At 45.3% G+C, this 72,089-nt stretch overlaps 1 protein-coding gene and 1 non-coding gene across 2 annotated transcripts; one reads left to right on the top strand and one right to left on the bottom strand.

The window, feature by feature from the left end:
- Positions 1 to 19,026: 19,026 nt before the first annotated feature.
- Positions 19,027 to 54,175, bottom strand: POPDC1 (popeye domain cAMP effector 1). Its single transcript, XM_075553747.1, has 7 exons — positions 53,918 to 54,175; positions 50,188 to 50,312; positions 44,012 to 44,199; positions 41,714 to 41,822; positions 38,055 to 38,222; positions 36,849 to 36,975; positions 19,027 to 19,545 (listed from the first exon to the last, which is right to left on the bottom strand). Exons 1-7 carry the CDS (start codon positions 54,141 to 54,143, stop codon positions 19,424 to 19,426), a joined length of 1,065 nt encoding a protein of 354 aa, XP_075409862.1. The 5' UTR covers positions 54,144 to 54,175; the 3' UTR covers positions 19,027 to 19,423.
- On the top strand, positions 46,642 to 46,795 carry LOC142453992 (small nucleolar RNA SNORA62/SNORA6 family). The gene has a single exon (XR_012785533.1). It is a non-coding gene; the product is annotated as a small nucleolar RNA SNORA62/SNORA6 family (small nucleolar RNA).
- Positions 54,176 to 72,089: the final 17,914 nt, after the last annotated feature.

Raw genomic sequence — 72,089 nt, 5'->3', positions numbered from 1 at the left:
CTTGGAGTCATGCAGAATATGAGGGAAACAATACAGAAAAAGGATGAAATGATAGAGGAGATAAAGTCCATCACAAAAGGGAAATGCAAGAGCTTAGGGAGGAGATGACAAAAACCAGTAGCAGATTCATGGACCTTGAGAATCGACTGGAGGAAGCAGAGAACAGCATCAGTGACTTGGAGGACAGCCAAGCAGACTTTAACAAACGCGAACAAAAATCTAATAAGATCATCAGAGAAGCTGAAGAAAACTTAAGAGCTATGTCTGATGCTATGAATAGGAACAACATTAGAATTATTGGATTATCAGAGGAAGACACTACAAAGAAGTCATCTGCAACAATAGTGAGAGAATTCTTGGAGGAAAACTTCTGCAGCTTAATGAATGAAAACCAGGCAACCGTTCAGGAGGCTGACAGAACACCAGTGAGACTGAATCCCAAGAAGAAGTCACCAAGGCACACAATAGTTACACTAGTCAACTTTGAGGAAAAGGAGAACATCATGAGAGCAGCTAGGGAAAAACAAGCAATCACAGATAAAGGTTCCTAAATAATAATATGCTCAGACCTATCAGCAGAAGCTATGAAGAAGAGGAGAGAGTGGCGTAACACATTCAAGGAATTGAAGGAAAATAATGTAAACCCAAGAATACTCTACCCAGCCAAATTATCGATCAAGATACATGGAGAAGTAAGAGTCTTCCCAGACAAGGAAAAACTCAAAGAATACGTTAGAAGAATCCCAGCCCTACAAAATATCCTTGCTGACCCAGTATGGGCAGAAGAACAACACTCACCAAGCATAAATAGGAGACCGCCACATAGAACAACCTCACCCAGAGGGCAACAGAGAGAAAACAGACCCCAAGATAGAATTGGCTTAAGGGTGGAAAGAAGTCAAGAATGATACACACACATACACACACACAGCACACTAATAAGAAAGGAAAGTAGGAAAACACCCAACACAAAATATATAAGATGACATCACAGAGTCCTCAGATGGAGATAATAACCCTGAATATCAATGCCCTGAACTCAGGCATTAAAAGACTGAAGCTAGCAGAATGACTTAGAAAACACAACCCATCAATCTGCTGCCTAAAGGAGACAGATCTCAAGGCTACAGACAAAAAAAGGCTGAGAATCAAGGGCTGGAGAAAGGCATAACAAGCAAACAGCAATTCACAAAAAGCAGGGCTTGTAATCCTAATCTCAGGTAAAATTGACCTCAAAGTGCAAACCATAAAAAGAAATAAGGAGGGGCACTATATAATGCTCAAGGGAGCGGTAGACAAAGAACAACTAAGCATTGTAAACATATAGTACCCAAATGACAGACCCGCTGTATACATCAACCAAACACCCCAAAAGATGAAAAAAGAAATCACAGCCTCAACAATTATAGTGGGTGACTTCAATACACCACTCTCTGAGAAAGACAGATCACAGGGAAAGAAACTCAACAAGGAGACTAGAGATCTAAATACTACAATTAGACAATATGACCTGATAGATATTTACAGTTATTCAACCAAATTCAAAAAAATTCACATTATTTTCAAGCCCAGATGGCACATATTCAAAGATAGACCACATGCTGGGCATAAGGCGAATCTACATAAATTTAAGCACATTGATATCATACAGACCTCTCTCTGACCACTGTATCATACGGCTGGAAATCAACAAAAGTAAGATGAAGAAAACAAGAGCAAACAGTTGGAGAATGAATAACTCGCTATTGCAAAAGGAGTGTGTACTGGACCAGATCAGAGATGAAATTAGGAAATTTCTAGAAACCAACAAGAATGAGAACATGATGTACCAAAATTTATGGGACACAGCAATAGCAGTAATCAGAGGAAGTTTCATAGGAATACATGTACACCTGAAAAAGGAAGAGAGACTCATGACTGATATGCTGACACAAAATTTACAACAAGTAGAGCAGAGTCAGCAGGACAATTCCACTGATAGCAAAAGAAAAGAAATAATAAAAATCAGGACTGAGATTCAGGAGGGAACATAAGAAAACTGGAAAAAATTAATGCTGCTAAAAGTTGGTTCTTTGAAAGGATAAACAGAATTGACAGAGCGCTGGCAAACTTAACCAAAGAAAGGAAGGAACAAATTTCAATACCAAGAATGAGAGATGAAAGAGGGGACATTACAACAGACCCTAATGAAATCAAAGGGATGATTGCACAGTACTACAAAGGATTGTACTCCAATGATTCCAACAACTTTGAAGACATGGACAAATTCTTGGAAAAACAATCCCTCCCTAGACTATCCCCAAAGGATGTCAAGAATCTCAACAGACCCAAACAATAGAAGAAATAGACAAGGTTATCAAGGGATCACCAACAAAAAAATCCCCTGGACCAGATGGCTTCACAGGAGAATTCTACCAAGCATTTAGGGAAGAACTAACACCAATCCTACACAAACTCGTCCAGAACATAGAAAAAGACAGCAAAGTCCTGAATTCCTTCTATGAAGCTAGCATAACTCTGATACCAAACCTGGGCAAGAATCCCACAAGAATCAAGAACTACAGACCAATATCTCTAATGAACATCGATGCAAAAATCCTTAACAAAATACTAGCCAACAGAATACAAAAGTATATAAAGCAAATAATTCTCCGTGACCAAGTGGGATTCATACTAGGGATGTAGGGATGGTTCAACACATGAAAGACCATTAGTATTGTTCATCACATTAACATTGAAAAACTATAAGAAAACCACATGATAATATTGATAGAGCATTCTACAACATCCAACACCAATTCCTGTTTAAGACACATGAGAAGATAGGAATGGAAGGAAAATTCCTCAAGACAATACAAGCTATGTATAAAAGACCCACAGCCAATGTGGCAGTCAATGGAGAAAAGACTAACATAGTCCCACTGAAAAAGGGGGCCAGACAATGATGTCCCTTGTCCCCACTCCTACTTAATATCTTACTAGAGGTTTTGGCAAAATAGACATCAAAGGTATTCATCTGGTTATTTGCAGATGATATGATTTTATATATGGAAAACCCTAAAAGCTCCACACGGGGTGTACTAGAAGCAATAGAGGAGTTTGACAGAATAGCAGGATACAAGATCAACAAACAGAAGTCCAGTGGACTGCTATACACATTGGATAAGACTACAGAAGGGATAAAAAAGGTGGTATCCCTGACAATAGCCAAGCACCAATTAAAATATCTAGGGATATACCTGACGAAACGAACAAAAGATTTATGTGAGGAAAACTACAGAACACTATTATTAGAAAGCAATAGTGACCTCAACAAATGGAAGAACATCCCATCCTCATGGATTGGAAAAACTCTATAAAGTCAAGATGTCAGTTCTTCCAAAGGCACTATATAAGTTTAATGCAATCCTGATACAATTACCATCATCTTTCTTCAAAGAAATGGAAAAACTGATTACCAACTTCATATGGCAAGTGATGAAGCCCAGAATTAGCAGAGAACTCAAGAAAAGGACACCGTGGGAGGGCTTGCTTTACCTGACTTTGGCACATACTACGCAGCCACAGTTCTCAAACCTGCATGGTATTGGTACAATGACAGATACTCAGACCAATGGGAAAGAACTGAAAACCCAGAAATAAAATCACCAGCATACAGATGAAAAATATCCAATGGGATGCAGATGCCCTCTTTAACAAGCGGTGCTGGAAAAAAACGGATATCTACCTGCAGAAAAATGAAGCAAGATCCTTGTCTTACTCCATGCACATGAATAAACTCTAGGTGGATCACAGACCTTGAAGTTAAACCCCAAACTATTAGGGCCAGCAAAGAGGGAATTGGGGCCAACTTGAGAACTTTGTCATAGGGAATACATAGACTATCAGAAATAGAAAAGGACACAAACACAGAGGAGGCACAAATTGACAAATGGGATATAATGAAGATAAAACACCTGTGTTCATTGAAAGAATTCACCAAGAGAGTAATAAGAGAGTCCACAGACTGGGAAAACACCTTTAGCAATGACACATCAGACAAAGGCCTTATTTATTTATTTTTTTACAAAGGCCTTATTACTAAAATCTACAATACTCTGCTAGCTTCCAAAAAGAAAAAAACTAATTGCCTACTGAGGCGGTAAATATATTTATATATGAAAATGGGGAAATATATGTGCATATATTTATAGGTTTAGTGCATATATTTATAGGTTTAGTATTAAGGTAGCAGAAGGACATTGGGCTTCCACTCAAGTACTCCCTCAATGCAAGAATATTTTGTTATATTAAACTGGCATTCCATGATACTCACCTTCCCAACACAATTGCTGAAGACAAATAAGGTGCATAAGCAAATGTGAAGAAAGCTGATGGTGCCCAGCAATAAAAAGATGTAGCTTCTGGGATCTTAAAGGCTTGCAGGTAAAAAAAAGTGGCCATCTAGCTGAGAAGCAACAAAGCCCACATGGAAGAGGCACACCAGCCTGTGTGATCACGTGGTGTCGAAGAGATCAGGTATCAGGCATCATCAGAACAAAAAATCATATCTTTGTGAATGAGGGGGAGTGCAGAGTGCAGACCCAATCCCATCTGTAGGCAATTGGTCATCCCCTTATGGAAGGGTTGAAGGGAAGAGACGAGCCAGTCAGGATGCAGTGCAGTAACAATGAAACATACAACTTTCCTCTAGTTCCTAAATGCTCCCCCCCACCACCCACCCACTATCATGATCCCAATTCTACCTTAGAAATCTGGCTAGACCAGAAGATGTACATTGGTACAGATAGGAACAGGAACCACAGGTAATCTAGGACAGAGGATCCCTTCAGGCCAGTGGTGAGAGTGGTGATACCGGAAGGGTGGAGTGGAAAGGAGGAACCAATTACAAGGATATACATATAACCTCCTCCCTGGGGGATGGAGAACAAAAAAAGTGGGTGAAGGGAGATGTCATACAGGGCAAGATATGACAAAATAATAATTTATAAATTATCAAGGGTTCATGAGGGAAGGGGAGTGGGGTGGGAGGGGCAAAATGAGGAGCTGATGCCAGGGGCTTAGGTGGAGAGCAAATGTTTTGAGAATGATGAGGGCAATGAATGTACAAATGTGCTTTACACAACTGATGTATGTATGGATTGATAAGAGTTGTCTGAGTCCCTAATAAAATGATTTAAAAAACAGAAAAACTAATTTTAGAAATGTTTAAAATGTGAGCTATTTTCTGCTGGCCCATTTTCTTTGACGTCTGATCTACTCGACAGCAGCAGCTGCCCACCTGCTCTGTTGTTCTGCGGCTTGTAAAGCTCATGTGCTCCGGTTTGTCACAGTCCCTGCCGATCTTCAGGTGTGTGTGCACTTCGTAAACAGCGCGATCCATTCTGTTCTTTCGTCACAAAGAAAAAGCAAGGGGGCTGGATTCACTTCTAATTACCATAGAACAGGCAATGCTACAAAGTCAAAGTGTGAGAAAAGCGTTTGTAATTTAATAATCAGACCATATTTACAGTTGCCCCCAGTTCCACTAGGCAGTTTATTGGTGCCCACTCTTTCCACATCTTCCATTACAAGTGTGGCATGTCTCCCAGTGCTGGCACGTAAGGTACTTGAAGTTTCCTTTTTTTTCCCTTTAGATGGTCATGCTTCACTTTTTAAGTCTTTAGAGTTATTTCCACGTGGAGTTATCGCTACATTAAAAAATTCTGTGATTTCTTCATGACGTTAAATTAATTCTGCATAAACATTTTCATAGACTACTGCTGATACTGGTGTAGCTACTTTATGTGAGGTTTACTTTGGTCTCATATCTAAAGCAATCCATTTTAAAGTATAACAGAATTTAATTTTGATGGTAGCAAATTTTCTGCTGTAGAAAATCAGAACATTCTGGGAAGGGGCCGAAATGTCAGAAGCTGGTGCAGCACTCAGGAGGTGGACCCAATACTGGTGACCAAACCTCGGCCTCCTAAGCCACCGACACTGCACGGCATTTCCATAGGCAAGGTTCCCAGCCTAGGGCAGCCTAGAACATATTTCTGGGTGGCGACTCTGGCATATGAGCCGGTCCACCTTTCTCTCTTCCTCTAGAATCAGACCCAACCATCCTAGACAGCTATTTCTAAAATCTGCTGTCAGAAAATCAACATGTTCCTTCAGAATCTGATCGCAAGAGTCTAGCACAATCCCCAATCTCACCCCAAAGCAAAACGAGAGTCACAACAAATAAGCCACAGCAAGCTGTGCACCGGAATCAGATTATCTTTGAGAGCCCGCCGGCGAACGCAGTGCTGACAGCCTTCGGGGCTCCCTCTGCATGAGAAGCTGCTCTGCGTGGCACACCGACCCCCTACCTTCTCCTTTACTCTCCGCCTCGATGGTTATGCTTCGACTCATAGCAGTCCTAGGACAGCGCGAAACTGCCTGCCCTGATGAGTTGACCGGGCTGGGAAGCTTCACAGGCGCAGAAAGCCTCATCTTCCTCCCTAGGAGTGGGTTCGAACTGCTGACCTTGCCGTTAGCAGCCCGACTCTGTTCAGGTTTGTGTAAAAGATGACCGAAATCACATGACAACATTTAAATATTGGGTCCTGAGGTTGCCAATTTTGTAATGGGTCATTGGAAGTGCAAGCTTTCCCTCGGGCCCAAGAAAAGAAAGAGTCTGACTTTGAAGAACTCAGGGAAATAATTCTGTAATTAAAGAGGATGCATTTTTGGTAGCTGCCGGATACCACTAGAGGGCACTCCACACTGAAATAATTGTTTTTCACCAAACTATCTTCATAGCTCTTATTTGAATGTTGGAATATTCTACATGATTGACAAACTAACCTAGGACAAGTGCTGATGGGAAATGTGTAGTCACAAATGATGCCGTTGTGAAGCCTCTGTTCCAAGGAGCTCGTAAGCAGAAGATTCTTTGTCATTCAGTCCATTCTGACTCATCGTGACCCAATAGGACAAGGTAGAACTGCCCTGGTGGGCTTCCGAGACTAACTCTGTATGATAGGGAGTAGAGAGCCCTATTTTTCTCCCACCGAGCGGCTGGTGGCTCGACCTGCTGACCTAGCAGAAGCCCAATGAGCAATCACAGCCACAGAGGCTGTCGGCGTGGCTGTACCGTGCTGACAGGTCATCTGTCCAGCAAAAGTACTCCCGTGACTGTTTCCGGGTCTTTTTGTGACAAGAAACTTCAAAGCCCTCATCCGTATCGCATCAGATACTAGCAGTGCCTTACCACCAACCAGTTGCCATTGGCCCAGTTCCAGCTCATGGCGACCCCACGTGCACCTGAGGAGAACTGTGATTGATTCGATTGTCAAGGGCTGAGTTTTCAAAAGTGGAATGTTCCCAGATGGTTCTGGGCGGACTTGAACTGACAACTAATTTCACAAGCAGCCAAGTGTTTGAATTGTTTGCACCGCCCACATTACAGCACCGCTGTTGTTAGTTGCCACTGGGTGGAAGCCGACGCCTGAGGACCCCTGTGTGTGTGTAGAGCGGGCCGGGGTTTTCAAGGCTGGGATCTCCTGGGAACCGATCACCAGGCCTGTCTTTTTCAAGGGCCTCTAAGTGGGTTAGAATCGCCAACCTTTCAACTAGTCGTTGACGATTGAACCACCCGCCCCACCCGGGGACTCACTCCGTATTACACTCCTGCCCCATTAACCCCTCAGACATCTTTCAGTCAGTAAGAGACGGGGTTTCAACATGCTCTTGGTTGAGATGTTATTACTTAAAACGTACACAGTTGTTTCCATTTAGCTAGCATGTTTCCATTATCTCAGAGGGCACTAGATCTCAAAATGCTCGTGTGTTCTGAGTAATAGATTTCAATGTGGACGCCCAGAAGCAGATGCTATGCCGGTTTCAAAAGGATGTCCAGGTATAACTCCGTGCAGAGAGACTTCTTTAAGTGTCCATTGACCATAAAGATAACTTCCGTTTTTACAGGATGTGGTTTGAGTGTATGGTGCTTTGAAATGTCCTCACCAACCCTTCTAATCTAAGGTAGAAGAGGTCAGGTATGACTATTCCGGTATTGTAAGCGAATATACAATTTGGCGCAAAAGAATTAGGGGAACCGTTCAGGCCCTGGAACGGTTCCCTTCTCCCAGGCACCGGAGCTCCCTGACCCAGTGCCTGAGGTCGCTACCCGGAGCTGAAGAAAGAGAGGAAGCGGTTGAAAGGATCAAAACCAGGTTCACAGTGAGACTTTCTGCATTCGCTTTTGCGGGAACCTTTCCATCACTGTCTCCCATCTCCGCTGCTCACGCTTCACCCCACGCTGAAGCGCCTCCTGTTCTTTCGTGGTTTCTATAGCAAGTAGGAGGAGCCCTGAGTGTAGTGGTTATGCTTCGGGCTGCGATCTGCAAGGTCGGCAGTTCGAAACCGCCAAACCGCTCTGCGGGGGAAGACGGGGTTTCTAGTGGGGTAAATAGTCTCAGAAACTCAGAAGGAGGTCACTGTAAATGGGCACCAACCCCACGGCAGTGAATGCAGCAAGCAGGGAGGCCGCGGCAGCGTGCGCGCTCCCCAGAGTTGTTGAGACAATCTACAATTCCTGGGCCTTCCTCCAGACCCGAGCTTCTCAAAGCTTATCACCCACTCAAATCATCTGGGGAACTTTAAAAATCCTAATACGCGGCCTTCACTCAATTCCATCAGAATCTCTGGAATGATTTGCGTGTGCGAGCAGGGTTAAGCATAAGTTTTTCGGGTGAATGGAGCCAGGATCTGTGAGGGGGCGTCCCCAGACGTGAGGCTTTATAACAACTTTAAGAATTGCTGGCTGTTGTAGTTATATAATTGTCAATTTAAGGATTAAACATGTAGGGGTGGAGTCTAGCCTGTCAATCAGGTCATAGCCAATGAGGCGTCTGTGTGGGCATGGCCTTCCCCTAAGGATTCTGGGAATTCTGATATTTCCTCTTGGAGGTGGGAGAACAGACCTCTGCTCACACCCTGGGAGACATAGCAGTTAACAAGACACATGGACCCACCCCGATGCAGCCCCAGGTGCTAGAGAAGCCATGCAGAGACCCCTGCCAGTGCTGAGATATTTCCAATGCCACTGGATCCAAAGACTTTCTACCCACTGGCCTGTGATCTACATTCAGCATCATTGCATGTGTTTCGTGAGTCTGAAGAGGACTTTATAGATTGGTATCGGACATATGGGCTAATATTGAACTTATGGACTTGATCTGGACTGGACTGGGTTGTTTTCTTAATGTTCAATGGCTCTTGTTTATGAAGCTCTTTCTTATACACATATGAGTGTTTATGAATTTGTTTCTCTAGTCTACCCGGACTAACACACTGACCTAAAACCCAACTAGGAGTTACTTTTCATAGAATGTCGCTGGGTGACTGACCAGAACAAGAAGAGTTGGCTCCTCGCCCTAGCTTTGCCTCTGATCTGGGGCTCTGCTCACTTTCTCCTGCTTTCTTCAGGGGGGAGTCAGCCTAAGAGGGGCCTCTCAGAGGTAAGCCCATTCCTGGCAGCATCAGGAGCATCTGGGAGCCTGTCAGTTCTTAGGTCTAACCACAGACATCTCGAATGAAAACCCCCCAGGAGTGGGCTGGCAAATTTGGTATCAGACATCTCCAGGTGATTGTGATGTACACTCCTCAAGTTTGCAAAAACAATGGGCTTCCCTTCACCACTTTGGAGCACACAAGGAACCACAATGTAATTAGAACCCTATGTTCTCAACTGAACTGTTAGATTCATATCAGATTTCAGTTTTTTTAAAGGAAATACCTATACATAACAATACATGTATGGAAATACAACATATGTATTTCTCTATTGCATTCTAGAAATTCTCAAAAACCTACAGAAAGAATGGGCAATCAAATAGGGGTGGGGGTAGCCACAGGTTTACCCTCTAAGAGGATTTGCAAAATATAAAACAATGGAATAAGCAGATATGGTAGGCTCAGGGATGTGGGCTCCCTTGTCTTGACAAAAATCAATCTCTTGCATCTCAGCAAATCACTCTGTAAAGACTTGGGTTGACTAAACCCTATGAAACTGTGGATATTTGACCGAGTTGACCAAATGCATGCCCATCAAACTACTAAAAATCTTACAAAGACACAAGGTAGTGGCTCTCAAATATTTTGGTCTTAGGACCCTCTATGCATGCTTCAACATTATTAAGAGCCCAAAGAACTCTCATTGATATGCCTTATCAATATTTACTGTTAGAATTTAAAACTAGGATCTCATGTTAAATATCTCATGTAAAATAACAATAAAAACATGGCATGTTCAAATAAATGACTTTTTTATTGAAGGGTTATTATTTTTCCAAACTAAAAAATATTAACGAGTAAAAAGAGTGGCATTATTTTGTACTTTTGTCAATCTTTTACAAAGTCTGGTTCAATCAAAGACAGATGGATTCTCTAATTGGCTTCTGAAGTCAGTCTGTTGCAATATATTGTTTTGCTTGAAGCTGTGGAGAAAATCGGGCCTCATACAGGTACGTAATTGGAAAAGGGAGATCTGCCATGATACCTTTTAGAGATGCTGTAGACTGCATGGTATTACACCAAAACTCTCGAAGTGATGGTTTGTTAAAAGTGTGTTGCCATGTGGAATCTGAAGTCCTGCCAGCGGTCCTTTCTGTGCAGTATTCGGTTGGTCTGTGCACATTGAGTCCTGTTATAGAGGAGCTCACTGCCGCTTAGAGCCCACTCCAGGGCAATGTACCAGCCCTACCCCCGGAATGGATCTTGTATTCCTACCTGCTTTTGCCATATCGTGCATTAGTCCTTTAGAAACTACTGGCTCACTGGCTTATGAAGGTCTTCTGAAAGCTAACACATTTTGGGGAAAAAATCAGAGCATCACATTAACTAATTTTTAAAGAGAAAACCACTTATTTTGTTAGGAAAAAAATACTCTTTATGTATTGGGAGGCTGCCAAGCAAAACACATTTTTCAAAATTCTGCTTTTTGCACAAATGTTGCAATTTTATTATTGGCTACAAATATTGTCAGGTTTGTTCCCCCCATGAAATGACAAGCACACTTGAAAAGCTGTCTGCCAAACAGCAAAATCCTGAAACACCCGGATGAGTCTGTTCACATCATTCTTCCAACGTAGAAACTATGTTCTGCAAAAAATGCACTTAGTTGAGCTCAAATATCAAACAAGACAAAACCAACCAACCAAACACCCTCCACCAAAAAAACTCCCAACCAAACCAACCCAAAATGATAATTTCCCTGAGACAGTCATTCTACCCAGGTATACAGCAGAACTGTGTTTCTATTTCATCAAACAGAATCTTTACAAATTCAGCTGTAACGGAGGATGTACACTGGTACAGACAGGAACAGGAAACCCAGGGAATCTAGGACAGATGATCCCTTCAGGACCAGTGGTGAGAGTGGAGATACTGGGAGGGTGGAGGGAAGGTGGGGGACAAAGGGGAAACTGATTGTAAGGATCTACATATAACCTCCTTCTTGGGGAATGGACAGCAGAGAAGTGGGTGAAGGGAGACATCAGATGGTGTAAGACATGACAAAATAATAATAATTTATAAATTATCAAGGGTTCGTGGGGGAGAGGGAGCGGGGTGGAAGGGAAAAGGAGGAGCTCAAGGGCTCAAGCAGAAAGCAAATGCTTTGAGAATGATGATGGCAACAAAGGTACAAAAGTGCTGGACACAATGGATGGATGTATGGATTGGTATGAGTTGTATGGGTGCCCCCAAAATGATTTTAAAAAATGAACCAGAATCTTTAATAACTAATGAAGCACTTCATTTTAAAAATAAAAGACAACTATTAAAGGATCAAGATGTAATATTACAAACTATTTTAACTACTTCATCCAGAACATTCTCATGTAAAATATGTATTACAGGTGTGTATTACAGGTGTGTGGGGATGAAAAATCCAATAGCCGTTAGTCCGGTTTTGTTCAAAGAGCACTGGGGCACAGTCGTTCAGGGCTTACTTGCCAACTGCAGAGTTGGTGGTTCAGAGCCATTCAACAGCTTGACAGTAGGCCGCTCCGGTCATCTGTTCCCACAGGTTTCAGCCTAGAAAACTCCGGGGAATTTGCGTGCTCAGTTACGTGGAGTCACTAGACGTTGACACGGACCACACTTCACCACATCAGGAGCCCCACTGGCACTCAGGGCTAGAGGGTGGGCTGCTGACTGCCAGCTTGGCGTCCAGAGAAAGAGGAACCAGGAAAGTGTGTTCCCTGAAGATTTAGTCTCGGAAACCCTAGAAAAGGGGTGGAGTTGAGTTGCTGGCAGCGGGTTTTGTAGTCTTGTGGCTTCAGAAAAGCATTCCGTGTGTGTGGAAACTCTAGTGACTCAGAGTAGGGAAAAGAAGTTACCAAACCAGAAGCATATCCAACTAAATAAGTTAATGTGTTATTGGTGGCAGGTGCCTTTGCGTTGGTTGACCCATCGCGACCCAACGCACAACAGAACGAAACGCTGCCTCGTCCAGCACCGTCTTCACAGTGGTTCCCATGCTTGAGCGGCCATTGGGCCAGTCCATCTCCTCGAGGGCCTGCCCCTCTACCTTCCCAAGCATGATTCCTTTCTCCAGGGACTGCTCGCTCCTGCCGACATGGCCAAAGTCTATGAAGCAGTCTCCTGGCTGTACTGCTTCCAAGACAGATTTGTTTGTTCTTTTGGTAGCCTACGGTACTTTTCGATATTTTCCACCAGTACCATAATTAAACATACCGTTTCTCCTTTGGTCTTTATTCAACATCCAACTTTCACATGCATCTCAAGCGACTGAAAAATCCCATGGCTTGGGTCAGGCATGCCTTAGTCCTCAGAGTTACCGCCTTGCTGTTCCACACTTTAAGGAGGCTGTGTGCAGCAGATTGATGCACTGCGACACAGCATTTGCTCTCGACTGCTGCTGCTGTGACCACTTGGGGCCCAAGCAAGACAAAACCCTTGACCACGTCCACCCTTCCTCTAGCACGGTGTTGCCTATTGGTTCAGATGTGAGGATTTTAGTCTTTACACTGAGTTGTAATCCATACTCAAGGCTTCAATTTTTCTTCTTTTTAAAATCATTTTATTGGGGGCTCATACCGCTCTTATCACAAAATATACATCCATCCATTGCGTCAAGCACATTTGTATGTATGTTGCCATCATCATTTCCAAAACATTTTCTTTGTACTTGAGCACTTGGTATCAGCAAATTTTCCCTCTCCCTCATGGACCCTTGATAATTTACAAATTATTTTTTTCATGTATTACAATAACCGCTGTCTCTCTCCCTCACCCACTTTTCTGTTGTCCATCCATCTGGAAGGGTGTTATATGTCAATCATTATGATCAGTTCCTCCTTTCTACCCTCTCACCCCTGGTATCACCACTGTCATTATTGGTCCTGAGGGGTCTATCTGTCCTGGATTCCCTCTGTTGCAACCTCTTATCTATAACAGTATACATGCTCTGGTCTAGTCAGATTTGTAAGGTAGAACTGGGGTCATGATAGGAGGTTGTGGGGGAGGAAGCATTAAAGAACTCGAGGAAAGTTGTATGTTTTGTTGGTCCTATATAGCACCCTGACTGGCTCGTCTCTTCCTTGTGACTCTTCTGTGAGGGGATGTCCAATTGTCTACAAATGGGCCTTGGGTCTCCATTCTGCCCTCCCCCTCATTCCCACTGATAGGAATTTTTTTTTTGTTTTGGGTCTTTGCTGCCAGTTTTCTGATCCCACTGACACCTCGTGATCACACAAGCTGGTGTGCTTCTTCCATGTGGCCTTTGTTGCTTCTGAGCTAGATGGCAGTTTGTTTAAGCCTTTAAGACTCCAAACACTTTATCTTTTGGTAGTCAGGCACCATAAACTTTCTTCACCGCATTTTCTAATATGCCCATTTTGTCTTTAGTGATCATGTCAGGGAAGGTGAGCATCACAGAGTGCTGGGTTATTATAACAAAGTATCCTTGCATTGAGAGAGGACTTGCGTGGAGGTCCAATGTCCATCTGCTAAGGCTGCAATTCTTGATCTTCATCAATAAGTGCTTTAAGTCCTCCTCACTCTCTGCAAGCAAGGGTGAGTCATCTGCATATTACAGGTAGTTAATGAGCCTTCCTCTAATCGTGACGCTACATTCTTCTCCATATAATCCAGCTTTGGAATAGTTGCTCGTTAGTGTAGTTATTATTTATCTTCAGATGATGGATATTTAATATTTGTATTTAGATTATCTCATTTTCCTGAATGTGATACAATGGAATGTCTCTGTACCTACCTACCGGTATACACACACATAAACAAACAGTAATTTAACAAAAGGTAAAAGTGTTGGAACGTGAATGGTGCATTATTTCCTGGTTTAATGTTTTTCTTTTCTTTCCCAGCCTGAAGAAAGTTCAATTAATTGTGAGTTCTGCTGGCGACTCCCACTTGCAAGGTGCTCCAGTGGTGTCGGGGGCTCCGTGCTGGGCCGCTACCCACACGGTCAACAGTTGAAAAACACCAGTTGCACCGCAGAGCACATCTACTTGGAACTGTAGGAAGCCTGTGAGTCAGACTCAACTGGACAGCAGTGCATTTAGAGGCCACCCACCCTGGCTTCTGCACTCACACCTGGTCAGGGAGTAGAGGGAGCTTACCTGCAAAGGTTACTTGTTCTCCAGGAAAGAGAAGAAAGCTTGACAACAAAACCCCTTCTGTACCAGCTGCCTTGTAGCCCCACCCACCGTATCTCCAGGGCAGGAGCAGTCCTACCCACTGTGCTTAGCAGCTAAGTGCCTTATCGGGTCTCCCCTTTCATAGAAACCTTCCATTACGGATTTTCCTTTCTCTGAACCTTTGGGAATGGACTCACAGCAAACCAGTTAGATGAGTGAAATGAAAAATCACCACATTTCTGAAATAAAAGTGTTTTTGACCAAATAACAATATATAAGATATTCTAAAGAGTAAGGCTCTATTTGGATAAAATGTGTCTTTATTATAAAGCAACGTTGTCAATGTAAATGGAACTTAAAGAATTCAAAAAGAAAGAGATTCCTATAATGTGTCTGTATAAAGCACTCCAAATCTTTTACTTTAAAATGAGATTGCAAGTAAAAGAGAAAGGTCTGTAACGAGAAGCAGGTTTCTTAAACTTAGGAGTTCTACAATATATCATCATGCACAAGGCATCTGTGAGTGCGGCAACAAACAACTATTGCTCACAGTGAGGACCAAAGATGAGAAACCGCGCGTCGTAACCATGCCCTACCCAGCGCTCTACCATTGCAGTCCTCATGAACTTGATTGAGTAGGGGGAGTCTCATCATCCTCGCTGGGCAGCATCAGCGAAAGGAGTTGGGAATCCAGGGTTGGGACGAGGGAAAGGAGGGGAGAGCAAGGTGGGCAGAGGCAGAGGTTTCTGCAGAGCAGCTTTGGGGTCGACCCAGGACATGGAGGAAAACACTAGATGGGTTTTGGATCTGCTCCCAGGGGTCCACAGGGAGTGTCCAAAGTCTTGCCGGGAAGAAGTGATCTGTATACACAAGCGTTTGGTCAGTAGTGACTGTTCATTAGCATGGCATTTTCAGTTAAGAGTGCAGAAGTCCCTGCCTGGCTGCACTGGAGAGGGGGAAGCATAGAAAACACAGCAGCTAGTCCTACGGTTTTCCCAACATCCAAGTGACTGTTGTGGAGGCTATGCTGCGACCTAGGAGACAGGACCCTTGATTGTTGGGCACTGTGTCAACTTCGCTGGGCCAGATCCTCAGGAGTGTGGCAGTAAGGCATCCCCCATAAGTGGCAAGTCTCAGCCTGATGACATCTCCTTGGGGATCTGGCCTATTTTACATAGACTTTGGAGAATTGACTCTATCCCTTCTTTCTGTTGGCCTGAATCTTGTGTCTTGTCCCTTGAGACTTAGGCCTGCAGTCTGTCATGTGACCTGCCAGCCTTGGGAGCAGTTGGCAGCATGTCATGCATCCCCTTGACTCAGTCTACCCAACCTCCTGCATCAGCTTCCTACTTCCTCATTTATTGGTCAGCAGTGAGTGGTGTCAATCAGGAAAGGTCTCCAGTTAACATTTGATCCAAATACTTGAGCTGGACTGGGTCTACCTACATGTATGTGTCCCTGGTTTTGTTTCTCTGGAAAACCCAATTTAACACAGGAGCTGGCAGCTCTAAACCATAAAAGCAATAAAAAGGCTTCAGACAGGTAGGAGAATGAGATGCAGAGAGACATCTTCTCGTGTCCGGGCTGTTGAAACCACAGCACACAGTTGTCCACTCATCAAAGTACATGAGAGGGAGAAGCAGAAATGGTTCCACAAAGCAGAGGTGGTAAAGAAAGAGTAATTCTAGATGACCCAACATTACTAATTTAAGATTCATGGATATTCTTTAGGACCGATGTAAAATGCGATTGTCTTAATAAATGCAGATTTTGATGGTTTTCAACCTATTATAAAAGACAAACAATTTCCGTTAAAAGATGTCCCACTCCGACTGACTTAAGGGTAATAGAACTGGGAGACAAAAGAAATAGTTAGGCAATATTTCTGAACCTTGATGACACAGTTAAGTGAATGCCAAGGGAAAAAAAAAGAAACCATGCCAAGAGTCTTTTTTGGGACAAGCGTGTTTTTAAATCTACGCGAGTGCGTGTTACACAGAGCGCTATCTATCCCTCCGCATGGTGCAGTTTCAGTCATCTGCAGGAGATCTGACACTTCAAACTCTTTTCTGTTTCCTTATCTGCTCTTTCGCTACCAAGCCGACGTGGGAGGACCGCTCCGTGGCTCGTGGCTCCCCCTCTCCCGGGCCCATTGTCTCTCCTAGAAGTACGGTGGCATGCAGTTAGGAATCGGTTCATGTTTCCCATTCAGGCAAAGTGGTTCTTTGACGGTTTCTCCTCCTGAGATCGTAATCTTCACTGATCCATGCACATGTTTCAATGGGCAGCGAGTGAGTCGCATTGCTTCATGTGAACAGTGTGCCTGTGAGACAGGTTTGTTCCCAGCACTTTGGAGAAGGACCCCCCCCCCCACCCTTGTCCTAATGGGTCCTGACAGGGGAGCCTCTGCTCTCTGCACTTGACAAGGTGAAAGGAGCCTGAGGATGGGACGGGGCTAGAGAACTTTATGACATTCAGAAAGGTGGCTGACACTGCCGACCTGATGGCTCACAGCTCAGTGCGTGAACCCACTGCCACACAATCCCCAACCCTGGCAGGCGCGTGACTCCATTCGAGTGCAGCTCGACCACGGGCCAGACGGAGGCGATGGTCAGGTGTAAGGATGGCCAGAAGGTCGTTGTCTTAGGGAGGAGGGAGGAGGCGTGAACGAGTGCTCTGGGACACTGACAATGAGTTTGTTTTCTCCTGGGAGATGATTACACAAGTGTTCTTTGCAATCGCTAAAGGAGCGCATGTTTTCGTCTTGCTCCGTATTCTGTTCGTGCGATGTGTAGGTGGCAGCAGTGGGATTTGCCCCTGAAACCAGCCCCACTCACAAAGGAACGACAAAGTGCCCATCCCTGGGCTCACGGTGTGTTACGCTTTACAATAGAAACCCCCCACACCTAACAAAGAAGGAAAGCAAGGTGGCCTCAGCAGCATCTAAAGGAAGTGCCGGGCTGGGCAGTGTGTGCGGGCCGTAGGGTACAGTGCGAGCTGGGAGACCAGATGTGTAAAAGAGGGGAAGATGGTCTTCCATAGCCGTCAGCGCAGCGAGCTGAGCGTTCGTTTGCTAAGGGCGAGGAGAAGACAGTTGCCCGCAGTCACAGGAGAGTTGCAGCGGAGTGCTTAGGTACAGGAAGAGGTCCTTCTACCTTAGAAGGGAGACGAAGTCACCCACTCCCCTTGCTCCATTTTCTCAACAATACTTTCCTCCTGTAGCCAACTGAAGGGACCACTAGCGTGGTAATGCAACACCAGCCTTTCCCCTGTACATGCGAACGACACGTCAGGAGCTGGGTTGCCCAGCTTTCGGTAAAAGGTAAAATGTGGCACTGAGTGGCCTAGCGTGTAAATATAACTCAAGGTGAATGACAAAACTAAATGGTTCAGGAAGAGTGGATTTAGGCAAAGAGAGTGCCCCTATGCTGCCTTACCTCTCTGGCATAAATCATGTCTTGGGGCAAGAGATGCTTCTTTTGGCTCAGGCGACCCAAAAATCATTTTCATTTAGAATTTTTCTGAGCTATTTAACCCAACAAGGGACCAACTTAAAGTGCCTTCCAATGGATGAGACAAATATACACATGAATAGGGCAGGATGAGCCATTTCCTAACAACGGGCTTCATTCACCTGAGTGCAGGCCAGCCAGGTGCCACCGTCACACTGACCAGCAGCCGGGGTGCCAAACCAGTCTTACCCTGGTGGTGACAGCACGATTCTGGCAAGAAGTGTATTCCAGAACGCAGCCTGTCACAGGGAGATGGGGGCCGGGTCCCACAGCATGTCTGCTGCCCATCGCTGTGCTTGCCCCACAGCCCTGCCCACCCCCCACCCCCCATCGTGGCGTCTGTGCTCCTGGCGGCACAGACGTAGGCTGGAGAACACAGGCTGAAGGATGCGGCTCCTCACTCGGCGGCCCCTCCCTAGTGACACGTGCTCAGGGCCCTTGGCTCGGTCTCTGCAGCCCCTCTAGCTTCTGCACAGCATCTCCCACCCCGCAGGTGTGGGACAGGACGGCTCAAAACCACCGGGAAACTGAGTTTAGCTGAAGGTTGACACCCCACGCAGAGCTGCTTCCATGTGCTATCTTGCTCGCGTCGGGTTTCAGAGCGGTCTCTGAATGGAGAAACTTCTAGAAGGTAATGTGAGTCGACTCGGAGGAGCTGCGTCCGTTATCGAGCCATCTACCGAGGCCCGCATCCGTAAGGTGATCCAGTGCCAACATGTGTCTGGCCCGGGGGGGGGGGGGGAATAACCAGTCAGTTCCCCACGTTTTCTAAAATGCCACCACACAGAGAAATACAGGCATGGGAGAGAGCTCTAGAGCCCGGCTTTTAATATCACCGTCACCTCCGCTTCAAACTTACATTGATTGCTCAGTCAGTCTGCCCCGCAGGCCAGTCCGTCCTACGGCGGCGAACATCGTGAGGAAAAAGAACCACAGTGCAAAAAACACGTGAAAGGCGTGAACACAAAGAACACGGCGAATTTTCAGTTAAAATGAAAACATCTAGAAAACACTGTGGAGTGGTGTGTCTCAACTAGAACTAGGATGCTTCCGAAGGCTCAGCCAAGCCACTACGGAACAAGCCGAGCAAGAAAAGGCCGGCGAAGCGGCCTTCCTCTTTGAGCGTCCCACCTCCTGCCCGCAGGCCCTGCCAGCCTGGACGTCCCCGAGCTGAGTAACCTCAAGCCAGGAAGAAGTGCTGGCATTTTTCCAGGCTATCTTCAAGACGACTTTTATCTTGGCGACACGAGTCCTCTCTCATCAAGGCAGCTGGTGCACTTTCAACGTGTTTGGAGCCGCCGGTTCAAAGACCTCATCGTCATCTTCCACCCCTTCTTCGATCGGCTTCATCTTGGCGGAGGCTCGTTGTGGGGATGACACATCTGTCGAATGCCAACGAAAGGAAAATCACTCAGTGCGCAGCCTGCCCCGCCACTGGCGCGCTCCACCGCGAGCGTAGTCATGTCCCCACTGCTCTACTAGCACCCCAGCATTTGAACAAAGCAGAACAAACTCAAGAAGGGATTCCTGGTCGGGAGATAAACAGGCGGAGCCTCCCCAACATTTCCAGCTTCCAGGGGCTGCCGTAAAAATCCCCTCAGGACATACCATGCCCATGCCCGTAGGAATACCATACATGGTGACCAGATCTCAGGTTGACCCACAAACCAACTGACTCCACGGTTCCCTGAAGGAGAGTCCTGTGCTAAACTGGAGGGACCTAAACCCCACCTACCCTCACCTTTAAAAGCCTCCCCAGCCACTCCCTGGGTAACGTGCCAGAAAGGGTTCCCAGCGCCTGGAGGGAAGAGCCAGGGGGAGGAAAGGCACTCCCAGGAGCAGCAGGGGAAGGGAGCATCCCCGAAGCCTTTAGGGTGCCAGGGGATGCAAGGAGCCAAGGAATGGTTCACTCAGGCATTTACCAAATGCTTGCCGTGTGTCTGCCAGATGACGGACACTGTTTCACACACGAGAGAACGCTGTCTAAAACTAAGAGCAAGCGTTTTTTCAACTAGGTGCATAGACTTCTTAGAGGCCTAATGAGCAGCTCCCGGCCACAGCACAGGCTACACCAGCTGCTCAGCCCCTCCAGGGTGTCACCACTCTCATTGCTAGGATTCACCCAGCCGGCGTATCTGTAGGACCCCACCCTGGCATTATGCCGGGTTTCTTCTGCCAGGGCAGAGCGGTGCCGAGGCAGTCAGGCTAGGGGTAAGATGACAGAAGGACAACAGTGAAAACCAGAGTCGTCAATATGTGCTATGCAGCCAAGGAGAGTCACGGGATCCTATTAAGACAAGGAGCAGAGGGCCTACAGGTGACCATGCAATTTTGTTACGATGCACTGCCAATCACTGGCAAGAGTCGGCAGCAGGCAGAAGGGCAGAGCAGCAGGGAGGACCAAGAGGTCAGCAGGAGCCATCAACATGCCACACAGCTGCCCCCTGGGAGGACAGGTTTCCCTGCACTCAGCCACAACGCCCAGCAGAACACGGGGGAGGGAGCGGGCACACTGCCCAAATGTTTCCTGAGACTTAGTTCCAGGGTTCAAATCCTGGCTCTGGTGGGTCCCAACTGGGTGATCGTCACTCCACTAACCCGGCTGGCCTCCGTTTCCACCCGTCTATTGTTGATCCTACAGCTGTCACCGAGCTGGCTCGGACTCACAACAACATATACAACAGAATGGAACACTGCCCAGTCCTGCCCAGTCCATCTTCAGGACCGGTTGTTTGGGGCGCTGCAGCTCTCTTGTCAATGCATTTCCCCAAGGGTGCCCCTCAATCTTGCTGACCCCCTGCTTCACCAATGTGGACATCTTTTCTCACGACGGATCTCTATGCTTGCATGTCCAAAGCAAGCGCACTGAAGCCTCACCACCTTCCTTTCACAGGAGCGCCCTGGGTGGGTCCAGACCTCTGGAAAGGGGCAAGTCAGAGGAGCCACCTCATAGAGCCACTGGCAGGATCAGACACACGAGTGTCTACAACCTGCTTGACAGAGTGCCAGGCAAACAGTAAGAACCTCTAAGTTGTGTATCCTCGGAACTGCACATCTGGGGAAATGCCACCGCCAACAGCTACATCTTCCAAATTATGGAGGACGGGAGCTTTGGCTGTTTATGGTACATCCACAGAAGCATTCACTGAACAGAGATTTTTGCAAGATGACTGCTGACATAAACTGGGGAAAAGAAATCTCTACCAAATGATCCAAGAACACTGATGTCTTACAGAGTATAGCATGGTCGAATTTCCTGTTAGCCTTTGCTACACAGGAAAGTCAATACATTCCACATACAGACACGCCACATACAACCAGGAATCCATATGTGTAGGCTGATGACAGTCAGCACCATCTAAGGAGCGCTAGTGAGGCTGTGGGCTACATACAGGCCTGTTTATTGGCGGTTCAAATCCACCAGCCGCTTTCCAGGAGCAAGATGAGGCTGCCTACTCCTGTAAAGATTTCCGGTCTTGGCCATGTCTTACCAGTTCATTATGAGTTGGAATGGACTTGCTGGCAATGGGTTTTGGTGTGACCTTGAGTAAGCTATTTCACCTCTCATTTCTCATCTAGGAAACAGGTGCAATAACCACACCGATCCTTGGCAATGGCTATGAAGATTAAATGACAACATTTGTAAAGATCGTGGATCGGCAGTTGGGTCATAATTGCTTTAGAAATATAATTAGTTAATTAATTTTGTCTTTGGAAGGCAACGACCTAAATAATGAAACAAAATTGTTAACGTGATTCCCCCTTGCCCATTGGCCTGGACAATAAAAGGAGGAGCCCACGCTGGAGGAGGGTCTGCTTCTCACTCTAAACTGTCCGAATGTTTGTTCGGCAGTATTAGCCATGGCTTCCAGCATATATTTTTAGCTGCAGTTATGAGCCTCATGAAATATTAACGTAGACTGTTTACAACCCTATAAAGCTCTTAGAACAAGATGGCATGTCTAAGAGCATAAAACCAAATCAATAACAAATAACATCTAGACATAACGATATATCGTACACATATCAGAAAGATGTCCGGTTCGTTTTGACTGGGAAGTGGGACTAAGTTATCGCTAATTTTCAAGCCTATCTATCAAAACCATGATAGCATTCTGGAATCCTGGGGCTGGTACATGTCGTGGGGCTACAATGTAATTTGACCCTGTCAACTAGCTCACCTAATTGCCTCATTCCTCATCAACAGACAACAAAGGCAGGATCCAGTCCAATTGGCGATAGCCATTGCACTCTGTGAAAGGGTTAATAATGGTGTCCCCATTATATTGGCCTGGGCAAAGGACGAGCTGTGGTGCTCACATTAAAGGGACGCGGCAGACGCAACCATGGATCTTGGGGGATGAGGCCAAGCCTCCTCCTTTCCAGCCCAAGCTCCGGCCAATTCAGTGCCCCCTGCCCCGGCTCAAGGCTTGCTTCTCCTTTTGCCACTGGCTTTTGTCTCCTTCCTTTGGGATGGCTTCTCCGCTCCCTACCCACCAAGTTCTGAGTCTCAAGGTGGAGTTCCAATGGCATCGTTGCAGACTTCCATAATCGCCTCTGCTGGGAGATTTAATTCTCCCCAACTAAACAGTTCAGCCTTTGCGTGTCCTGTATTTCATTATGTGTCATGGCCACAAGCACAAGCCTCTGGTACACAGGCAGCCTGCAGGCTGTCACCCCTCCTGTAGTCTCTGGACCTTGAGAAATACTTGGTGCATAGATGGGTATGGCACGCTGAACAACTGCCTCCACGGATGTCCAGTCCCAGTTCCTGGAATTCATGACTATTACTTGACATGGCAAAAATGGAGATTACATTATGGATTTTAATACAGGGAAATTATCTTGGATTATCCAGATGGGTCCTAAATGGAATTATATGTATCCTTATAAGGAGGCAAAGAAAATTTAATGACACACAAGAGCAAGGGATGTTGTGTTGGACAGGGTTCTCTAGAGAGACAAAACCAGATTGCTAGTAATTATATATATATATATATGCATAAAGATAGATAGATATATAACACAAGAAATGAACTGTTAAATTATATACAGATAGATATATAAGAAATGAACAGTTAAATTATAAAGCAGTACAAATGGCTCAGTGCAACTCACTCCCGTGAGAGAGTTGAGACACTGGCAGTCCTTTAAGTCTTGAAGGCTGCCAGTTTGTCCACTGTAGAGAGAGAGCTAGGCTATATATACACAGGCAGCAAACAGCAAGACAGGTCACCAACTGTTAGCCAGGTCACCAACCAGCGGTCCCCAGCTCCAGAGATGTACATTCCAATCGTGCAGACTTAAAGGGACCTCAACTTACAGCGACACAGTCCACCGGCTAGGCATCCCACAGAACAAGCAAGGCAGCCGCACACTGGTCCGATGATCAAAGAGCGAAGAGACAATAAAGGTGAGGCTCACGGAGCCATTTATCTCTCTGTTCTTCAATTAATCCCACGTGTGTTTATCGATCAGGCTGGCACAATAAACTCACTATCACACAAAACAGAGAGATATTTTAAGATGCTGGTCTTAAAGACTGGAGTGATGTGGCCATAAGCCAAGGAATGCTAGCACCCACCCAAATCTGGAAGAGGCAAGGGATGGATTTGTCTCTAGAACTTCCAGAGAGAATGCAGTCCTGCCACACAACCTTGATTTTAGCCAGCGATACTGATTTTAGACCTTTAGCCTCTATCGTAGAGAATACATTTCCATTGTTTTAAACCACCAGGTGATAGCAATCCGTTGCAATCACCACAGAAAACCAGGATAATGGATGACAGAAAAAAATATATTCCTCTACCAAAGGTCCACATAGGACCTTCCAAGAGCTGACAGTGGATAAACCAGACTCTACCCATTCCTTAAGGGGAAGCAGCTCATGGGTTAGAGCAAGACCTCACTGTGAAAATGGACTGTCAGCCTCATAACCCTGCAAGAAATTACCTTTCTGTTAATTGGCCACTGGATGGGATGCCGCTGAGAGTGGGGGGTGGGGGGATGGGGTGGGGGGTGGGCAAGGGCAAGGCCCTCCCAGGGAAATGTCAACACAATTTGACAGGCTCTCACCCGCCACAACACTTCCATCCAGTCCTCAAGAAAGACTACTGGGTGAGCACAAGGTGCCGGGCACAGGATCAAATGCTGGGGAGGCCAAAATGACTCCCACCTAGTCTCTGACTCGAATTTATTTGATTTTCTCAGAAGCTCTGAACATGTTTTAGACCAGTGCACCCTTATGCCCTCCATAGCCGTCATTTCTATTTTATACTCAGAATGAAGGCAGGCACAAAGCAGACAGCCTGCGAGAGCAAACCAAGTGGGGCGGCTGCGTGGATGAACTCATTTCTCACCAGGGAGAGAAGCCCAGGGACAGAAACATCTTTTGGGGGGATAAACCAGGTGGCCCCAGCAGCCTGGCAAGAACTAATCTTCCTGCTAATATTCTTTCCTGCAGAGAATATTTGCTTGCCTTACATTTCAGGCGGGTGACTCATGTTGAGTCTACAAGTCCCCCCACCTCCACCCTCACCCAGGTCCCAGTCCCCACACAACGTTGCCTCTATCCTTTTGTCTACCAGCCAAATGTTCAGTAGGTCACAGGAAAAAGGCTCCACCACGTGACCTGCTAGAAGGGTCCCATTGCTAAATGGCTCCCCAACCCTCAACATGAACCAGTCACAGGGAACACCCACTCTTTGCGCCAGGAGCCTGGGCCTCATGCACCATTGAGACCAAGTATGATGTTCACAACCACAAAGGCAAAAAGGGTCAGCTAGTCTTCTCTGGGAATCGGGGGCTGTCGGGGTCAGGAGAAAGGCAGGCATTGAGGGGACGGACCTCCCTGCCACCTTGGCATGGTGCTCTCGGACCCCACAAGGCAATCTCCTGACTCAGTGAGAATCTGTCACGACAGAGCCAGAAAGGCTTTCTTAGTCCATGAATAAATCCAAAGCCAATGTGGAATATGAACAAAAAAAGCAAGGGGAATTATCTTACATTTCCCAAGTTGAATATTAATACAGTTTGGTACCAGTTTGCCGGGTGTTCTCATTACTTTTATGCACTGATGCATCATCTGAGTTTTGCCCTGAAGGCTCAGCTACCTTATCCAGAGGTGAGAACAAGAGTCAGTGCTTACCTGTGGGTAAGGACTTTTTACAAATTACTTTTTTGTCCTGCAAGGATGTTACCAGGAGGCTCAGGACTCCTGTGTAATGCATAATTTTTCACTTATTCCCAATTCTGAAGTAGGAAATAATTTCTCTTCATAAATTTCTCACAAGACTGACTAAAGCCTTCTCCTTATAAGATTACTTTTACAGCTTGAGGACAAAAGAGGTTAACTGTATCCTTAGGAATGTATTATGACCAAGAAGAGAGAATTATCATTATTTTTTCTGCTATGAGTAATAATCATCTTCCAAATTGTTGGACTCTGGCTACCAATAAAGTTAGTTATAAAAGTGTGCAAACTAAGTAGTATCAGACTAAGCTGCAGCCCAGACTTATTACCTACGAAAGAGTTATGTCCAGAGTCACCATTACCTATGAAAGAGTTATGTCCAGAGTCACCACTGCTTGCGGCAGGGGGTGGGGGACTATTTCATGACATTTGCCAAGTGACAAAATTAATCTTCTGCTCAAGAGTGTTCAGCTAGAATGCTTCCGTGGCCACCAGGACACTGAGAAGGGCCAGGCAACAGAGCAGAAGTGTGCTCTGAGCAGTCCAGCCTTTCACGGTCTATTCCGGTGAAAAGGAGACTTATAGCACCAGGTGGCAATCCTGAGGTTTCAGAAAGAAAATTTTGAACTCAGCACCTCATCCCTTGAGCAAGTGGATAAGCAAAGATTAAGACTTAGCCGTGAGAGAATCTTCAACCACACAGGGGTCCCCACATGCCAGCTCCCGGGGCAGACGTGCCCACATGGGGGGATGGCTCTGGAAAGCAGTGTCTGTCCCCAGAAGGCCTGTTCGGCCAGTGGCCAGTGCTGGGGCGTGGAGGATGGGCAGAGCTTGCGAGTCAGACCTGCAGCATGTCCTTGCGAGCGGCTGTCTGCAGACGTAAGCGACACACGCGCCTGCATGGAAGATGGGCCCGGAGACCCTGTCTTCGCAAAGTCCCGAGTGACAAAATCATTCCGTTCAAAAACTGTTTCCAACTCACAGCAACCTCCTATGAAGGGCCTTCAAAAAGTTCGTGGGTAATTTTCGTATCTTTTCAGTCAATTGTTCCACCCACTTGTTGACGCCCCTCCTAGGGGCGAGAGTGGCACTGGACTCGGTAGCGTTTTCGAGGGTTGGCTGCTTTCAGAAGTGGATCCTAAAGCCTTTCTTGCAAGGCGCTTCTGGGTGGGCTCAAGTCAAGCCCTGCCACTGGCAGACACATTGCCCATGTGTGCCGCGCAGAGGGGCGCCAGGGGAGACGCGGTGTGGCAGTCCCTCACCAAACAACTCGCCCTGCCACCGAGTCGATTCCAACTCACAGTGCTCCTCCAGAACAGAGGGGAACGCCCCCTGGGGTTTCCAAGACTCCCCATCTTTCTCCCGCACCGAAGCCGGTGGGTTCGAGGCGGATTACGTGGTTAACCGCCATGTGTAGCACCCACTGTGCCCAACATCCCTCATCGGAACCGTGCTGCCGTGATTCCAATTACACGGGGGCCTGAGGGGCTCTCCTGGCAAAGGGAGGCAAGTGGGCACACTTGTGGTTCTCGTGCCCGGAGCGAAGGCCGCGCCGGTTCCAGGGGAGGGCAAAGCGGGCGCAGGTCTGCCTGGCCGTCGAGTGAGGAGTGCGCCAAGCTGCAGAGCCTGCCGCGTCTCCCCTCCGTCTCAAACCACCCACGTTTCGGAAAGAGCAGTGCTTCTGAGAGCTACCCAACCTCAAGCAACAAGAACTCTTTTTACTCTCCCTGTTAATTCTGATGGCGTCCTCTCCATTCCTTTCACGGGGTTATTGTTTTTACTATGTTTAACCCTCTGGCCAACCACCTTAGCAAGTAACTAAAAATCTGACAGGAGTTTAGAACTTTAATTAGAATGTGTGTTCTTTTCGATGAATGGAGACAGAGGAGGATTTAATGGCTTCGTTGCTTGAGAGGATTACCATCTCTTTTCCGGTCTCTTCCTATTTATAGCATACGGTGTTTTTTTCAGTTGAAGAAACTGCGTGGGAAGGAGGGGAAGCGTTGCCACATCGATGCTGGCGAGGACCTCCTCTCGCGCTTCCTCAGGCGGACTCAGCGCCAGGCAAGGGGCTCCAGTAAGGAGCGCACCTGGGGCAAACCGGAAGCTGGAGGAGCTCAGAGGCTTCTAGGAGGAGCTTCTCACTGGTCCAAGAGCCATTCTCAGATCAACTGTTGGCACTTCTGTGGGTGGTCAGGGCCCTGAGCTACAGAGCATCAGGAATGGGGACCAAGGAACAGGCAAAGTCTCACAGCCGAAGTCTTCCTACATGGAGCAACGCAGGTAGCGGAGAAACTAAGAGAGCCGGGAAAGGAAGATGAGAAGGCTCTGTTGAGCAGGCCTGGAGGACCGCAGCACTGAAAGATGGAGGAGAAGGGAGGCCGGTGAGGGCGGTCTCTGGTCAAAGGGAGACACAAAAGTGATGGTCCGAGCGAAAGGGTGTAAAACAACCCACAATACGACAACCTGAGCAAAGCAAAAGCGCCTCAGCATGCTCACCCAACAAGAGGCAGGAAGAAGCACGGGTCCGATGCGAAACAAGCAGCTGTGAAGCTGGGGAGGCGTGGGAGGGACTCCGGGTAAAGCAAAACGAGCACTAAGCCGGAAGAGACCAAGGATATAGCGAATAGGCCGCTTCGTCCAGAAAACACGGTAATGGAAAAATTCTGGGGGAAAAAAGAAAATCAAAGTATGAAACAAAGTAGGGCATGAACTCTTGGGTGTGTAAATTAGGAGAACACATTGAACTTGTTCTTATGAACAGTCTTTTTAAACGGGAGTTGTCAAACCAGTGGAACCCAAAAGAAAGAAATGTGGTCTTCGTCCACGACGTGGGGCTGCGTGCAAGCAGAACAATGCAAGTCACGTTGGCTTTGGATTTTGAGAAATGACCTCGGTCCCAAGCAAAACGAGGGCAGGCTTGGCCAAGCTTGACTGCTTAAAATCCAATCACAGGCGGTTGGAGATGGAAGAGGAGACCGAGAAAAAGAGGTAAGGCGACTAACGTTTCCACCTTCACACAGGGTGCAGAAACAGAGAACAGCAAAGGCTCACAGGTATTACTTAATGCTACAAAGGTACAAAGTAAAATAATAAAAACCAGAGAGAGAAGTAGGCTACTCGATAACGGGGAAGAGACGGTTGGGGATTACACCAACCAACACTCTTGAGTAAGCATCGGGGTGGAGCCCACGGGTGGCCTTCTGTGTAAGAGGGAGAGACCAGGCAGAGTGGACTCCTCTTTGACTCTTCGCCTTCTCCCGGACATGAAACTTGCACCCGGTCCCTCCATCTCTTGTTGCTTCTGGCATGCCCATCGCAGGAGCTGCCAGCAGACTAGTCATGGCGGACTCCCTCGGACAACTTTAGATTCATCTTACCTCTACGTTCGCCAGCCAGGAGAAACCTGACTTGTACCTACTTCTACAGCGGTGGAAACCACTTCCTGACACATATCTCTTTCTATATACAAACATATACAAGTGTCCCCGGTGTTGGCTTCGCTTGAGAACACACAAACTAACGCAGGTAAGTACTTAAATCAACAAAGAACAGCACGCTACGTAGCACGGTCTCAAACGTTGATTGCTACAGTGGAGGAAGGGGACCTAAACTAGGTCATAGTGGGTCAGTTGTTTTCTGTTTTCATTATAGGCTATTTTTACTCTTTGATGTCTACGTGTGTAAATGACCTGGATAATATTTTAGAATGTTGATGACAAGATTAAAGATATATAACTCCCCTTCAGTGTCATCCCACGGGGGAGGCAAACACTTTTGGTAATTTCCCTCCGCCACAGAGGTGCTGAGTGGTGGGTAGCAGGGCTGAGTGAGGAGAGGGACCACACTCCTATAATGGGCTGGTGCTGGTGCTGGTGCCGGCTCTGTAGTCAGGGCCCGAAGGACTAAGCTCTGCAGGCTAAGAAGAGAAATGTCACCCTCTTCAACCTAAAAGAAGAAAAAGCAGCAGTGATCTCCTTGGGAAGGTGCCCTGATGGTGCGAACAGTTAAGCACTAAGCTGCCAGCGGAAAGGTTGGCGATTCAAACTCACCTGGAGCACACCATCCCCGAGGGGGAAAAGGCCTGGGAGTGCACGCTGGTAAAATGACAGCCTAAGACATGTTGGGGCAGCTCTGCTCCGTCACATGAAGCCACTCTGGGTCCCAAAGGCTAGATGGCACCCAACAAAAACTGCAGCAGCAGCAAGAGCCTCACAGGACTACGGTGAGACTCAGAACAAAGGGTCAGCTGGTGCAGCTGTGGCTGAATAGCCTAAACAAGCTGCACACTGATCTGATGCAGGTGAAGGAAAACAGCAAAGCAAACATTTCTAACACATTCCACGTGGCTTTATGACAGGGCTAGGCGAGTGACCTGAACTAGGTTAGTTAACCTCCCTACGTCATACTTAACTCATCTACTCATCAACAGTCTCGCTTTTTCGCAGCCGTCTCAGTGGGTCTGAGAATGTTCACGCGGGCCTCCCCTCTACCTGCCGCCTCCACCTGGCCACCGCCCCGCCTTTCTCTTGGTATAATTCATATGCATTCTGTTTACAAGTCGATGGCTATTCACAGGGGGAATTAAATTCAAGTTCAGTTGAACAGATGATGTGAAGAAACCAGCCTGGAAACTATGAATGTTGTATTCGTTTTTGATTTTTATAGGTAAATACATGCATCAGGAGCCTGAGAGAAACTCATTATGTCAGCTATGTTGCTAGTCTTTGCTGACAAGAATACTAACCAGATGAAAATGAACTTGACTGAAAGCATATGTGTGCAGCTCCTTCATTTGAAATCAGTAGATTATCCAGAGCATAATAATCCAGAGCATAATTATCCAGAGCATTAATAATAAAACACATTTAAAAAGAAAAAAAATGTTTCCTCATTAAGAAATCACTCTCTAAATATTCCAGAGGACTCTGCAAGATAAAGATATGAATGATAATTCCTGAAACAATACGGGGACGAGACTAACAAAATCCTTAAATAGGAGTTCCCACAGTCTGTATGCCTACTGTGCTTTAAGATTTAAAACTACCCCAACCACTCTTAACCCCAATAATGAAAGTAAAAGCAGACAACTTTCCAGGGAGCATACGCTGTCCTCCGGTTGCTATGACAATGCCCGTGTGCTACACAGCTGCCAGTGATGGAACTGCCGAGCACAATCAGTGTGTGTGTGGGGGGGAGGGGAGGGGCTTGTGCGGAGCGAACCCTGAAGGATGATGAAATGACAGCAGCGTGACCAGCTTCCCTGTTCCACATCTTGGTCCAGGAGAAGAACGCTGCTTGTGCCCATGTGACTGCCCTCAATCCGCCTCTGGCTGTCCCTTCCCGTGTCCTAGTGCACATGTTCACATCGCAACATGAAGACCAAGTGAAGGAAGCAACGAGAACACAAGAGTCCAGTCAACGCGATCTGCGGGTACAATGAGGTGCCATCGAGCTGGTCCCAACTCACAGCGAGCCTGTTCACAACAGGATGGACTCGTGCCTGGTTCCGTTTGTGCCGTCCTCACAACCAGCTGCTGTATGTGAGCCCATCCTGACGGCCACTGTGCCAATCCATCTTGCTGAATGGGAGTGATGAGTGATGAAGAAAGCAGATCTCTCTCTCTCTCTCTCCACACACACACACACACACACACACACACACACACACACACACACACACACACACACACACCTGACTCATAATGACCCTGGAAAGAGGGAAGAACTGCCCCTGTGGGTTTCTGAGACTGTAACTGTTTACAGGAATCAAAAGTCTCATCTGTCTCCTGTGGAGCAGCGAGTAATTTCAAACTGCTAACATCGCCGTTAGCAGCCCAAGGCATCACCACTCCGACAATGGGGACCATGTTTTTCTCATGAGATTTCACTACTTTCTTCCCTTTGAATGACAATGGAAAGTCGGCTGCCGGTAGGGGTGCTAGGAGCAGAGTTCTTGCTCGGGATGTAGCATTATGTGACATGTGCAAAAATAGAGCACATCAGAAGTTGGAAGCACAGCAAGTTCATTGCAACGGTTCACTCAAAGTTCTTCACCTTTTCCTGAACCTCCTATCTTTTTAATTGAGGTTCATTTACTGTGTAATTTTATGAATTGTTGTACTATTACGTCACATACTGTTTGAACTCTTTAAAAGTGGTGCCTTCAATTGAAGTCAGTAGAAGGCTCTATCTAGACTGAATTACCCGTAGACAGACGGTGCAAGAAACACAGTAATCAATACAGTGGGGAGGATGCACTCAGCACATTTTCAAATAGAAAAGCCTCTCTACACCAACACTCAGTAGCATATCAACGTCCTCTGGGCACCACTTTTAGACAGGTGGAAGCTCAAGTCCCTCCCCTCCTGCAGAATCTTATCCTTCATTGAGATCTGTCAGCGATTCATAGGTAAGTCCAATGAATAGTCACAATTTGAGGGGGAACGCAGACACTCAGAGAGAGACAGGCAGAGGGCGATGAAGGGGGAGGCTACAGGTAAGCAGACTTCAGATCAATCACGTGTAAGGCAGAGATGCTACTGAATCCAGATTTGAACAACGTGACTGAAAAGGCATTGTGGGAAATATTTATATAGACATCTTAATATTTCAATGCACTTGTATGTGGAGGCCAATGAATACAGGGAATGATGTAAAAATGGCTTACCAAGTGAGGTGCACGAAATAAGCGTCATCGCCGTTAAGTAGAGTGGCTTGCAATTCTGCGTGCATGCGAAGCAAAGGGACAGTTAGCAGGCTTTCCAGAAGACCAGTGGACGTGTTAGCTACTTCTCTATAGGAATAAGGGCCAACACGCTTCATTTAAATGCAGTGCATTAGCGCAAGTCTATGGAAACACACTGGCAGCATCGGTTGGTCAGAAAGAAGGAATCTGGAGATTGCAGGTTTTCCAGGAAAGCAGGCTGCCAGAGCACAAAGTACCTCCAGGCAGGTTGCTTACTTCTCCCCGAAGGGAAGAACAAACAGTGGCTGGACTGAACTCTCCCAAGTGACAGCTTCAAAGGCAGGAATGTATGTGAACAGCCTCTGAAGTAGAGAGCCCGTGGGGCCCTGGTGGTGTACTGGTGCACTGCAATCCGCCGCAGTCGGCAGTGCCAAACCAGCCGCAGCTCCTTGGAAGAAAAAGTGGGCTTTCTACTCCAGAAACATGACAGTCTTGGAAACCCACAGGAGATCCCGATGGGTCCGCATTGACTCGATGGCAGTGAGTGAAACGCTATTTGCCCTTTCCCGCCTTTCTGTTTAAACCATAGACCCAATATGGTCTGAAAGCGTGGGAATCACAGGATACCTAGGCTTGTGGGCCAGCATCCTCCTGGAGAACTGAGTTCATAACCAGCTCATGCTCTCCACGTCCTCCTCTGTGAAGAAGAAACCACATCCACTAGGGTAGGCGGTGCTAGTACTTCTCCTTCCGGGGACAGTCCCTGCGAGAGGACGGGCAGACTCGGCCTGCGACTTCTCACACCCAGCGGAAGTGAGGGGCATGAGCCACTGTTCAGTGGAAACTTGAGGAGCCATTGTGGATGCCGCCACCCCCATCTTCGTTCTGTGCATGAATAGCAATGACCCAGACCGACATGGCGTGGAGCGGTGCCCTATCCACAGCAAGCAAGAAATCAGGGCAGCTGAATTGACACCGCCTCAGAGCACCCTCGGGTGTCCCAGTGGCTGGTGTGAAGTGGATCCCTAGGCCCTTTTTCCTGCAGCCCCATTGGAGTAGCAAGAGGCTCAACCATTTGGAATTGACTCAATGGCAGTGGGCTTGATCCTGGACATCCTGGACTGCTGATCGCACTCTCACGGTGCAGACCCACCAGCGGCGCCCGCGAAGCAGATGAGATGATCTGCTCCTGTCAAGATTTGCAGCCTCAGAAATGAGCTGGAAGTAGATTTTCAAAAATATACTACATATTTAAAATGTAATCAATTTTGCGATTTCAGCCTCCTAGCTCTGAAAGATTGGTTTTACAGTCTTTGTTTTTCAAAGGAAAACATTTTAATATTGAAAAATTGATGACACTTTGATAGGTCTAGAAATAGAAAGCTAAAAACAGGCTGTAGTAATTTTGATTTAAGACACAAGTCAGAGCAATGAGAACTAACACGTTTTTAAGAATAAGTCACATGCACAGGGGAATGAAACAGTGTGTAGGCATTGTTTGTGCTAGCTCTCAAGTACTAATATCTCTCCTTTCACCATGGGGCCAGGAAATGAAGAACGAGAACTGGTCGAAGAAAAGCAGTCATGAATGTGGGTTCTCTGTATAATTCTCACCCACACCTACATACATACACGTAAGATTTTCCAGAAGAAACCAGAGACCTTAGTAGGTTGAACATATTTTAGGTACAGCAAAGGACACTCAGACAAGAGGAAACCTAGAAGAAACAATACAAGTTTATATTCAAGGATGGAGGAGCCCTGGTGGTGTAGTGGGTTGTGCCTTGGGCTGCTGACCACAAGGTGGGCAGTTCAAAACTACCAACTGCTCCTCTGACAAAAGACGGGGCTGCCTAGAGTTAGTCTCAGAAATTTACAGAGGCAGTCCCACCCTGGCCTATAGGGTCACTATGGGTTGGTATCAACTCCATGGCCGCGAGCCTGGGGTTTGGTTTTGGTCCTCAAGGGCAACAAGCTGCTTTACAAGCCCTGACGTTTCCAATGATCTGCACAGGAAGTCACCTCAAGTCAAGATGGGCGAGAACTCAATGGGAGGGGAAAGGAGCAGGAGTTGCCATCAGAACCAGGCCTGTCCCAGGAGAGGCTTCAAAATATAAGTCACACAGCTAACAGCTATTAGAGCAGTGGTTCTCAACCTGTGGGTCACGACCCCTTTGGGGGTTGATCAACCCTTTCACAGGGATCACCTAAGACATCAGAAAACGCATATTTCGGATGGTCTTGGAAGCCAGACAACCTTCTTGTATCTGTCTCCGGGTGGGTCCGCCCACGTGCAGATACGCCCGCAGACGAGGACCCAGCGTGAAGACTGTTGCCCATGTTACACCATGCTTCAAGACAAAATTTCATTTATTTGTTGTTAGAAATACATATTTCACAATATATAATTACATATTTTGTGATTAATCACTGTGCTTTCATAATGTTCAATTTGTAACAATGAGAATACATTCTGCATATCAGGTATTTACATGATGATTTATAACGGTAACAAAATGACAGTTATGAAGTAGCAACGAAAATAATTTTATGGTTGGGGTCACCACAACATGAGGAACTGTATGAAAGGGTCGTGGCATTAGGAAGGTTGCGAACCACTGGATTAGAGGCAAGATTTGAATGCAGAACTGTATGGGGCATATGTGTGATCACCTTGCAATGTATGTTTCCACAAGAAAAGTATAATACCAACAAGCATAATAAGCAAAATGCTGAAAATAAGCCTTAATGCTACTTAAATAACACACTCCCTGGGTAAACTCTATGTTTTCTTTTTCTAAAATGTTATTTTACCCTCAAAAGATTTAAAGTTTGCAATAATATATTACAGGAAAATAAAACCAAACCCCCCCCCCCCCCGAGTTTTAGAAGATGGTTGGAAGGTCCTGTGTACACTGCTTGTTACCAGTGTTTCCTAAGCTAGACTGGAGGGCTACAAAAAGATAAGAACTTCACAAATAAGCCATTCGTGCTATAGGAAAAAGACTTTGCGTAACAGATTTCAACTCAATTCCCGTTCTGCTAGCCTTAGTGTGTTGTGGTTAGGTGCCATCTAATGAGATCTGACTCATAGTGACCCCATGCCCAAAGAACGAAACACTGCCTGGCCCTGAGCCGTCCTTACAGCTGTCCCTTGAGCCTGCTGCTGCCTGGAATTCAGATGAGTACAGGAGAAGGCCGGCGCAAGGAGGAAGGCCTTCAGTGAGCGAGAGAGATACCCTGGCTGCCAACAGGGGCCTGAGCACGGCAGCGGCTGGTGCAGGGCCGGGCATGGCTTCACCCAACACAGAAGATCCAACTAGAGTCAGAACCAACTGGATGACACAGCAACAAGGCTTATGTGTGTACAATCGGTTCCAGCAAGGCAGATAACATAGTTGATATACAAGTAGTTCAGAATTTGGTCAGCTAATGGCTTCAAAAAGCTATTTTGGAATCAAATGGCACCCTTTACAGTTGTTCACTTGTGTCATTCCTGAGACACTCCCTACGGGCCCACAGCGCATTTCTACACCTAGATTTCCCTTTGGAAGGTTACCCCAGTCACCCAGGCCTGGTCCACTTTAGCCCCGCCTGGCTGTGTGACCCAGGAGAACCTTCAGTCCAATATCTTCAGGGCTTTTCAATGTATTTGTGTAGTTTTCCAATGACTGCCGTTTGAAGTACAACTGGGACTACGAGTAGGTCTCCCTAGGGAAGCGTTTTCCTTCGTGTTACTTCACACACCGTAAGTTTGGGTAAGGTTCTTATAGCATCCCTCGCAGACTCACTTTAAGCACCGCTTCTGCAAACAATTTCATTTTTCTCATTCTCAATGTCTTTGTCAGTGTTCTGGAAATGTTTTAAAACAACCTCAGCAACAATAGGAGAGATGTGAGTCTTGCTGAGAGTGGGACGGAGGGAACTCACAGGAATGTTCCCTATCGAAATCTTCTTGCTACTCATACTTAGACAGCCCTGCAGCAGCAAAGCACCCATCAGCAGTTCTTCTACCATATTTAACACTGTGTCTGCTAGGTCTACATTTTCAAGATAGCAGAAATCATAAAAACACACCAAAAACTAACTAAGCCAAAACCCGACCAAATCATGTGGGATGTTTTTCATGATTCTCTAAAACAAAAGAAAACTCACTACAATTGAGTCTATTCCTATATAGGACAGAACTGAGCTGAGCCCGTGGGTCTCTGAGATTATAGATATGTGAGTAGAAAGCATCACTTTTTCCTTCAGAGCCAACTGGTGGTTTCGAACAGCTGACCTTCCAGTTAATAATCCAGCACACAACCCCCTGTACCACCAGGGCGCCCTCTATGAGTGACCCAGTATTTAGACAAAGCATAAGCACGTATGAATTATTGCTGTAATAGAAATGAGTTTCTAGCATTGGGCTTTAGCTAAGGTAAATATGAAAACAAAACCCCCAAAAAACCTCTGGATAAAATTTGCCGTTTAGATGGCCAAATATTTACTTGCAGAGTTAATTTTTCTATTCATGTTCTAGTTTGTCTGTGGCCCCATCTAAGGAGCCCAGGTGGCACTCGGGGTTAAGCACGGGACTGCCGACCCTCAGGTTAGCGGATCGCCCCCAGCAGCAGCTCCTCCGCAGGAAGCGGATGCTGTCTGCTCCCATAAAGACAAACAGTCTTGGAATCCCTAACGAGGGTCATGTTGAGTCAGAATGACCCACTGGCAGTGGGATTTGCTTTCCTGTTGTTGGGGTATTGCCAACATGCGTCCATCAGAACTCTGGAGTGAGCTTGCTCAATTTCGGGGTAACTTACAAAGAGAGGAGACACTGGAGGTCCCCCGAAGAAACTGATGCAGCCCATCGTCACTGTCACTGGAGCTGGCCATACTGTTCCGCATTTCCAGCATGGAAATCTGCGTGCAAAGGCTGGGCTTGGCTTTCTGTGAGGCAAAGTTGTAAGACACCTGAGGTTTGAGGTACATCCGTTAAGCAGTATTATGCAGGTTTGAGGCTCAGCAATTAAGCAGTGTTTGCTTTTCCTTCAAATAAATTTGTGCACATCATAGACTGCTTGTTGCATAGCAAGTGTTCAATAACGATTGGCTATCTATCTTTTTTAAGATTAGCTAGTCCACTAATTGCATTATAGAAAATCGGTATGCATATATTATGAAATATATAACCTATTTATTACTCTGAGAAATAATGAGCAACAGCTTCATTTGGGACACAACCTAGACCTGATGACTTTCAGAGGTACCCACGCATGCTTACTGTGATCCTTAATAAGCCAACAGCACCGGCCACGGGGATTGTGATTTCTAATTTCTATTCTGAAACCTTTGTCATTTCTTTCTAAGCAAATGTGGAGAAACTGAGGCCCAACAGTTAAGTCTCCCAAGCTCCATTTAGCTCTTCAAACCTCGGGGTGAACAGTTACAGGCTTCCACCCCATACCTCTCTAGTCAGCTCTGGGCTTCACTGGGGTGAAATGGAGTTGGTCTGTGTTTCTCTGCCCGCCATCTTTCCACTGCTCTGCCTTCACTGACCAACTCCACGCCCATGGCCACCCACTCAAGGACTGTCTGTCGTCACCACAATGGAAATCCCAGCTTTGACCGAGACTTTCTAAGTAGTGTGGAGCTCTGGTAGCATGGTGGTTACACATTGGACTGCTAACCGCAAGGTCAGCAGTTCAAATCTACCGGCTGCTCCTCAGGAGAAAGGTGGGGCTTTCTACTCCTATAAAGGGTCTCGGAAACCCCCAGGAGCAGTTCTCCTCTGTCCAGTAGGGTCGCTATGAGTCAACGTCAATTTGACGGCAGTGGGCTTGCTTGTTTTACTAATGGCACAGCCCAGAATCGCTTCCCAACGGAGCTCTAGATTACAAGCACACCCCCCCCCGTACTTAAAGTTGGACGAGTGGAAGACACTTGAGGAAAACAGCTCGTACATCGCAGTCAACCTCACTATACTTGTATGTACTTGTTTAATGAAATAGACTCAGAAAACCACATACCTTATCATTTAATGTAGGATCATTCAATGAGTAGAGCTTGTTTGTAATGTCTTTTCCAATAAGGTATCTAAATATTTCATACAGAAAAGGTTCAGATTCCAGAAAGTAAGTTAATCTTTCTCTTGACCAGCATAGAAATCTGCAGTTATCATCTGCAATAATAGTAACCTGCCGGGGGAACAAACACACAAAGGAACAAATCAGTCTCTGTGTTTGTCTAAATTGGACTAAAGTGATTTGGCTGGGTTCGCGGTGGTCTCCTCAAGCACTGGATCGGTCCCTTTGGATTCCAAATCCTCCACCTTCACAAACAAGAAGGCTGAGCTGCCATTACGCAGAGTGTACCTGAGGGACTGCTGAGCGCGTTCGAATCAGAAATAGCAGTCTGACAGGATGACGGGCTGACTGTGTTCAGGGGAGGAGGTACTGTTATTTTTTAAAGTACATTTGACAACATTTCACACACCAGGTTCACGATAATGACCTAGCAGCAGCCTACTCCACTGATAACAAACGGAGTTTCCATCAGCACCAGTATACACCCGTGTTAGAGCTGGCAGATCAAACCACGTCACACTTAGCCGAAACACGTACTGAAGGCTAGGACGGTGTTTTCCTTCCGTATCAGTTATCCCCCCGCCAGGCTTGGACATAAGCCCCAGGACACTCGTCCCCCTCAAGGGCACAGCCGGAGACATGTGGGAAGGCAACAGGGGACGAAAAAGAACAAAAATAAAATTCTCAAAGAATATAAGTGATATGGTTAATTTGATATAAAACAACTGCACAAAGAAGAAACAAAAAAACCCTTAATATTTCCACCTTTTGTGATATAACAATGATATTCACAATTCGATCACCAGTTATGAGTAGCCACTTTGGTCCGTACACACGTACGGAAACACATAGAAACACGTAGGGGGAGACGAACACTGATTTCGCCATCCTTTTTGTCGACTGTGTTTCTCAGTGACCGCTGCCACCCTATTCTAGAAGAGTCCCCTGAGCCCCAGCACTGTGCCGTCTTCTAGGGCAGGCACTGAAGTGGATTGCCTCCGCCTTCCCCTTTATCAACCCGCTGAAGAATTCATTAGCACCCTTCCAAATAATGGAAACGAAGACACAACATTTCAGGGGAAGTAGTTCCTATCAGACCACATGGGAGATGTTCCCAGTTAGGGGTAACAATGAGATTCAGTCGGTAGAGAGCATGTGGGTGGAGAAGCCACCCACTGTAGGTCATCAGAACTGCAGGTCTCCCTTCCCCTAGGCACAGGTGACAAGAAGTTGGCCCTGGAAGCATGGGACATTTGTCACTCGGGAATCTGCTTCAGTAAAAGCCAATATACTCCTCCGCAGATGTGCAACTGCTATTTACGCTCTTGTGTCTCTGCCAACAGGAATGTTTTGCTAGCAATCAAAGCACAGTCTCTCCCCAGGGCTTACGCTGATGGGGTTGGCTTCAACTGTACAGGAGGCAGATTCCACATCGTTAAAGTAGATTTTCTCCACTGATCCATCAGGGAATGGGGTCCCAGACCTTTCCCAGAGAAAGCTGACTGGCCTCTGGGAAGGCTGAGTGAACGCCCTTCACCCTGCTATGGTTATTTGGATTTTACTCATGTTGCTTCATCTTCAAAGCAATTGCCTGGAACCTAGTTTAACTACCAAATTTCAATCTGGAAGAAAAGTCACTGTAGCTCATGACAGGAATTCCTTTTTTGTTGTTGCTAATGTAATTGTGAACATATAAAAGAATGCACATTGGAAAAGACATTATGGGTTAGGTTCTGTGATCCCTCAGAGACCACCTGCTTCTGGAAACCATAGAGGCCTAGCTCCCACCCCTCCCCCAATTTCATGCTCTCCAGGATTAAAAAGTATTGCATACAACTCAAACCAAAAGCCAAACTCACGGTCACCAAGTCAATGCCAACTCATAGCAACCCAAAGGACAGGGTAGAGCTGCCCCTGAGAGTTTCCAGACTGGAACTCTTTAAGGGAGTAGAAAGCCTCATCTGTTTCCAGCAGAGAGATGGATGGTTTTGAACTGCTGCCCTTAAGAACTGCAACCCAGTGAATAACCACTATACCACGAGGGCTCCTACCTGCTACTCTAGACAAGAGAAATGAATGCAACAGATAAATGCAGCACCTTGGAGAAAGAAATTGTGGGAGGTCAGAGGAAAGAGGTGGTCCTGTGCCCGGTTATAGAACCTAACTCTCAATACAGAGCTGACCCCACAATGCACCAGGTCAGAGAGTGATTGGAAAGAGAAAGAAGCCAGGAGACAGCACCCCCTGCTTCTGGACCTTCCTTAAGCTCAGGGAGCTTAGGAACAGTGCTGTGCCCGCCAGAGAAGGTCCACAGGCCACAGCTCCAACAACTGATGAGCTTCTCAGGCAGTCCCCAGGCAGGTGGGAGCAGGCAGGAGAAACTATCCAAAATGAAGAAAATGACTCTGTCTTGCTGTGAATTTCCCCCTTTATTTCCACCTTAACATCAGATTTTGGCCAACCTGGTGTACTGGCACTTTCCCTCTCTGTGGTGTAACATTCTCTCCCAGTCTAGTTCCTAGCGGACTAAATGTACTCTCTTGCTCAGAAGCAACCCGTTCTCAGGATATTCCCGTCCTGGTCTTCATTCCGAGCCCGAGCCTATTGGAAGCTCACGGCTTTCTCGGCTACTCTTCCATCAGTAATGAAATGAGTAGAATAGGAGGGTCAAGGGCTTGCAAAAAGAATTGGACCAAAGTACCCTGTGATGGAGCAATTTTATTTTAAGACACACCCAGAGCACACCGAGTTGTCCACATCACAGGACTTTGTTTACCCAGATAGAAATTCACTCAAACCAAAGGCGTGAAATCCCAAAACCAAACCCAGGACTACTGAGTTGATTCTGACCAGTAGCGACCCCTAAATAATTTTCCCGAGATGAAGCCTTCCCGGGAGCACACAGGCTCACTGTGCTTTGTAGCGTGTCTGCTGGGTTTGAGCCACCAAGCAGCACTGCCCTTCCAGTCAGCTGTGCATCGCCGAAGCCACGGTGCTACCAGGCACTGGCTCTTCTGTTTTTCAAAAAAATTCATTTTATTGGGAGCATGGGATTGGCTCTTCTATAAAGATTAATCTCCAACTAAAAATATCCAATGGTAAGTACTTTAGAAACATGTATTCCCTATAATCAGCCTCACATCAAGGAAAAATACTGCTAAAAGAAATAATAATACTAATTAACCCCACCACCACCAAACAAAAGAAAACCATAAAACCCCCTGAAATCCACTGCCACGGACTGGATTCCAACTTAGAGCGATGCTGCGTAGGACTCATAAGACTAAGCCTCCCTGGGGACAAACAGTCTCATGTTTCTCCCTTTGAACTGACATTCTTGTTGCTAGTGGTCCAAAGCCTGGGCCACAGGGCCACTAATGTCCTTCATGGCATTAACAAGACTAAGTTAGAATATATCTTTCTAAACCTTTCTTAAACACAATTTTATTTTAGAAAATAGAATCATACAGTAGATACTTCACAGTCAGTTCTTCCCCCCCCCCCCACCCATGAGATCATGGCTATTTTTAATGAATATTCTTTGGATTTTGAGTGAGGTAGGAGTTCATTTAAATCTTAACTATCATAGCAAATTTCCATACCTGGAATTTTTCATCTTTGTGCATCTGAGTTGACCGAAATTCAGGTGAATCTATAAAGGCACAGGGGTAAATGTTATGCAGAAAATGTCCTCGATAGGAGACCTTCATTCTGATAATAGAAATGAATGTAAAGAATAAACACAAAATAATTCGCAAGCAGCATGATGATCCTTAAACTCTAGCAGTCAGCATTGTGTATTAAAGTTTTAAAGACTTCAAAGGTGACCACCGACATAATCAAAAACACTTTCTAGGCACAAATATCTCTTTCAAAAATAATGGGCAAAAAGAAAAGGAAAGACAGCACCCGGTATTGGATGAAAATGCCCCTGCCCACCAACCGGCCTGACCCCACGATCACCTCGCTATCATAGCTTAGACACAGATGCTAGAATTCTTCTTCCAGCAGCGACGCTTTCCAGAGGGAAACCAGTGGTATGTATACTTATACTAGAGCCATGGACATAGACTGGGATTCTCCCAAGAAAACTGATCTTCCTACAAAAAAATCATCTAAAAATATTTAGATTCTTGAATTTTAATACCAACTATAAGCCCACTTTCATTTGGAATCATTAACATTTAAAATGGTTCATAATTGACAAGCTTTAGGTCAACAGGGGTCAAATACCTAAATTCTAACATGTTTCTCAAGTTCTTTGCTCTCCCTCCCCCTTTCAGCAATAAAATTATTCAGCACCCTCCGCTGCGTTTGCAGTTCCCTTGGATAGTTCCAGGTCCCCCAAGGGGCTGCATCACCCACTTTGGGAAGAGTGTTCTACGGTACGAGGGAGTACTCCTAGAATGGAAAGCCTTCCCGATGGGTGAAGCTTTCGCAGTATGTATTATTCCCCTTACACGAGCATCTAGCAACTTGTTCTGAGTTAGTGTACTCAGTGGCGTAGCCCAGGAAGGTTCTCTCTGGTCACAGTGAACTTTTTTCATAAAAGAAGTTTTGCTCAAAACTCGTTTTGGGTGATGGCTGATTTAAGAGAAGAGTGTGTGGCTGTGAAATTTTGTTTCCTGCTCAGAACAATTGCTGCAGAAACTGTCAGGATGTTGGACACAGCTTACAAGGACAGGGCTATGGGAAACACTCAAGTGGACAAGTGGTTTTTCTCGTTTCAAAAAAGGTGAAATGTCAATTGATGACAAACCTCATTTTGGATGTCCATCTACTTCCCAAATGGATGAAACTGTTGACAGAATTTGTGCACTTGTGCTCAAAGATCTACGACAGACCACTGAAGAGATGGGAAAGCTATCTGGACTATCTTGGAGCTCGGCTCAGCAAATTTTAAGGGGAAATTTGGGAATGAGAGGGTTGCAGTGAAATTTGTTCCTGGGGTTCTGGCTCACTAGGACAAGAGCGCTGAGTGGAAACATGCCGTGCTTTGAAAGAACAGCTCCAAAGAGACCCAGACGTTTTTTTCCAAGGTAATTTCTGGGGACGAGACATGGTGCTATTCTTACGACTGGGAAAGCAAACATCAACCAAGCCAGTGGAAGACACCATCGTCACCTCACCCAAAAAAGGCTCTTCAAGTGAAATCAAAGATCAAGATGATGCTGGTTTGTTTGTTTTTTGTTTGTTTGTTTTTTATGTGAGGGGGATAGTGCATTTGGAGTTCATCCCACCAGGTCAGACTGTTAATCAAGCTTTCTATTTAGAGGTTCTTAAAAGATAGTGTAACAGTGTGTGATAAAAAAGGCTTGATTTTTAAAATGTCTGATTTATGGAAGACAGAGACTGATTTTGCCATCATGACAATGTACCTGCTCACACAGCCATCTCAGTGTACCCGTTTTTGATTTTAAAAAAACCAGCATGCCTGTCTTGCTCCATGCACCTTACTCGCCTGACCTCACTCCATGGGACTTCTTTTTGTTTCCGTGAATGCAGAGGGACATGAAAGGACAGCGATTTGAGGATGTAGAAGAGGTGAAGACAAAAACGAGGGCGGTGCTGTCAGCCCTCCAAACAGGTTAGTTTGAAAAATGTTTCCGAGAATGGAATTGCAGATTGCTAAATGTATTAAGTGCAATGGAGAGATCTTTGAAGGTGATAAGGTTGTTTTGTAAAAAAAATTTAAATACATAGCTTTGAAAAACAGTTCCATTTTTTGTTGGGTACCCCTGTGTAGAGCTCCAAAAAGTAGCTGTCAAATGAAATTTCATCACCAGTAACATCTGTGACCACCTCCTTCATTGGCAACAGTCCCTTCATTCATTTCTACCCAAAGGCTATGATGAGATTAAAGGCAAACTGGGAATTTCGATTTTCCAAAGAGCACTTACTTGCCCTTCAGAAGTATGCTCAGGCGGTCGTCGACGGAGGTTTTGTCCTCTAATGCATAGGTCTGGCCCTTTTTCAAGGTCTGAATTATGCAGAACTGCCCAGTCAGTCTTCTGAAGAGATCGGGCGACACGCGGAGGGGTTCAAACAGTCGCCGGTAGGCGCCATGCAGCTCCTTCTCAATCTTCACCTGAAACCCGGAAGGAACACAGACTGCTCGGCGTGCTCCCAGAAACGCCGACTCCTGCCGCCCGCCGGCTCTGGGGATCAGCAGATCTCCGACACAAACCACCACCCCTGTGCATTCGGTCCATTGAGTCTTCAACAGAGAGGAAGTAGCGATAGACATTTCTATTCTAGAGTCTACACGGACATTTTTGCCGTTCAACTGAACTCAAGAACATATGGGGAAGCGCTGCACTATTAATCCCCCTCTGCCTGTGGTCATAAAGCAACTGCGCCAGGTTGGGAATGTTGTCCTGACACTCTCTTTCCCAACCTCACCACCTTCTGCAAATAACGCAAGACCTTTTCTTCCTTAGCATGTTTTTGTATCATAAGAATAGAAGGGATTAAATATACTCTTAGGTACTATAGCACAGTGATAAAAACATAAAACAGCAAGCAATATGGAGACAAAAATTGAGGAGAACAATATGTACACTAAGCATTTTATCTCCATGTAATTACTTTATACAGCAATATAGGAAAACAAGCATTCACATCTGCAACCATTACGTCTCATTTATTTATTCGCAAGCAAAGAAAGGGTAGGGAAAAGAAAGCGGCCAAAGACTTGGGGAAGTTGAATCCTAAACCCAATGGACTGTAACCGGGAGCGCCTACTGCTGAGTCAGGCTGGCTTCTGGAGGGAGAGAAGAGCAGGCCTGCTTAGTGACCTCGGGTCAGGTCCAGGTCACATCTGGAAGTCACACTAATTGGGAGGTCGGGCTTTGAACAGGCATGGTCAAGATCAGAGGGCCACGTGTCCCAGGGAAATCTTCGGCAGATACACTAGGAAGCTTGTGCACTGCTCCGATGCCACTCGGACATCTGCAAAGCTCTTGCTGACCCTGCTGTTCCATTTTACAGATGAGCCACCTCCCCCACCTCAGGGGTCTAGTAAGGGCCGTTAAAACAACATATTCCCACATGTACCCTGCTTCTGGCCTGCATACTGGTTCACGCCGCACAGCGATGAACATATGAACTGAAGGATCTATGGGCTCACTCATCCCCTGGTGGTTCTGCAAATCTCAGCTCAAATATCAGTGCCTTCATGAAGACTGCTTTCTTCTTCTCTTCGAAAGCATCCACTTGGCATATGCCTTTTGATCTCTCCTTTTTAGAAGCACCTACTCATCACATGCTTTCCTGAGCACCTACTATGCGCCAGCTTTGGTTGCTAGGAAGCGGCAGAATACAATAGGAGGGGCAGATACACAACTTCCCCTGATTATTTGCTGCTCTCCCTCCCTGTGAGGATCAGACATTCCCTGACCGTCTCTTTTTCATTGTCAGATTCGGTTATTTCACTCCCTGAAGGGATCGAGTTGTGTCCCCTAAACGCCTATGTCCATGTCCTAGCCCTCCATTCTGGTGTCCTTAGGAGAAGACGAAAGGCACCAAGAGACAGAGGGGAAGTCATCGGATTACAGTTCTGCTGCCACACACCCAGGAGCACCTGGACACAGCAGAAGTTGGATGGAACAAGCAAGGAAGAGCTCTCCCCGAAAGGCTTTGGAGTGTGGTCCTGTCAATGCCTTAATTTTTAGACTTTTGGCTTCCAGAAATGTGAGAAAAGAAATTGTTGTTGTTCTAAGCCAGGGGTGAGGAATGACTGTCCCTGGGGCTGTGTAAGGTCTGAAAAAAAATCAAGACCAGCCCATAGCACATTCTTCTTGAAAGAAAAGCAACTCCGGCCACCACATTTCAAAATCAAACTCACAGCTATAGCGCCAGTTCTGATGATGCAGAGCGACCCTACAGGGCAGGGCAGAGCTGTCCTGAGACAGCTTTACAGGAGTGAAAGGCCTCATCTTTCCACATCAGGGTGGCTGGTGGTTTCAAACTGTTGACGTGAGGTTAGCAGCCCTCTGCATAACCACTATGTCACTGAGGCTCCTAGTCATTTTGTTCCAAAAAACTCACTGCCATTGAGTCAATTCTGACTCAGAGTGACCCTATGATGCAGAATAGAACTGCCGCTGTGAGTTCCCGAGAGGTTAGCTCTTTCTGGGAGTTGAAAGTCAAGTCTTTCTCCTGAAGGGAAGCTGGTGGACTCCAACTGCTGACTTTGTAGTTCGCATCCCAACCCATAACCACCACGCCACCAGGGTCCCCTAGTCAATGCTTCAAACTCCCAAAACCAAGCTCACTGTCATCTAGTCAATGGCGACTCACAGTGACCCCCTGTGGGTTTCTGAGGCTCTAATGGTTTACAGCCGAACATGCGGATCGCAACCCAACTTATAACCACTACACTACCATGGCTCCTCCAGCCATCACATCATCAGGAGTGTGTCCATTAAATGCTACACGAATGTGGCGTGAGCACAATGTTCTAAACATCCAAATGGTCTTTGGCAGGAAAAACGTTCTCCCAACTGCCCACTGTAATTTAAGGCATCAGGGTGCACATTGTTAGAGCTTGGAGTTGAGGCCACTGCCTGGCCGATGAACTCGCAAGTGTAGGTAGTGTGCTACATGATGGGCAAGGTTTTCGCTAACACCACAAGGGTCTCTGGCCCAATGAGTGGAGTTTGATAGTAATCCTTGCTACAAGTAAAAAAAAAAAAAAAAAAAAAAAAAAAAAGGCATCAGGTTTGTGGTAATTTATTCTAGCAGCTTCTAGGAAACAAATGCAAGGTGTTTGGGCTTTTGTATTTTAGTCAATCAAATGTGAGCACAATCGATGGCTGCCACTCCTTGGTAGTTACATACTCTGTTGTCAATTTGAGAGGATTAAGAACGAAGGGGTAGAGTCTAGCCGGTCAATCAGGTGGCAGCTTGATGACCTCATTTGGAGGCACTAAGGAGATAAATAGCTCGCTTGAGGTGGGACACATGCTGACTCCCTGGGAGACAATGCAGCTGACAAGACACATGGAACTACACTAGTGCCTTAAGCTGGAGGAACCACGTGGAGACCCCTGCCAGCGCTGAGATGCTATACCACCACTGGATACACAAGACTTCCCACCCACTTGTCTGTGATCTTCCTGCATTCAGCATCATTGCATGTGTTTTCTGAGTCTGAAAAGGATGTCATAGATTGGTATCAGACATATGGGCTAATATCGGACTTATGGACTTGATCTGGACTGGGCTGGGATGTTTTAATAATTACTCTTTATATAAAGCTCTTTCTTCTACACATGAGTGTCTCTATGAATTTGTTTCCTAGTTTACCCAGACTAACACATTAGGGTACTAAAGAAACAAATCATAAAGGGTGGATATTTATTTTATTTCTGCCTCATGGTAGTGTTTCTTCTTTAGCTAACCAGAGGTCAGATATGTCCATGATGTTTACTGGGTTGTTTTCTGGAAAGAATATGGGAAGTTAAAGTTTTGATCATTTTGTTTGGTTGTGTTTGGTTATTCCTGTTTGAAATGGCAAAAATGAATGTGATTAATGTATATTTTGAGCTAAGGCAATGTAATCGTCCCTTGAATTTCTGAGAGCTGCTTAGAAAAAGTGGCTGACAGAAGGTAAAAAAGACCTGGCTCTGGTGTGATTCAGTCAGAAACCTAATCCCATATTTTGTACCAACAGAATAGTTTAAATAAGGACTAAGATAAGATAGATAAGGATTGAAATGTTTAGAATTTGATTCCACTTTGTTTATACTGATTTCTTCTGCTTATTATTATTGATATAATGTTGATAGAAAGGATTATTGGGAAGTATGAAAATAGAGAGCATGTAAGCCCACTTGCCTGGAGCCATTAAAATTTGACCTTCAAATGGGTCTAAGACACACCTGCAAAGAAGGCTCTGAAAAGATAAGCCCCACTCCGTGCTTTGGAGTACTCAAGACATTTGCATTCCAAGAGACTTGCCTAGGGGTGTGTTGACAAGGAAAAGAACTAGAAAAAGGAACTTTGGCTTTTTCAATCTTGAACTACTGGTTTTTGACAGAAGCTGGAAAAAATCTGGAACCATGAAGAAAATTCCTCTCTAAGACTGAATGTTAAAGGCAGCCTGTGGCAACCTAAAATGCTTGCTCGGTGACCACCTGGATCCACTTGTTGAGTGGAACTGGGAGAAATGCAACAATAAAGAGATGGGTTAAGTCTGACTAAAGTTTATGACATAGCCCAAGGAGGCTAGAGTTGATAATTTGTGACAGTGCCCATGGTCTAAAGGTGAGGCAGCCAGAGGGCACGCTGGTAAAGCTAAGTGAGGCAGCCCACATTGAGTTGACCAGAATCCGACCAGATGAAGATTTGTGAGCCTGTGAACTGGTGTAAATTATTGCTGACTTTATGGATGGCTGTCCTGATTTGACTTTATCCACGGATGAGGATTCTTCACATCAAAGAATATGATTGTCTCCTCAGAGCACTGGGTTGTTGTAAGTGGGCAGAATAGAAATGGGATACCCCAAATTGGGGCTCTAATGGGATCAAGTGGTTGGCTTACAAACTTTTATAGGTGGGGGAATATATTCATGGGATTCTAGGAGTAAGATGTAGGTGTTAACTGCAATTGTTAGGCAAAAAATATTGTATGTTGTTCATTTATAGAATATTATGTTTTAATGAGGCTTTGGCACATATTGAGTGGTATGCATTTTAGTTTTATCCTGTTAGGTACAGATATGATTTTATTATTGTTTGTTTGAAAATGATATATGACTAAAGAGTTGTGTGAAAGTGTCAAATTGACAAGGGGTGACCTGTGGTTGTTACATAATCTGTTGTCAATTTGAGAGGATTAAGAGTGAAGTGATGGAGATTAACCTATCAATCAGGTGGCAGCTTGATGACCTCATTTGGAGGCACTAAGGAGATAAATAGCTCGCTTGAGGTGGCACACATGCTGACTCCCTGGGAGACATTGCAGCTGACAAGACACATGGATCTACGCTAGTGCCCTGAGCTGGAGGAGTCATGTGGAGACTCCTGCCAGCGCTCAGATGCTTATACTGCCACTGGGTACACAAGACTTCCCACCCACTTATCTGTGATCTTCCCGCATTCAGTGTCTTTGCATGTGTTTTGTGAGTCTGAGGAGGACTTCATAGATTAGTATCAGACATATGGGCTAATATCAGACTTATGGATTTGATCTTGACTTGGATTTTTTTTAATGTGCAGTTAATCTTTATATAAAGCTCTTTCTTCTACACACATGAGTGTCTCTGTGAATTTGTTTCTCTAGTCTACCCAGACTAACACACTTATGGTCCTGATCTGGATTTTTTTAATGTACAATTACTCTTTATATAAAGCTCTTTCTTGTACACATGAGTGTCTCTATGAATTTGTTTCTCTAGTCTACCCAGATTAACACAGACCCTGATATCATCAAGTTGCATGTAATAGAATCAGATCTGACATGTAAGATGAGGGAGAAAAAAGCACTGTTGCTGTTCTGAGGCCTGAAGGTGAAATAAACCAGAGTTGAAAAGAACAAGCTAAATATGGGGCTTTTGCTTTGTTTTGTTTTTATGGTAACAGTCCATCCAAAGTGATTATTTTCTTAAATGACGATTTGGGGCAGAGGTGTGGAAAAGTCATTGCATTATTAAAAAAATAAGATAATGAGCTATTTGCAAATCACTGGTGTGCTTATGGAAGTTACTGATTAGTAATTAATTTTATAGTGAGACAAAAATATTCCCAAGCAACATTTCAGTACTAGCAGACAGAAAAATTAACACATGATATGACTTAAAAGAGAAGATATTGTAATTCCTGCTCTCTCCTGTTTCTCTTGCTCTAATGATTATAAATTAAAAAAAACATGTTTGGAGAATGATTTTCAAAGTATTTAAACATTTTCACTCTGGGGTACATATACAAGGTATATACAAGATATCCATTATTCAGAGAAGTGATATCGAAAGGACTAGGGATGTCGGGTGTTGATTCTCAAGTTGAACAAAGTACTTTGATTACAGATCTAGTTTTAAAAGCACTATCTTTTTGGTGAACTTTTTGTAATTACCGGTCTTTTCATGTACAACAGGTAGGAAAGGTGCAAAACGTTGACACCCAAGAACACCGAGTTCCAGATCATCACATCCAAGGCACAACGGTAGAGAGTGGCCCAGACGATAGAGAGGGTGCATCCTGTAGAACAACAAGGGTCCCGCGTCAGGGTCTGGAACACAGTACCAGCGAGCCACTGAACCCACATGTTGCTTGCGGTCTATAAAATCATCAAGCACATTTAAAAGTACTTCAGCATTACGAAAACCAAATAAGCACCTTTTAAGTTTTTGTCCGGTGACAAATGAAACACATGCTTAGTTGCAGAAAATCTGTCAAGTCTGGGAAAATGCTTTATGAAAGGAGAGGAATCCAGAAGTCTACCACAAAGAAAATCAGCGTCGTCATTTAGCGTGTTTTAGACTCTTTTTGCGTTTTCATCTAGTGGCAAACCGACTGCATTTACAGCTTGAAAGCCTATTTCTGTACGTAGTGCAGTGCTTTCCCCATTTTACTAAAATTCTTCACAATCATGATTTTTAATAAGTAGCTCACCGATAATTTCTCTACACCATCCTACACTGTGGGGTAGATGAGAGTCGGGGCCATAGAAGTCATATAAGCAACAACAAGATCGTTGGACATACAAATTTTTGTATGTCTGATTATTTACTTATGGTAGATGTCCTGAAGCCAAGATGAATCCATTTTACAGTTTTGAGGACACTGAAGAAACTCAAAAGCTTGAACAAATTTTTACTCCTAGCAGAGAATGTCAGTATCAAGTTGTTCTTATTATAAAGTTTGAAAAGCCCTACTTGACAGTGAAAAGTGATATATTTTCCATTTCTAATGGGAAAGCTGTATATTTTACCAAAAATGTTTTAGTCAACTGAATTTTTCATTTGATGATTATCCATTTATCTCTGGGAAAGTTTTTAAAAATTGGTTCTCTTATTGTGGACAAAATAGCTGACATTCTTTCGTTCTAGTTTATGATGGGAAAGTTAATATGCATTTTTAATATTAAATAAAACTTCAATGATAGATCATTGACATCCATGCATGCATAAATGCCAAGTTTCTAAGCAAATAATAAAACAGTATCTATTTGTAATTTTTAATTTAATCAGAATACTTTGGGGGTATCTGAATGATGACCCAAAATGTAAAACTTTGGAATGGTCTTTAAATTATTCTCCACAGCAAATATTTAAGGAAGTAAAATACTATCAGTTAAAGGAGAACCAAAACCCACAGCCATCAATTTGATTCCAATGTATAACAACTCCAAATATGGTCTCCTTGAATGGAAATTTTTATAGGAGCCAGACAGCTGGTGAGTTTGAACTGCTAGCCTTTGAAAGAGACAGGGTAGTAGAATTTAAAGCTGAAAGGCCTGGATTATAGCCCTAGTGTAGTCATTTTTCTCAATCTTAACTTTCCTGTCATCCCACTGATCCTCCCGCTGAGAGCTCTCCCTTACTCAGCCGTCCAATTGGAACCAGTATCTCTCTTAAGGCGCCAGCCCACAGGAGGTCAGCTGCCGACAACTCTCAGCTCCAGCAGAGCAAGAGCTTTCCACTGGGGCATCTTGGCAGGCAGAGAGGAAGCAGTCTTCTCGTTGGCTGCTCTCCTCTGATCTCACATCCCCGCCACGACAGATCCCACCTCCCCACCCCCAAATCCAGCCCTTCTCCAAAGTCTCCTCATTGCTGAAGACAGTTATCTGCCTAGAATATTAATCATGTCATTGTTTCCTTAAAAAAAAAATAAAAAGAGAGTCTACCTTCTTCCGCATGGCACAGAAGCTGTCTTCTTGCTCCCTTCTAGCCTCTTTCCCCACGATTCCTTCCTCCTCCTCGCACACTTCAAGCCTAACAAGCTACGCTTCATTCTCCTCAGTGTGCTGTGTTTCCAGTGCCCTGTGCTCAGTGCTGCATAAACTCACATCTAACTCTGTTTTTTTCTGGACAGGGGATGGTAGGGCTAACATATCTGGGGATCTATGCTACATGGGGTTTCCAAGGCTGGAAAGCCTTACAGGGGTAGACAACCTCATCCTATCTTCTGTAGAGCGGCTAGTGGGGCTGAACCAATTCTGGTTACAAGACCCACACTCACTCACCAGCACCACCAGGGCACATTTTTAATAGGGTTAAGAGCAGTGGTGGGATCCAACTTACCCAATAGCTAATTTTTTGTTGGGTTCGGCAAACTGGTTGTTAGAATGGCACTTGTGATCAGGGTTCTCTCTAAGGTGGGCGGCTGGGCAGCCCCCACTGTGGAAATCATACGTGGATATTCCTCCTCTGTTTTTAACATTCATTTGTGCAACAGTGGGCTATCTAGTGGGCTAAGCATCTGTAGTCATGTTCATACATCCACAGGCACAAAACCTTAGATGGAACTATGCTTATAATAGTTACTGATTATACTTTTGATGAAATATAATATTCTTTTTTTCTAAGTCATTTAATTGGGGGCTGGTACAACTCTTCTCACAATCCATGCATACATCCATTGTGTCAAGCACGTTTGTACATTTGTTGCCATCACCATTCTCAAAACATTTTCTTTCTACTTGAACCCTTGCTATCAGCTCCTCACTTTTCCCCTCCCTCCCCACCCCTGAAATATCATATTCTTATTCCATTCTGTTTGTTGCTTCAGTAAACAAACATATACTGTAGAGAGAAAGGTGCCGAACCCCCACAGGGTGACATGCTGTCATTCGTTTCGCTTTGTGTTACACCCAAATTCCGACAAGATACCATGAGTAAATTGTGCAATTCTTGCAAGTGTTCAAAGAGCTAAGAGTATTTGCCAGAAACACTGCTGCAAGTTCAGCACATGTGGAAAGGGATTTTTCAAAGATGAACACAGTATGCTCGGAAAAGGGAAGTCGCTTGTATGGAACAACACATCAACCACAATGACCGTTGTCTAAATGGCCCACTTCTGAAGGAATGGGGTCTTACTCCCACAGTGAAAGGATGGTTAAGGCCAAATACACAGCTGATGATGAATTTTGCCAAGTGAAGGTGAAGAATATTGGCAGGTGAAGACAGCAATCAAGAAGAAGTATGTTTAAATAACAGTTTGATTATTTTTGGTCACATATTATTAAATATTTTCATTAATATCTTAACTCTTTCTTATAATATAATCTAGTTTATGTACCTCTTTTATTGTTAAGTATAAACCGAATGAAATCATAAGCTACCTTGTAGTATATCTTTTTTATACTTAAAATAGTTATTAGAGCAGTGAACGGCAGTTAAATTATTTGAATCCCATCACTGGTTAGCAGTGTCGCTATGAGTCAGAACTGACTAATGACAGTGATGAAATGTTGTTTTGTTTGTTTTTTTCTCTAAGTAAATAAAGTTTGACTTGCACTACTGTATCTAAGGAACAGTTTTTAATTCCAAGTGTGCCTTTTCGACCACGAAAAGTTAAAATAAAGAATACATAGGACTTATTAAGTGCCAGGAACTATTTTAAGTCATGCATATGCATATCTCCATACAAGAAAGCTTCAAAAAGCTCATGGAAATGGAATACATATAAACATGTGAAGGCCTATGTTCCAAATTACTCGATAGACTCGATAGACTGTTGAGCCTGAGTGCTATTTGCATGCTGTAAGTCAAACCTAAGAAAGAATCCTCTGAGGGCCCAATACGAATCCCAGGTAATGCCAGTTGTAAACAAGTTGCATAAATCTGAAGTAGGTAACTTACCTAGTGTCAGCATCCCCCTGAGAAGTATCATATGAAAAGGAACGGTCGTGGGAATAACCAACCCAATTGCAAAACAAATGTTTGCTACATGAAAAACAAGGTGATGAACCTCTCTCCAGTTTTCACAAGTGGTTTCGTTGGAAGGCACGGGGATGATACTGTGCACCACAGGTGTAACGCCTATTGCAGGGGATGCGGCCAATGGGCTGGCCTCGGTACAATTCATCTTGAAGCTTTCCCGGAGAGAACGAAAGAACACAATTCCTGTCAAAGAACAAAAGAACAGTCATAGAACTGGCAGCTCTGATGTATCGTCCCGTGGATGTTAGACCCAAATTATTTGTTATTGTTGAGAATGATGATATTCATACTTCATTTGTCTCATGATGAAAAGCCCAAGATGAACTATATAAAATATTTAAAGTATACATCGACCGTATTCTCTGACATCGTAAGTAGATTATCTGTGTCATATCCCACGTGTGTGTGAGAAAGGGAGATGAAACATATAAAATCCTTAAAGTATGCATTGACCGTATTCTTTGACGTCATAAGTGGATTATCTTTGACATTTCCCATGCGTGTGTGAGAAAGGGAGATGAAATATATAAAATACTATACATCGACCGTATTCTCTGACGTTGTAAGTAGATTATCTTTGACATATCCATGCGTGTGTGAGAAAGGGAGATGAAATATATAAAATACTACACACAGACTATATTTTTGGACATAGTAAGCAGATTATCTATGACATATCCCATGCGTGTGTGAGAAAGGGAGAGAGAGGGATGAGGAGTGAGGAACGAAGACACTGGTGAAAACCCCAAGACTAGGCCCTTCGTCACCCTTCAAGGCTGGAACTAAAGCCACGTGTGTGACTCCACGCTCAGCCCAACCACAGAGAGGCCTAGAAAGTGAACAATAGCATCAGAAGAGTCTGCACTCTTCAGAACCATCAACCAGAGCAGACTAGAAGAGCAGCCTTGGCCCTGGGAGCTCGGTGAGCGGCAGGAGGGCACAGAGGAAGGAAACAGGAAGCGCGTGGGTGCGCAGTGAGGGCTGCACTCAATGTCAGGGACAAAACAGGTGTGGACTGTTACACGGAGAACCAATTCACTGTGTCAGCCTCTGAAACGCACCTCTGAGCACAATCGAATGTTTTAAAAAAGAGGAGTGAGAAAATAGGCTAGTCTAAGAGACTGACCAATGTGCATAAAGGTTAGCAATTACATGCTATTTACATGTCTCCCTTCATATTACCACCGGTGACAAGGAAACAACATAAGAAAAATAAGAAGATCTGACTTTTTGAATATTTTCAAAAATATTAAAATGCTCATACTTACTATTGGAAAGCTTAGGGTATTTGGAAGGCTCTACTTTGATACTATTGTTAGAACACTGTATAACACATATACATAGCATCTAATCATATATGCACAAAAATACAATCATGTATGTTCCCATAAACATTTCTATGTACACAGAGAAATAAAACATGCATGCCTTCTTTGATTGTCTGACTTATACCTCCACTTTTGTGCCCATAAGAATTCTTGTTGTACTCTCACAAAATAAAAAGCAGCAGTTTACTTATACTTAGGATGGTTCGTGAGTACACACGCAGCTATTTACTTCAATATTAAACTCATTGACAAAATACATTGAAAACTATTTACATTTTGAGTTTAAGTAACACTTAAACATAATACATATAAGTGTTATAACACTTAAACATATAACTTAAACACTTAAACATTACTCTGGCTCACAGTAGGGCCTGTATTTAATAACTAGCACTGCAGCCATGTAATCCAGCTACTTTACCCCAAACAGGGGCTGCAATCCACATGGTCAGCAGTTCAAAACCACCAGCAGCTCCTTAGAGAAAGACTGGGCTTTCTACTCCAGTAAACAGGTGCAGTCTTGGAAACCCACAAGGGGTCACTGTGAGTCAGCATTGACTCAATAGCAGTGAGTTTGTTTTTTGGGTTTTTCTCCCTTGTTCTACAAATGATAAAACATGATTTATGAAAATCTTTTGTAGAGAATCCCACTAAGGCAGAGGCGGAAGCCACATTAAAAATGAAACAAACAGGACAAGTGTGTTTAGAGCACTTTTAAGTCTCCCCAAAGCTCAAAAGTAAAGACTAGGCAGGTGCAGACTTGCAGAGGTAGAGACAGACTGTCACCAGCAGCCACCAGGGTGCCACGTAAGCCTGGGAAAGTCACCTCGGCTAGCTAAGTCTGCTTTGCCCTTGGAACACAGAGGCCTTTGAAAGCCCTTGAAGTTTTAATAGCCTCTGATTCTAATGCACATTAATGTAATAAATGTAATCAGTACACATTCCCCCTCATATGCACCTGATTACACCAGTACTGCCAATTGATCCATGGTAGCTTAATTTTAGGCTTTTCAGAGTTCTTGAATAGGGACACAAAGCATCAAATCCTGAGCAAGAAAAATGATAGGAAAATTATGATCTACTGGCCGAGGCGTTTAGTGATATGAATTGGAAACAATGGGAGCATGCTAAAACTTACTTTATGAAGTATAAAGGGCTTCATCAAGTTCCCGGGAAGATTCCATTATCTTTTCATTTCATTTTTTCCCATGCACTGGTTAAAGCCACCTCGAACATGTAATAACAGTCTACCATGGAAAACCAGTTGCCTCTTTTCCATGAGTATTGGCTAGCTTTGATCAGGTTCAGCTGACTTTAGTTGCTACCATGGATTTACATGGTCAACACTAAGCTGTCTTTATAGAGAGAATGGTCTAACAAGAAAGGGTTAAGGTAGACTGGCAAATCGGTAAACTTTGAGCCTAATTTGGACCAACTCAAGAGAAAGTATCCCATCCCCACCCCCCTAATTAGTTCATTAGCTTAACTCCTTAAACTACCTGTCAGGTCAAGTCCTGGTTAGTGTATTGGTTTTCAAATGGGTGGCTGTAAGCCTAAATAGCTGAGTAGTAAAACGAACTTATTAAACCTTCAGCAAAGACCAAAAAAAAACCAAACAGCCACGAGCCAAGGCACGCTAGTAGACTCAGTCATTCTGAAATTCTAACGGAATCTTTGCACATCTTTCAAATGGGAAATGTACGTTACTGAGTCCATTAAACACATGTTCCTGTTTCCAAGCAGGCTCTTTCCAGGACTGCTCTGGCCAACAACCGGTTTCCCAAAGTCCCGCGTAGTGAGGGTCTCGGGTCCCCGGCTCTCCGCGTTCCCCGAGGGGCACCCGGTGCCTGGCTGCCCATGGAAGGGAGGGTCAGGGTCGTGACCCCGGGCGCTCTGAGGCAGCGGGCACCGAGGGGTGAGCGCTGGGCGGCCGGTCCCCTCCAGGCACCTCGTTCCAGCTCTCAGCCGGTCCAGGCGTGGAGCCCAGGTCGGGGGCGCCCGTGCGCCCTGGGCGCCCGGCCTCGCGCGGGAGCCGGCGGAGGAGGCGCAGGGGTGGGCTCCAGGGCCGGGAGCCCCGCGCACTGGGCGCGGAGGGGAAGCGGGGCTGCGTGCGGGGAGCAAGGTCCCCGGCGGCTCCCGAGGGCGGCGGCTGCCCCGGAAGGTGCGTGGCCGTGGCGCTCAGCCCCGGGCAGGGCGGCCTCCAAGGGCAGCGAGCGCCGCGAAGGCGCGGCCGACGCGCAGCCCGGGCAGCCGCCGCGGGGGCCGCAAAGTTGCTCCCAGCGGGGCCGGGCTCCAACTTTCGCTTCCCGATCCCGCCCGGGAGCGCGGGGGCGGCGCGCCTCCCGCTCCTTACCTCGCTTTCCCCGGCGCGGCCCAAAGTTTGCGGCGACGGCGACGGGGCCCGGGGCACACGGACGCCGCGGCTCGACGGGGAACCGGGCGCCTGAGCCTCGGTCGGCCGGCGGGTGGAGAGGCTCTCGGGTGGCCGCCGGGTCCCCGCGCCGCCGCGGCGTGGACTAAAATAGGCATCGCGGCGGTGGCGGGAGGCGGCGGCCGGGGCCGCACCGCGCACGCGCCCGCCCCCCTCCCCCTGCGCCCCCGGGCGGGCGGGGCCCCGACTCTGCCCTCGGGCTCCTCCGGCGGGTGCTAGCCCGCAGCCCCCGGCGCCCAGGGCTCCCCTCTGCGCACCGGGCTTGTGATCACTGGGTACATCACTGGGTACGCTCTGGGCGGGGGCGGCTGCGCGGGACCCGCGGCGTTGGCCTCTCTTCTCCACCCAGAGGGAAACCCAGGATCTTCATTTCCTCCCCAACGTCGAGCGGCCCCCTGGCATCTTTCCTTCCCGGGCACACTGGGCCGCGTCCGGGCAAATGCAGGGAACTGGCCGGGAGAGCGCGCCGCTGAGATTCAGAGAGCCTGGAGGCAGAGGCTGGACGTACCCTCCGGGGGTCCCAGAGAGGGACTGCTGCCAGCCAGCCCTGCTGTTGCCACTGCTGCCAAGGAGACAGTGCGAGAAGGACTTTGACCAAGGCCACAGTTGTCCTCAACGAAGAAGAGTATTTATCTGGAATGCGCATTCCCGAGACAGTGCCCCTCCGTTGTAGGTGAAGCCCCACTGAAATCTGTCGCACTTGGTAGACTTGGGGCCATGCACTGGAAAATACGAAATGGAACATCCTCCAGTCAGTCTTTACTGCTTTATTGGTGAGAAATGCAAGGCAAATTAAGGAGTGGTTGGCATTTTGAGAGACTGGAGGACAAAAGAGGAAGGCTGGTGGACAAATCCATTCCCAGAAGTGCGATAGGATTTGTATACTCAAAAAACGCATTGGCCCTGAGCCAGGCCCACACACAGTGGCCTTTAGGACAGGCTAGAACTTTCTAACTCATTGCATCAGTCTGGGTACAGTAGAGAAACAAGTCCACAGACTCTCATGTATAAGAGAGAGTTGTATAGAAAGGGTAAGTGCACATCAAGAAAACATCCCAACCCAGGGCTGTCCAAGCCCACAAGTCCAACATTAACCCATATGTCCGACACCAATCCACAAAGTCCTCCTCCAAAACACACACTCTGATGCCAACCGCAGGAGGAAAGCCTCGTCAGTGAATGTATAAACATCTCCGCACTGGCAGGGATCTCCACACGGCTGCTCCAGTCCCCAGGGCTGCACTGGGGTAGGTCCATGTGGCTTCTCCTTGGGGATGTTTTGCAGAAAGTGAGTCTTGCCAGCTAAATCAGGAAACTGGCTAAGGCAGCTGCACCCTGGTCCAACCCTCAGAAAACAAGAGACCTGAGAACTAGAAAGGTGAGTCTCACCGAGCCATTTATTCCTCCACCCTTCAATTAACCCCACATGTGTTTATAGGCCAGGTTGGCGCAATAAACTTTAACTCTATCACTCGTTATACAGAATCCCAAACCAAACCCTTAAGGGTTGCTGGGAGTAGACACCAACTGGATGGGAGGGAGGGAGTTTGGGCACAAAGTACCTTTATTTGTGGACATTGAAAGGTGAATTAGTCATTAGGTTGGTCTGAGTTAAGTCCCAGTGAGTTGGTTCCTACTCTTAGCGACCCTCTAGAACAAGACAGACTGCCCTGTGAGGTTCTGAGACTACACTGCTTTGAGGGAGCTGAAAGTCTCATGGTTCTCTGTCAGAGTGAGTGGTGGTTTTGAACTGCTGACCTTGAGGTTAACAGCCTAACACATATACCCATTACAATATTGACTGTTCCTTTAGAGAAAAATGTGCTGACAGCTAATATAGAAAAGTCCTTTGTGCCAGGCACTGCTGTAAATGCTTTAGATCTATTGAGTCATTTAGTCCTCGCAGCTAAAACTACAAAGCCCTAGGTAGTACCGTATACTATCATCCCCATTTTATTGGTGGGGAATTTCAGATGGCAGAGAGGTTGAGTGATCTGCTCGGGGTCACAAAGCTAGTGAGCAGCAGAACCTGGATGTGTTTTTACGCAGTTTGCTTTTGGAGTGACAGTTTGTCTCACCTAGTTGGCTGCGGTGTAGTGGTTACGCTTTGAGCTCCGATCTGCATGGCCGGCACGTCAAAACCACCAGAAGGGGGGAAACTGGGCTTTCTACTCCCGTAAATAATTACTATCTCTGAAACCCACCCACAGGAGGTGGCTAGACGTCAATGCTGTTGACTCAGCGACGGTGAGTTTAGCTACAAAGTTATCCTGGTGGCACAGTGGCTTAAGCATTATTAGCACAAGGTCCAAAATTTGAACTCACCAGCACTCTGCCAGAAAGAGATGAGGTTTCTGTTTCTGTAAAGAGTTAAAGTCTCACAAACACAAAAGGGCAGTTCTGATCTGCCTTATCAGTTCCCTGTGACTCAGAATTGATTGGATGGCAGTGGGCTCTGAGTTTTCCCGTGGCTAGAAGGGACCTTGGATAAGCATTGGGCGGCTTAAATTCAGCAGCTGTTCCCTGGGGAAAAGGTGAGGTGCCTGCTCCCGAAACCCTACGGAGAAATTCTACTTACTTCTCTGGGGTCGATATGGTTAGAATTGACTTCAAGGCTGTGGGTTGGGTGGGTGGGTGGGTTACCCCTGGCTGTTCATTATTAATCAGCTCATTAGTATAGAAAGATGTTAAATAGAAAAAGATAAGTTACAAAACACTGCATAGAATACTATTATATGTGCAGGTGCACATATATGTGTGTGTGTAGTCATCATCCCAGAATGGTGAGGCTGCAAATGATTTTCCTCTCTTCTTCCATCCTCCTCCCTCCAGCTCCTTTTCTTCTCTTTTTCCTCTCCTTTCCCTGTTCCTCCGCTCGACCTTCTTAAATTTCTACAGTACTTATATGTTACTTCTGTCATTCTCATGGAAAAGGCAGTGTTAGTGGGAAGCAGCTTAAGGTTTCAGGCTTCCCTTGTTCTTGTCCCTCCCACAAGAAAGAATTCAGAGTATGGAGAGCAAGTCAGAGAAAAGGTTTGAGGGAACAAGTGAGTTTATTCAGGAGGTGCTTTGGTGTGAAATGCCAAAAGCCAAAGGTTGTCAGCTAATCTGACTACCTCACAGAACAAAGAGCTGAGTTTTTATCTTGCTGATGGAAGACATTCCATCACTGGCTGGCTTTCTAGTGGGTTTTCTGCTGTTGGCAGGCTTTCTGTAAACACACCTCCCATTTCCAGGTATCTGTACCCCTGCACCCCAGAGTTAGTACTGTGACCTTGTTGGGCCCAAATTCTCTGGCATTAAGCTGATGTGGACTCATAGCAACCCTATATGACAGGGTGAACTGCCCCCTCTGAGATTTGAGACTAGAACTCTTTATGGGACTAGAAAGCCCCACCGTCCTCCCTTGGAGCCACTGGTGGTTTTGAACTGAAGACCTTGCCCAACTCATAACCACTACACCACCAGGCTCCTATACTGAGGCCTGATTCAATCATGGTGCGTGTAGTGTGAACACCCTCCCTTTCCCCACCCACATCCTTTCACTATCTCGGCTTCTTCCATGGCTTAAGAATATGGCTCGGCTGCTCTTCACCTTTGTTGTGTGCTGGAGAGGCTTGGACAGAGTGTGCCACCACCTCCTTTTTATGCTAGAAAATCCCTTCCATTGTCCACCTTTTCTGCCTTTGCTCAACTCTGTCTGGCTAATGGTCGAGCCCTGCTTATGATGACTTTCATAGATTGGAAGCCAGCCCACCAGGTTGCGGTTATGATACCACCTGTCCTGCGATACACCTGGTCCTATCTACGATGGCTGGATGCCCATAAAGCATGTGGATCATACACAGGTTGCATACATACTTTTCTAAAGGAAGAAATCATTTTATTGGGAGGCTCTTACAGTTATAACCATCCATGCATCAATTATATCAAGCACATTTGCACATATGTTGCCATCATCATTTCCAAAACATTTTCTTTCTACTTGTGCCCTTAGTATCAGCTCTTCTCTTATCACCACCCCCACCCTCCCACCCTCGTGACCCCTTGATAAATGATAAATTATTATTGTTTTCATGTCTTGCAAGTCTGCTGTCTCTCTTTACCTATGTTTCTGTTGTTTGTCCTCCCCACCCCTGGGGGGAGCTATATATCGTTGCAATCAGTTCTCCATTTCTCCCCCTTCTCCCCCCACCTTCCTCCTACCATCATGGTATTGCTACTCCTATTTCTGTTCCGGGGGATTCCATGTGTCGAAAACTCTTATCTGTGTACATGCTCTGGTCTTGCCAGATTTGTAAGATATGACTAGAGTCAGCACAGTGGCAGGGAGGGAAGCATTAAAGAGCTAGAGCAAAGTTGTGTGTTTTGTTGGTGCTGTACTGCATGCTGGCTGAGTCGTCCCTTCCATGTGACCCTTTTGTGAAGGGATGTCCAATTGTCTACAGATGGGCTTTGGGTCTCCACTCTGACCCACATAATTTGCATCCATATGATTGTTTGTTTGGGGTCTTTTGATGCCTGATACTTGATCCTGTTGACACCTTGTAATTATACAGGTTGGTGTGTTTGTTCCATGTGGGCTTTGTTGCTTCCTTGCTAGATGGCTGCTTGTTTAATTTCAAGTCTTTAAAACTCCAGATGCTATATCTTGTAATAGCTGGGCACCATCAGCTTTCTTTACCACAGTTGTTTATGCACCCAGGAAGGTGAGCATCACAGAGTGCCAGGTTATTAGAACAAAGTGTTCTTGCATTGAGGGAGTACTTAAGTGAGACGCAATGTCCATCTGCTACTTAGCCTATAAATATATGTACATAGGTCTATATCCCTATTATTATATATTAATATGTTTACATATATACATGCCTATATTATACCTCTATAAATACCCTTTGCCTCCTAGATCTTTCCTCTATTTCCTTTTACTTTCCTCCTGTCCCACGATCATGTATGACCTTCATTCGGCTCTCACTAATTTCTCTCGGCTACATTGCATTTGAACAAGCCCCACCAGGCATTCTGTGCCCTCCTAACCACCAATTTCAGATCTCCTGTTGTTCCCTTGTAGCTGGGTTTGCTGGCTCCCCCCCCCCCTTCCCCAACTCCTCCTCTCCCATGCTCCCCGGAGCCGTTGGCCCCATTATTTTCTCCTCGGGATTGTTTATCCTGCCTATTCTATATTGATAGACAAGGGGGGGGGGGGCTATAAATAGTTTCAGGTCTGTCTGCTGATCCTTATGGATGGTTTCCAATCAGGTCTGGTGAGGGGCCAAGCCTTGCTCACCGAGTTTGAAGTCTACTTTCAGGATTCCTCGGGACTTTGTTACTTTGCTCGCCCTCGCTGCTCTGTTGCGCTCCCTTTGTGTTTCGCTTTGGTGGGGTGGGGGGGGGGGGGAAGAGGAGGGCATCAGACCAGGCACAATTCCTGCACCGTGTCTCCTGTAGCGCCGTGGGTTAGTGAGGGGTGCTATTTCTCATGGTGGAGCCGGTCTGCATACATTCTTTTAAGGAAAAGAACACTGGCTTAGACTGACTTTTAGCCTTGGATTACTACGTTTTCTCTCAGTCTGCATTCTATAGAACGACGAGGGGTAAAGTGGCACACATTCCTCCCTATATCCCACTCACGATGAAAAAGTATACTTTATAGTATGTCTTCACTGTGTTTTACATTTTCTTATCACACACATATGTGAACACTAGCCATAGAAAATGCTAAGCAAGAATTCTAGACACAAAAATTAGGGTTTAGGACTGCCTGAAGTGACCTGTTCTCTACCTAGTGGACATAGAAAGATTGGGGCCCCAAGCATTAATGACCTACTACCACTTTATCTGATTAAAAACAAAACAAATCTCAGTACCCCTTTGTTAATTAAAAACTTGGACTGTCACTCACAGTTCAGGATAAAATATAAGCATCAGCTTTTTTGCTCCCCTGGGTTGACCAGGCACCCAGGGAGTAGGTGTGAAACACTGGGTTAGACAGAGCAATTCCAACTCCCATTGAAAATGAACATGAAGCAGGTAGGTGACTTGAGTGAACACAGGGCAGACTGTCCCTTCTGTACAACACGCTGGCTGGTACAACTTAGATGAACAGAAACAACAACTCCTACCATTGCTTCCTTTCTTTCCCTATGGCTGTTCCAGCCCATTCCACCAGTCGGACAAAACCTAGGTGGGATTTCAAAATTCAGGCAGCACAACCTTAGGGAAACTAAAATAAGATTGAGGTGATCACTAGTTCTTGAAGTATATAACATATAGGTGTCTATGAGTCAGAATTAACCTGATGGCAGTTATTTTATTTTTTAGTATACTGTGTTGAATGTTACACACAAAAATTCCACAAATTGGTGACACAAGGAATTTTGGATCATGAAACCATTTACATTTAATAAACTGGGTTAATTCAAATACTCCATTACACTTTTTGAGCCTGTTTCCTTATCTATAAAACTTGGAAAATATACTTCGTTGTCAGGGTATACTTAGCTGTCAGGACTGTATTGACCATTAGAGACTATGTTTTAAATGTTTGGTACCCAGCTCTGAGTAGGTGGGAGTGCACACCTCTTGTGTGGCACTGAGGGAAGGCACTGGGCTGGTGGCTTTGTTATTGGCTGTTCAGACTCACCAACTGTTCTACGGGAGAAAGATGAGGCTGCCTGGCTGTGAACATTTATGGTCTCAAAAATCATCTATAGAGAAGCAAAACCTGTGAAACATATAAATATATAATGTATGTGTCTATACATATGCACACACACACACAACATGCTCACACTATAGTAGCAGTAAGCAAGCCCAAGTCTGGGCAGGTTCCAAGTTCCTGAGTCAGATGTTAGACTGGAGGCCTCTCCTGACTTGAATAACTGTGAGGGCCTACAAACCTATGACTGGCTGCAAGATGCCAGTCTTTTGGCTATAGAGGCAAATCCATCCAAGGTCCGCAGGTCAGGCTTGTGGCTGTAAAGTCAAAAAGTCCAAAGTCAGATGGTCGGATGGAAGACTGCTCATGACTCCCAGGACTGGCAGGCAATATGGCTGGGTGTTGCCACACATTCAAAGGACCAAAAGCCAAAGTGCCATATGCAGGATTCAGACCAAATAAACAACAGGCAAGCTTTTCCTCAGTCTACTTAAATTGGAAGCAGATCCCCTGCCCAGATGAAACTTCCTTTCAATAGAATGCATCCAGGCTGAGATCTGAGTAAGGGCATCGACAATCGTAGCAGATCCCATTATGAGAATGATTACTTTGTATTAGGTCACGTCATAGAAATTATTAGGTCATAACTGTCAAACCACTTAGAATCCCTACCCAGCTAAGTTGACCCTAAACCTTAATATAACAGTGGCTAGGTGAGTCAAAATCAACTCAATGGCAGAGAGTTTGGGTTGTAGACCTCTTATAGTGCTCTGCACATGGTACGCAACTAGCAAAAAGTACTTTAATTCCAATTTGTTTAATACCAATCAAAAATTCTCTAGTCGGAAGAATAGGTGAATTATTCTATAAGCACATGAAACAGCCAAGATGTTTAAGTTTTTACATATTTGTCTGTTTTAAACAAGATATAGCATGTGTAAGAATGATGCCTAAAACAAAGCTGGTCTATAGATATAAGACTTTGATACATGTTAAAATTTCTTGTGGTTTAGGATTACCTTGGAGTTGCCGGAAATGAGATATTGGCTTCAAAAGCAAGCTCATGAAATATGCAACAGTCTAGATTCTAGAAATTGGGAAGTTGACAGAACAAAGTTACAGTAATTCGCCAGCTTAGGGTCGGCAGAAATGTGCACCCGGAGATTTTAATGACACAAACTAGAGGTCTGCTAGCCCCTCGGTTTCTGCTTTCTTACATAGCTTTCTTCCTAAACCAGAAGATTTGTTTTCATGAATTATTTGTTTTAAGTAATAACAAACAAAAGGCCACAGATTAAGCATCTAATAGGATTTCCTGATCTTTTAGGAAATTATTTCTGAGAAGGGATGCACTGCAAGCAGCGAGCCCTCGTGGTGCAGCTGTTAAGTGCTCACACACTAATGGATAGGCTGGCTGTCTGGACTGTTCACGAGGAGAAAAGAGAGCCCACTGCCAAGTGTAATGTATGAAGAACCATTTGTAAGTCTGAAATAGGACAAGGACAAGACAAGAGACATCATCCATGGGAGGGTGGAGGGAAGGTGAGGGAGAAAGGGGGAACATTACAAGAATCTACATATACCCTCCTCCCGAGGGGACGGACAGTGGAGAAGTGGGTGAAGAGAGATGTCGGATGATGTAAGATATGACAAAATAATAATAATTTATCAATTATCAAGGGTTCATGGGGAAAGGGGAGCAGGGAGGGAGGGGAAAAATGAGCTGATACCAAGGGCTTAAGTAGAAAGCAAATGTTTTGAGAATGATGAGGGAAACAAACGTGTAAAAGTGCTTGACACAATGGATGGATGGATGGATTGTGATAAGAGTTGTACAAGCCCCCAATAATATTATTTTAAAAAAAGAGACATCATCCCGATGAGGGAGACCACTGGCACAAGCATTTGCAGAAACAGGGCCTCTGAAATCGGACCTGGAGTATGAGGGAAACTGTCGCATAAGCACAATTGGTGGCAGACCAGTCCATCACAGTTGCAGGCAGGACTGCAGAGGCGGGAAAGGGACCATGATTGGGATATATACACTGTTCAAGATAGAGAAGCTAAGATTGATCCTGGCCAGTGAAAGGATATGAGTCATGATCACTGGGACCCTCGTGCCCCCCACATTCCATTCAGAGCAAACTCAGGCCAGCCTCTGGAAGCCAGGCTGCCCCTCACCGGGCTGGCCAGAGGAGTGATTGCCTACCACTCTGTAACACACATCGCCAGTTAATGGTCGGAAAATTCAATGGAGGAGGATTCTAGGTGGAGGCTCAAAAACGGATCTAGGATTTCACTGCGAACTGTCACCTTTCGAAACCCTAGTGCTCAGAACGTAAGCTCTGTCTGCTCCCGGACCCACCAGCCACTCAGTTTAGAGAAAGATGTAGTAGTCTTCCATAAAGATTCCAGTCTTGGGCCCGACGGGCCGTCCTACTCTGTCCTGTAGGGCTGCAGTAAGTCAGCGTCAACTGGATGGCACCACGTTTGTTTCACCAGGCTTGCTAGCATCATGCTTTTGGTTTTAAGATAAGTGTGTATGTGTGAGGGGGGAGGATGAGAAGAGAGCCTGAATTCATGCTCAACTCCCAAAGAAACCTCCAAGCGAGGCAGCCAGGTAAGATCATCACAACAATCCTGGGTTGAAAGCCCAGTGAAAACAACACCCCAGGACTCATAATAATCATACATAATAGAAGAACAAGAGCCCTGGGGATAAAGAGGAGCTGACATCAAAGAATTCAAGAAAGAACATGTTTTGAAAAGGATGGTGGCAGCCATTGTACAATTACGCTCTATCCAATTGAACTAGGGGCTCGTATATCTGTAAGAGCTCCTAATAAAATGGAAAAGAAAGAAAGAAATGAAAAACAAAACAAATGGAAAAAACCAAAAACCTCTAGAAGACAAGGTCCGGCACCAACCGGAATGAAAACCTTTTTGTCTTTGCCTCTTTCTCTCTGGGCGTTCCCAAGACGTCGCGGACTCCAGCAGTGCACGTTGGCATCTGAAGGTAAACAGCTCCGCGTCTCCTCTTCCTGAGGGTGTCCCACAAGCAGCTGGCTGCTCCGAGGTCTTTTATTGGCTGCTCCGAGGTCTTTTATTGGCTGCGAATGAAGAACTGTTAATGGTAGAAACACTTGGTTCACAAGGAACGTGTGGCTATTCCTAGTAACATACATCTGAGGATATGGAAACGGTTTTGATGGAAAGCAAAGCCGTGGGAAGTTATTAACTGGGTAGCTGGTGACAGCAGCGCTTTTGATCAGCGGTTCTGTGCGGCAATATCATTCGTTGCATTATGTCGTTAATCTTCTCAAGGAGCCGCGTTGGGAAGTAACTGTGATATCTGATAAGAGCCAGCCGTGTAATTGGCATGTGGGCTGAAACAAAATCCCCAAACCACACGTTAGGGAGATGGGATAATAACGCAAGATTGGGAATGATGGCGTCACCATCGCACATTAATCGGGGTGCAAAAGCCCTCGGTTCCTGGAAGAAAAGAATGATTTAAATGCAAATTTTTATTATTACTGCTACTTAAATTGTTGGAATAAATTCATGAAAATCAGACACCACTCCAGCCTAATGCATATATAAAACCTAATCAAATAGTTATGAGTCACATACCAGTAGTTTTATCATTTGGCATAAAAATGGTAAATAAGATTAAACGTTTCCTTAGTCCAAGAGGAAACCGATTCCCTATAATCTAGAACCACAGAAAATGCTTGCAGTGATAGCTGGTTCGGAAACCACAGAGACTGTCTCATAGGGGGAAGTGGTTCTTTAAAAAGACCGATTTCAGAGTCATCATGTCCTTTTCTTAGATTATGGACAACGGGAAACTCTGTGAGAGGCGTTTTTCTCGACAGATCATTTTACCAGCCATCTACCAAATAATTCTCTGACGCTGACTCAGTCCTAAGCCAAAACCAAACTCACGGCCATTGAGTTGATTCCAACCTGTAGCAACCCCTCCAGGACAGGGTACTTTTCAAGACCAGTGCTTTGTAGCGGTAGAAAGCCGCAGGCTTCTCCCGAGACCCAACACTACAAGATAAGACTTTCATAATTTTTTTAATATCAATCACACCATTTTAGGCTATGTGAAGAGAAGTGGGATGAATATATTATAAGCTTAGAAGGTGGTATTTAAGAGCAGTAGAATCTTGCCACATGAGTCAGGAAATCTTGCAGATGTTCTGAAGGCTCCGTCAGACTTTACTTCATGAATCAAAAGAACTTCTAATGCCTTCTAAATGGAGGTTGAATAGGGTAAAAACTTAGTAGAATACACTACTGTAAGTAAACACCCTCCAGTGATGAAATTGTTTTAAGTGCCTTTGCATTCACCACTCCCGTTTTTCGCATGACTTCACATGTTGGCATGCGAGTTTCGCTTGATTTACAGAGCTGCTACAGACATGTGGTCCCCGAGCAGTCTGTCTCCGCTTTGACCCTTATGACCTTGTCATTAGTTGATGAAGAGAAGGTTCTAATTCACGGTGACCCATGTGTGCAGAGTGGGACTGCTCCATACAGGGCCCTTGGATGTAAATGGCCAGACCTGACTCCTGAGGTTTCTTTGGGTAAATTCAAAGGGTTCACCTTTCAACTTGGCAGCCAGGGCTTGCAATATTTCCTCATATAAAGCACCCATGGAAAGAAGTCACAGAATTATAATGTGCAGAGCTACCACATAGGAGACTAAGACATGAGGGAGGGGTTGCCTGAGTTGCTAGAAACGACAACTGTATAATGCACACATTGTTTTTATTACAAGATGGTAAGCATTTGTAGTACCCGAAGACTCCTTGTATGCATTTATGCCCAATGCATAATTACTTTTTGCGTCTCTTTTATTTCTCTTTCAAGGCTGTAACTCTCTGGAGGATAGGATGTATACCTGATTTATCTTTTATACCACCATGGTGTCTAACCCAGTGACTTATATATATCTGAAGCTCAGTCAGGAGCCTTGGTGTGTAGTGGGTGATGCATTGCTGTTAACTATAAGATCAGGGGTTCAAATCCACCAGCCACTCCTCCAGAGGAAGATGAGGCAGTCTGTTCCAGTGAAGAGGTGCGGTCCTGGGGCCTCGATGAAGTAGTTCCATCTGTCCTGTGCTATTGCTGTGAGTGAGAATCGACTCAACAGCAGTGGGTTCTTGTTGCTGTACTTGTTTTGGAGCTCAGTAATTACTAGTTGATTGAATAATTTAACACATTTATTTTCAAGAAACTATCCTCCAGTAAAATACATAAACTAAAAACTGCAAACTCATTGCCATCAGTCGATTTTGACTCATCGGCCAGCTTATATAGGAGTTTTCAAAATTGTAAAAATTACAAGAGTAGAAAACCTTATCTTTCTACCACCCAGTGGCTGGTGGTTGCAAACTGCTCATCTTGCAATGAGCAGTTCCCAACATAACCGTCAAGCCACCAGGGCCCCTCAGGAGAAGACATATTAGTCAATGAAAATATTCTGTTTTTCAATTTAAACTATATACAACTTAAGTTATTATGAATGGGGAAAATAATAAGAGAAATATACACTAACATATAATAGAAATTGGTTAGGGTTCTTTGACGGTCTTTTCTGATTTTCTATTCCAATTCTGGGTTAAAAATTGGGCTGTTAACTGTAAAATATCAACATCCACACAAAGGGAGGAAGATGAAGCTGTTTGTTTCCATGAAGGAAACCAAACTCACTGCCATCGAGTTGCTTCTGACACCTGGTGACCCTACAGGACAAAGAGCCTCATCTTTCTCCTACAAAGCAGCTGCTGGTTTAGAACAGCTGACCTTTCAGTTAGCAGCCCAATGCTTAGCCACTACTATGTCAATGGGCCTTACAGCCTGGGAAATCCTAGGGAGCAGTTCTACTCTGTCCTATAGAATTATTGTGAGTTGGAATCTACTCTATGTCAGTATTTTTCAAATAGTCATATTATTTCTTTAATAGAAGAAATAAATAACACAAAATCACTTAATAGTATATCAAGTTAAATAATTTTTATTAGATTTGTGGTGACTCCCTACCATAAGAATGACACCCCACTGTCTCTTCTTTATTAACCCCAACCTCCTCTTATTCAACTGCCTAATGATGGAACAGACACAAGGTGGAAAGAGCTTTAGAGGGACTAGGGAGGCATGATGGAGTAGGAGGAAGGTTTAGGCCTGATATTAATGTATAATTCATTCATCCACTCATACAGAAATGGGATGGTCTGGTTTGTGGTAAATGCCTGGGCCCAGGAATCAGGAATGCTGTGTGTGTGTGTGTGTGTGTGTGTGTGTGTGTGTGTGACACAGAGAGACAGAGCCCTTGATGCCAGAAGCAACAGCAAGACCAGCCACTCTCTTGGGGCCCTCGGCCCAGAAAGCCCAATCTAGGAGGGGCCTAGCAGACACAGAGAAGCCAAGCTATCTCTGCTACTGTGCCAGGAGGCTATGGAGACTTGCCTCTACTTCCCCGTGGAGCAAGAAAAGAATCAATGACAAACGGAGCCATTCCTTTTTAATGATTGTTTAAAATAGGAAGTAGCTATTTTTCAAGAGGCAGGATCAAGTATTTCCTGCCATTACTGAGAAGGGGCCATGGAGCATGATGAGATCAGTGACAGGTCAAAAGGTGTGATTTTTTTGCATGTTGGGTCCAGGCCACCTCCAGTCATGCCATCTTCACATTGATTCTAATTTTAAAGAGGCTGGCTATGTACCAGGCACTAGACAAAGGTGAATCTTGCGTAGGAAAATATAATAGAATTACAGGTACTGGTAGACTCAAATGTACCGATGATCGTGAGGATGATTCAGGACTGGGTAACCATCATTATCCTATATCAGGTTTCCATGAGTCAAAGCCAACTTGATGATGACTCACCATGACAACAGCAAGAGAGACTGGCTTTATATGAAGTCAGTGGCATTCCCAAACTGTGCATGCTTGACAAAAATGAAATAAAGAGACCAGACATACTATTTTATTTATGATTTAAAGTCGCGTGGTTTATAAGGAACATAATAGTAAGCTACATATTACCAACACAAAGTGTCTCCAAGCAGAATCAACTTGGAGATTTTTTGACCCAATGAATGAACTTGGACGTGAAAATGGATAACTTTGCATTCTGAACAAGTGTTATGTGAATTCACTTCAGTATTTGCAAGAAAACTGTGTGAGAAACATTTAAAGAAAGAATTCTGCAGCATTCTGGGGAAAATAACATGATTACAGCTCTTACCTTTTCTTTCATGATTGAACTACTGGTGGCATTGCCTAATTGAAATCACGCGGGCAGGGAAAACCCAGACACCCATTTCAGAAGAGATGCTGCGACTTTCCTTCTCCACAAATGTTTGCTGAGCAGTCATCGTGAGCCAGGCACCGTTCTCCAACGTGAACAGATACAGTCTGGTGGGGAGTTTAAAAACAGACTTTGTTTTCTCAGAAAAATAGATATTGTGCCTATCTATAAATTTGCCAAGCTTTTTGTTTGCTTATTTCAAATTTTATAAATGCTTTCTCCTCCCCCCCCCCCCGACTTCTTTCTTGTGCCCTTCACCTCTTTTGGGGGAAGATGCTGACCTTGTGGCACCTCTTTCCTTTTTGGTTCATTTTAAAGACTTTTTTATTGACATATAATTCATGTACCA

This window comes from Tenrec ecaudatus, chromosome 7 (genome assembly GCF_050624435.1).
Source record: "Tenrec ecaudatus isolate mTenEca1 chromosome 7, mTenEca1.hap1, whole genome shotgun sequence".
Lineage (NCBI taxonomy): Eukaryota > Metazoa > Chordata > Mammalia > Afrosoricida > Tenrecidae > Tenrec > Tenrec ecaudatus.
Note: the sequence above shows the minus strand (reverse complement) of the source record. Positions and strands in the feature narration are given on the sequence as shown.

Bases quoted from the DNA above. Each gene is read 5' to 3' on its own strand.
- POPDC1 (XM_075553747.1), bottom strand. From the start codon at position 54,143: ATGAATTGTACCGAGGCCAGCCCATTGGCCGCATCCCCTGCAATAGGC. The intron at 50,313-53,917 runs GTAAGTTACCTA...GTTGTTCTACAG, and splicing joins CAGGGGGATGCTGACACTAG to GATGCACCCTCTCTATCGTC. The intron at 36,976-38,054 runs GTATGTGGTTTT...TTTGCCTCACAG, and splicing joins ATCCTACATTAAATGATAAG to AAAGCCAAGCCCAGCCTTTG.